The 55141-nt window shown below is 40.7% G+C and overlaps 1 protein-coding gene across 2 annotated transcripts; it reads left to right on the top strand.

The window, feature by feature from the left end:
- Positions 1–34941: 34941 nt before the first annotated feature.
- LCA5 (lebercilin LCA5) lies at positions 34942–54557 on the top strand. Of its 2 annotated transcripts, none has more exons than XM_043542556.1 (8): positions 34942–35388; positions 37317–37697; positions 40987–41516; positions 43645–43782; positions 45488–45584; positions 47173–47321; positions 49030–49168; positions 50615–54557. In XM_043542556.1, the coding sequence occupies exons 2-8, from the start codon at positions 37499–37501 to the stop codon at positions 51418–51420; spliced, it is 2058 nt and encodes a 685-aa protein (XP_043398491.1). In that variant the 5' UTR covers positions 34942–35388; positions 37317–37498; the 3' UTR covers positions 51421–54557. The 2 variants fall into 2 exon arrangements, with proteins under 2 accessions (XP_043398491.1, XP_037750293.1); XM_037894365.2 differs by lacking the exon at positions 34942–35388 and adding an exon at positions 36275–36470.
- Positions 54558–55141: the final 584 nt, after the last annotated feature.

Raw genomic sequence — 55141 nt, 5'->3', positions numbered from 1 at the left:
CCCCAAACTTTAATTATGGTTAGTTGTTGTATAACCAGGAACAATTTGTTAAAATTTCTTGATGGCAGCATGGTGGTCATAAGAATTTGATAGACATTCCCCATTACATAGCTTAGTCCACTCTCCTTTCGATGCAGGATTGTTTCCTACATTCTATCTTCCGGTGGTTTTCCCAGACTGGTTTTACGTGTGGACCTTCTATGACTTCCCACCTGATTCTACAGTCTAATAGATTTTACTTTGGGAAAATTAATTTAGCTTAATATCTCACCTAAATGTTCTCTATTCAGTATTTTATCCTGATATTCCTAGTCCAGCCCTACTAAATATTTATTGGTAAAGTACAACAGCCCGAATCAGGCTTATTGAATACAGCTTCTTCCATTTGAAGATCTCATAATGTTTTACAAATATTAGTGACTCTAGCCTTCCAACGCTGCTGTGAGGGAGAGAAGTATTATTAATCCCATTTTACAGATAGGTAAACTGAGGTACAGAGAGATTACGAGTCCAATTCTGTGGAGTGCTGAGTGCTCTTAACTCTGATTTGAGTAAATTGAAGCTGAAGTCACTTAGCACCTCTCATGAACAGTCCTAATATGTGCTCAAAGTCAGATAGGAATTGTATAACAGAGCCAGGAATTGAATCCAATTAAACTATTGTATATTTGGAAAGGATGCAGTAAGGAAATAGAAAATTTTGAAATGCTAACATGCTATTAAAGTCTGGCAGCACAAATACTGTAAGATTTTTCTCTTATATTAAGGTTTCTTCTATTATTTGCTAAGTTCCAAAGCCACATATCTCATATCCATTAATTTTTCCCTCTCATTTCATGTTTGTCTTTTAAAATATATCAGAGAGTTCATGTTGCTTCATTGCATTACAGAGCTGCAATAAACTTACTAAAGCCATGGGAAGAAAAAAGCTTGTTCTATTTGTTTAGGTGGCCTCAGGCAACATTACTAAGAAGTTAGAGGACTTTCCACATAAAATATTCTTGAGTACTTTAAGGCTCTTAAAACCTTTTAAATGCTGTATTCAAATATTCTGAAAGTGCATCTGGATTATTGCTGACATTATTTTGTTTTTTATAGTCACTAAGCAGCATTTTCTTTCTATTCTTAGGGATATTAATTATAAATCATAGTATTGTATTGTGAGCTGATTTAAATTGAATAGTTTTTATATATGTATATATATATATATCTTACTGTAAATAGAGTTGGGCTCAAGTAAGAATTTAGACAACCCCAAGACCTGAGCGGAGGTTAGACATGGAGATTTTGTGTGGGCCCATCTTCTGATGTTAAACAAATGCTGCCTTTATCTTCCATTTAAAATGAATACTTTGATGTGTGCCTACAGCAATGAGAGAAAGCTAAAAAGAAATCCGTGTTTCATGTATAACTTCAGATAAAAATAACATTTTTCTTGGGACTCAGATGCAGCTATTGAAAAGAAGTAAGGGATGTGATCAGAATTGACCGCAGGCAGGCGATGAACAGGAACAGTGGTCATATGTCTGCTCTGCCACAAATACTTTTGACAAGATATCAAACAATACCTGCCAGTTCCCTTTATTCTCTCTCTAATTATACATCTGCATCACTAACCCTGAAAGTTTAGTAATATACACACTGGAATATCTCTCCCATGTTTTGGTCTCTTCTGATCAAGAGCATGCCTCATTTCAATGTGTTTCTATTGTCACATTCTCAATTTTTGCAATGAGTTTCTATTATCTTGGGCCCACTCACATGTCTTGTGTCTGTAATTTCTCAGTATAAAATTTTACAAGCCATACGTCCAAACTATTGCAAATCCAGATTTCTTTTTATTTCTCTTTATAGTCCATGCATATGAAACATCCAGTCCTGCAAGGAACCAAGAACATTCAAATCCCAATGGTTAAGTATAAGAAATTTGATACTGAGAAATTACAGACACATAATCTTGTAGATCTGCATTTTAGCCTGTGTGTACACTATACAGAGATACTATGAACTCTCTAGAGAGAAACAACTAGCAGCCATGTGAAATTTTACGCCAAGAAATCATATAAATGCAGAACCTTTGCAGGACTAGCCCTTAAAGTCAGTTTCTGCAGCCACTCCTGTCCATATCCTGTAGCCAGACTCGCATTCCATTTCCATTGTGCAACATTAGATGCTTGGAAACCAAATGGCAGAAACATTTGGTTGAATGTAAAGAAACTTGCCATAAAATAAAATATTATTCAAATGATTTATGAGCAGGTTTTCATGTTTACAGCGAAGGCTGAAATATTTGCATTCTGAGACAAGTTGAAAATGTAAACTATGATTTTTTTAAAAGGTTTCATGGTAAAAATAATTAATTGTTATACCAGTACTTTATGGAAGATTAAACAAAACTGTGCTGCTACAAATGTAATAGAGGGCACAAAAAGAAATGGCTGGGAAACAGGAAGGTAGAAATGTGTGTGCAGATGGGTAGCTGTCCTGCAGGCTTTTATCAGCTCAGCTGTTATATTGTCTAATCCAGTGGTTCCCAAACTTGTTCCACCGCTTGTGCAGGGAAAGCTCCTGGTGGGCTGGGCCAGTACGTCCCTTGGCCCGCGCCGCTTTCTGCAGCCCCCATTGGCCTGGAGCAGCGAACCGCAGCCACTGGGAGCCACGGACGCGGCAGGTAAACAAACTGGCCCAGCCCACCAGGGGCTTTCCCTGCACAAGCAGCGGGACAAGTTTGGGAACCACTGGATTAGACAATGTAACAGCTGAGCTGATAAAAGTGGAACAAGTTTGGGAACCACTGGTCTAATCCTTCAGCTTTCCCAATTTTTTACTGCTTCCCTGCTCTTTCTATTTCTTCTTCTAACAGTGATTCAGTGCTAATATCCATTCTCCCTTGCAAGCTGCCCTGTTCATCTAGCACAGGGGTGGGCAAACTTTTTGGCCAAAGGGCCACATCGGCGTTGCAAAACTATATGGAGGGCTGTGTAGGGAAGGCTGTGCCTCCCTAAACAGCCTGGCCCCCACCCCCTCCCACTTCCCGCCCTCTGACTGCCCCCCTCAAAACCTCCAATCCTTCCAACCCCCCCTGCTCCCTGTCCCCTGACTGCCCTGACCCCTATCCACACCCCCGCCCCTAACTGCCCCCTGGGACCCCATCCCCTATCCAACCCTACCTGCTCCCCGTCCCCTGACTGCACCAACCCCTATCCACACCCCCGCCCCCTGACAGCCCCACCCCAGGACTCCCACGCCTATCCAACCCCCCTGTTCCCTGACCACCTCCCTCCCAGAACTTCCGCCCCCTCCAACCGCCCCTGCTCCCTGTCCCCTGACTGCCCCCGGGACCCTCTGCCCTTTATCCAACCTCCCCTCTGCCCCCTTACCATGCTGCTCAGAGCAGTAGGAGCTCACAGCCATGCCACCCAGCCAGAGCCAGCCACGCTGCCTGCGCTGCCTGGCAGGAGTGGCGGGCCAGAGCACTGGTGGCACGGCACGCTGAGGCTGCAGGGGAGGGAGGACAGTGGGGGAGGGGCCGGGAGCTAGCTTCTCCGGCCAGGAGCTCAGGGGCTGGGCAGGACAGTCCCAAAGGCTGGATCTGGCTTGCAGGCTGTAGTTTGCCCACCTCTGATCTAGCATGTCTAGAATGCTTGCATCTGGATGAAAGACAGGATTCAGCACTTTGTCAAAATGCCCCATCTATAATACCAGTGTCACATTCTGTACCTCATGGGAACACCCAACACCCCCGTGTTAATCCTTATAATATGATTGTGTGGTATTTAATGCAAAGTTTGTCATCTTGGGTGTCTTTGGAAGGCTCATGATGCACTGAGCATTGTTGTTATAATGATGTTGTGTAATTGTTGTTATAGTAATGTTAAAGGCTATAATTTCATGCATATAGTTATGAGACTGAAAATGTGTCTTCATGACTTAAAGTAAGCCCAGGCAAAAACTCTCCAAGAGCAGAGATGCAGTTCACACCTCATCAGGGCATGTATAGGACAAACCCAGCCCAGCCTCACAGGAACAAAGGACGCTGGCCTAGGCAGCAACAAAAGGATCTGTTGGACTCTGAGTGAGTCACCCCACTTCCTTTGGCCAGTTTGGGACTGCGATGAGGTAATGCTCACCTGACTCTGAAGGGCGGGGGCAAAGCCAAGAGGGAAAAAAGAACATGATAAAAGGGATAGACATTTGCCATGCTCTTCCACCTATATCTACAGACACACACCAAACAACTGAAGCAGTGATCAAAGGGGAAAACCTGGCTGAAGAGCAACCAGCCAGCCTGTGGTGAGAAGCATCTAAGTTTGTAAGGGCATTGCAAGATCATCTTAGAATGTGTTTTGCTTTTATTTCATTTGACCAAATCTGACTTGTTATGTTTTGACTTATAATCACTTAAAATCTATCTTTGTAGTTAATAAATCTGTTTGTTTATTCTACCTACAGCAGTGTGTTTGGTTTAAAGCATGTGAGAGGCTCCCCTGGGGATAACAAGCCTGGTACATATACATTTCTTTGTTAAAGTCACAAACTCCTATAAGCTTGCAGCGTCAAGCATGGGCGCCGACTCAGTCCGTGCTCCGGGGCTGGAGCACCCACGGGGAAAAATTAGTGGGTACTCTGCACCCACTAGCAGCCAAGCTCCCCTCCCCCCTGCCCCGCCACTCCTTCTTCTCCTTGCCCCTGAGTGTGCCACGTCCCCGCTCCTCCGCCTACCTGCCAGTGCTTCCCCTCGGCCGCTGCCAAACAGCTGTTTGGCGGTGTCGTGGAAAAATTAACCACGCATTGTGTTTGGATCAGAACAAGCCTGAGGCTCCTTTATTGATTACAAGCGCAGGGAGGTAACAGCTCTAAGTAGCTGCCCCCGGTGCAAAGCACACACAGCTTTTTAAAGCTTAAAACCACAGACAAATTACACATACTTCCATATTAATTACCTTATTTGGAATACAGTGCAAAATTAACACTGGTCAAAAGCAAAAACAAGCGTCTCCCTCACTAGGCCCTTCCTGTTATTCACTGTCTGTTCTTTTGCGGTCAGCGACCTTTCTAACACAACTGTTGCAGTTATATATTTCATAAGGTTGAGTATTGCAAATTTGTTCTGTCTGGGGACCTTTCCATCCTGCCTCTTCATGCCCCTTATGCACAGAAAAACATTTGTCCCATTTTGGGGAGTTTCCATTGTGACTTCTCCTACCCCTTGATACACATAGACATGCAGGATCTCAATTTACAGCCTGCAGGCTAGCTTGACCAAAGTCAGGGCCTTGACCTGAGTTTTATGTCCTATTAATTTTCCCTCACAGCAGCGTGGTGCTGGGAGGGAGGAGGAGGAGCAGGAACGTGGCACACTCAGGGGAGGAGGCGGGGAGAGGTGGTGCGGGGGTGGGATTTGGGAAAGGGATTGGAATGGAGGCAGGTCAGGGGTGGAAGAGGCCGGGCAGGGGCGGGGCCACATGGAAGGGTGGAGTGGGGCAGGGCTGGGGCAGAGGACGGGTCGAGCACTCAGGGGAAAGTGGGGAAGTCGGCGCCTATGGAGTCCAGCGGGCATAACTGGGCACTGCAAGACGGAGGTTCCTAGGGTTGTGTCTGGGACCGGAGATATTGGCTAGTGTCATTCAGTTGCACAATCCAAGGAGCAGCTTACATGCCAGAGGCTATGTGTGAACAGCCCAGGAGTGGGGGTTCTTACAGCACAGCAGGGTAAGGCTGGCTCCCAGAGCCAAGGTTTGGAGTGACCTCTCAGATTACCGGTCCAGATTACACCAAGGGAATGTCATAAGCAGCACCTCTTTGGCACTTGTTGTCAATTCATTGGTAGCCTTTTTTACCACTGGCTTTGTTGGCCTAAATCTGTTTCCATACAATGTAACCTTTTTTTGTATATTGCTTTCATATCTTGTTTTCTTGACACCTCTAATTTTTGCACCTCTTCTTTCCAAATCTTATGTTTGTCTGATCTTTGTGAAGAAATAATAAACCAAAAATGTGGAGAAATCAAACCTCTATCCTAGGGCTGAGTAAGATGGATGACAGTAAAAAGGAGGCCGTGTGCTCCACCTTGGTTGGAAAGGAGTGGCTTGCATTAACCAGCAGCAATAGTATTTGTACATTTAAGAGGGGCTTAATGGGCTATGAGCATTCTGACCAGTCTTCTTTGGGTGGAAATATGGCTACAATGCTGGACCTCACAGAGTGAAGTTGACAAGAAACAAAGAAAAAGAATCTGTATGGCTACAGCAGGGATATGGAGGACTACTCCCCACCTCTCAATCTGAGAAAAAGGAGGGATAAAATAAAGGCACTAAGCCATATTAAGAAGGTTGGGGATGATGTATGGAAAATTATTACATTCATTCAATTATCTAATAATGGCACCTAGATAATATTAGCTAGAGAGTTTACATTATTAGAAGTGGATAAGATGCAGATTTCAGAGCTGACTCTGAATGCACTTTCCAGAAGTCCCAGTATATTTTAAGATTTAAGTTTAATCTCATCAGGGGACTCAGGGTTCACTTATTAAATGGTGGAGCCATGTATTGTGCACAATATCCCAACTTCACTGTTGCACACACAACAGGTCAAACAACTCATCATTCAAGATCATCCTACAGTTTGTAAGAAAGTGCTGAAGTTTTTATATAATACACTGGAGTCTTCCAATAGCAAACTCAGCTTCATAGAGGATTCTGTTCTTCAGGGCAGCTCAGAATATAACCAGAGAGTTACGTTTCAAACACTTCATAACCTTTCTGACAGTTCAGTGTTAGAGATAATGTCCATTGTCCCAAGATGAAGTTTCTCCTGCTTTGGTCTGGAATATCCTGAACCTGTCTATCACCTGGGCCCACTGCAAAGACAAGACATTTGAGTAAGCAGTTGTGGAGGGCTGAGGCAGTTGGAGGTGGAATAATTTTGAGGGAGACTGGCAGCATGTGGGGAAGGAGAGAAAGGTGCTGCTGTTTATGTTTTGCTATGATTTGTGTTGTGTTTTTAATTGGTAGCAAAAGCATGTGGAGCCTGGGATAGGCCTTCTTTCAGGAGTTTGTATTTAAATCTAAATAAGTACATCTCTTGATAATGCCAAAAAACTTATCAAAAGTAATTTCAGCATTTATTTTTAAAGCAGCTATCTCAGATCCCATGACAATGTTTCATTCCGTTTATTTTATTTCTATACCACACACCTGATGGGTGTCCATTTAACCTGATGGATGTAAATGAAATTCAGTTGTAATTGTTTACTCTGCTATTAGAGAATAAATGTTTTCTGATTGTCTTAGAGAAGCGTGTTGTTGTACTTAGATCCAATACAAGAGCCTATGCATTTTTTTAAAGTATACTTAAGCAATAACACCCCCACAATATGCGTTACTGGCTACTAATGTGCACAAAGCCATAGACCAACTGCTGTGAACAATCTTGGTGCTATTATTTATGGCCATTAATGACCACCACTCAGTAATTATAAAATTTAATGTTTACCATTAAATTAAAAGAATCTGGAAGAGACCTGGTCATTCTGGACCCACCACTTAAGATAAAAATTTTGCCCTTTCCAGCTGCTGCCCTTTAGCTGAAGCTATGGTTAGCTGTGGGTAGCCGTGGTTGCCTTTTCCCAATCCATAAACTCTTCACATGAAGGACTTTTAAAAGAGACAACAATGAAACCATTTTCCAAATATGTTCACAGTCTGACAAATCCCTGGCATTTGATTTGTAATAAATGAACCTGGAGAGGAAAGCATTATTCAGACATTGTGTGCTTTTAGTTATTCATACTTCCTTAAATGTACATACTGCTGAAGCTTAGGAGTTCAATTTGCACTCTTGTGTTTAAAAATCCACTGCAGCACTTACACAGTTACCTGCTCCTCAAAGCCTACCCTCTTATTTCTGTGCTTTTTTTAAGGCATTCAACAGGTTCTATATTTTCAGCTGCACGCTATACAAAATGCCCAACTCCCAGTTTAGCCCATGCAATTCAGTCTTCAGATTCTACCCTCATGAAGTGCCACTACTCCCTGTGTCACTCTGACACTTCTTTGCCACTGAAGTTACTTGTGATGATTACTGCAAAACTGCAGAAATCAAATTCTTTTAATAATAAAGACCATTTGGTGGAAGCTCTCACTTCTGCAGCCCTTACTAACCAATGTTACTGGAGAAGGAATGAAGAGTAAAGTTAATGATGGAGAATCACAGTAATATCATGACCCATTTACAGGCCCAAATGAAATCTAAATTATGAACTAACATCTTGTTTCAAGATACCACAGTCATTCAGCTAAAAGTCATGCTAAAATCTATTCTTACTAAATCATATCTCCCCAGCCCCTTTCCACTCTGCAAATGAGGCATTTTTGATACTGCATTTGTCCACTTCCCCCAAACCATCTCTTTTCCAGGCCTCCCTCTGCACATGGAAAGCCCTCCCCATTCTGCTATCAAGCCACGACAGAAGACTAATTTCTTCCATGAGTCACATAAGAAGTGACTCAGCAATAACATATGTATAATGTGGACAACGAGTGAGTAATCTTATACAGAACGAGAAACTTAGCTGAATAAATATTGGCAACTTTTGTAAAATGTTCATGCCAAGGAATCTGAGAAGTCTACATTATTTATTATTTTTACAGAGCTCAGAAGTTTCTTAGGTGCTCTATATATAGGGCAGATAGAAGAAAATGATCTCCCTCCCAAAGAGTTTGCCAAACAAATGTGCACATGATGTGACAAATGGGGGTAACAAGATGGTGTGTGTGGTTTTGGGAGGAGAAATGAGTGAAGATGGACTATTGTTAAGCAAAAAAAAAAAATCACATGGTTATTCAATGTAGATATGACCGGTTGTGTAGAAAGTAGAAATAAATGCAAAAGTCAGACAAATTTATTTAATTATAAGAGCAATACACCTAATATGTAGCTCTACTGAATCATAACTTACCTTATTCAGCCATTAATTGATCAAGAGAAGGATAAGCCATGAAAAAAATAAGTTATGGAGTCTTTTGTCTTAGAAAATAGCAATAATCATAGAATCATAGAACTGGAAGGGACCTTGAGAGGTGATCTAGTCCAGTCCCCTGCACGCGTGGCAGGACTAAGTATTATCTAGACCATTTGTGACAGGTGTTTGTCTAACCTGCTCTTAAAAATCTCCAATGATGGAGATTCCACAACCTCCCTAGGCAATTTATTCCAGTGCTTAACCACCCTGACAGTTAGGAAGTTTTTCCTAATGTCCAACCTAAACCTCCCTTGCTGCAATTTAAGCCCATTGCTTCTTTTCCTATCCTCAGAGGTTAAGAAAAACAATTTTTCTTCCTCCTCCTTGTAACAAACTTTTACATACTTGAAAACTGTTATGCCCCCTCTCAGTCTTCTCTTTTCCAGACTAAACAAACCCAATTTTTTCAATTTTCCCTCCTAGGTCATGTTTTCTAGACCTTTAATCATTTTTGTCGCTCTTCTCTGGACTCTCTCCATTCATGGCTTGTGCATAAAGTGCTAAAGGAAATCTTGAAAGGACAAAAGTTGGAGAGGTGGAAATAGGAACCATTTCCGTTACCAAAGGCCAAATTCCACCCTTGGTGACAGATATGTGGCTCTCATTGACTTCAATCCAGGGTAATATCTGGCCCTATGTTTTTTGTTTCAGATACTATCTGAGACATGATGGAAGTGATTTTCTGAGTTGGTTAGTTGACAACTTAAAAAGTATGAAATACTAAATTGAAAATTAGTCTTTGACCCAAGCTGACAAGTTTTTTCCTGTTGAATTCCCAATACTTGACATTTTTGGGATGCAGACCAGCGTCAGTCTATGAGGAAATGTAAAATTATTTTTTCCATTCTCCATACCTCTCCTAGCCTCCAGTTTCCCACTGGAGAAAGGACAAGTTTATTCTCATAAACACATCATATGCACAAAAGAGATTAAACAACACCACATACCTTTATGGGCCAAATTTAGATCTGATGTAGGTGAGTGCAGTTCCATAGATGTCCATAGAGCTGCACTCACTTAATGACCATATCTGAATTTGTCATTAAATATGCAACAGGGTGGAACTGAACTTGCAAATATTGATGCTTTTTTAGGAAATTCACCTCTGTGCAGAAGACCCAAACAACATCTAGGCATCACCTAAGTTAAAATAAGATTTAAGTGGGACTTAAGTGATACAGAGGCCTCTAAGGATCATCTGTACAGGAGTAAATGACAGGTTTCAGAGTAACAGCCGTGTTAGTCTGTATTCGCAAAAAGAAAAGGAGTACTTGTGGAACCTTAGAGACTAACCAATTTATTTGAGCATGAGCTTCGATGAAGTGAGCTGTAGCTCACGAAAGCTCATGCTCAAATAAACAGGAGTAAATGTCACTCTTTTTATGCATATACACTCCAATAAGAAACAGTACTATGTTTTTGCTATGTTCATGCTTCCACTGTGTTTGCTTTCCCAGAATGTTCCAGTGAAGTACCTTACTGGCAACTGTGGTGCATGGGTTTGGGGGTGTTTTTTAATATTAGAGAATATTCCTAGAGAGCAAATTTTTAACTTGTAAACACAAACAGTACTATCACACACCTACCAGTGACCGAAAGATATATTTCAGTCACAGATAGGTATGTGATAGTACTGTTATACATATCACTGGATAAGCCTAACTTTTCAAATTAGGTATGTGATAGTAGAGATATATATACATATATATATTGTGACAAAGCTCTGTCCTTGCCTCCGTGGGTCCCGCATTTCCTGGCGGATTTCGCTAGCCTCAGAGGCTCACTGTGACCCTCCACATAACCCTTCTCTCTCTAGAGACAAGGGTCACAGTCTACTGAGCCATTTTCATCATAAGCCAGCAAGGGAGGTGAGGAGAAACTATCCTTCCTTGCACAGTCTCTGTTGTCTCTCAGTCTCAATGATTAATCAGGGGGCAAAGGGGGGAACCCGGACCCACCCTCTACTCCAGGCTCCAGCCCAGGGACCCTAATAGTATCAGCTATGGCAGCTGACCTTTCAGAAACATGACATGTACAATTCCCTGTACATGACATGTACAACTTCCCCCACAGCAGCCTGCACTTCCTCAAGCTCCACTTCACCCTAACCTTACCCGGCAGCATCCAGGTGTGAAAGGGCTTAGTTGGGGGGGATCCAGGTGTGGGGGCGAGAGGGTTCTCTGTGGTGCACTCTGGATGCAAGCAGCTCAGTGGGGGGAACCAGGTGCACGGGATCTGGATACACGGGGACTTGTTGGGGTGGGATTCCAGATGCAGGGGCAATGGAGCTTCCAGGTGAAGGTGGTTGGGGCTTAGCACGGGAGGGTCTGTGTGTGGAGAAATGGGGCTCAACAGGGGGGGTCTAGGTGTAGGGGGCTCAGTGGGGGGATCCAGGTGCTGGGGAAGTTGGGCATGGTGGGTTGGGAGTTCGTGTGCAGCTGAATGGGTCTCAGTGGGGTAGGGGTCCAGGTGCGGGCTTGTTGGGGTGGTCCAGGTACATAGGGCCTAGAATTGTTGGCAGGGCAGGTTCGAGTGCAGAGGGCTCAGTGGAGGTTGGTCTGGGTGCAGGGGTGGGGATACAGATGCAGAAGTGTGGGGATCACTAGGGGTTCCAGGTGCAGTGGGTGAGGCTAAGCAGAGGGGTTGGGTGTGTGGGGGGTCCAGATGCAGGGGGGGTTGGTGGATGGAGGAGCAGCTGGGTGGGTGTAGAGCTGGGGAGGTTCTGGGGGTGGGTCTGGCCCCGGCTACTCCACACAGGTGAAGTGCGCTCCCCCTCCCCCAACCCAGCCGGGACTAGCAGCTGAGCCCGGCACAGGAAAGGAGCCACTAGCCGGGGTTCCCCACCTCTGAGGAGGGCCAGGTGCAGGGAGGTGAGGCTCAGGGAGAAGCTTTGGTGGGTCTGGATGCATAGGGGTTCGCCAGACAGGGGTGGGGTGGGTCTGACATGGCACTGACCGGGGCATCCCCAGCCTTCCCACCAGTGATTTGCCTCTCCACCAGCTGCTCCAGGTGCCTGAAACAATACGCCTGCACTGCTGGGGAGGGGTGCATGACGGCTCTTGCAGCTTCCCTTTGCTTCCCTGTCAGAAAATCATTTTTCTGCAGGGAAGCAAAGAAATCTGTGGGCCACATAAATTTCTGCATATGTGCGGTGGCACAGAATTCCCCCAGGAGTAACTTGCTGCTGCAGCCCACCCATTTGACTCTTAACTCATGGAGAGACCGAAGCTGAGAGCGTTATCCAAGAGCCCCTAGGACACAAATGAGAAAAACAGGTTTTGCCACTCACACTAGCCCAGTTCTGACCAGGCCCTCCCACATGAATATGTTGCCCTAGAAGTCATACGCTGCAATTTCTATCCATTGTGGGGTTTGGGCCCTGTGGACTCATGCTATATACAGACCCATTAGGCATACCCCCTCTGCAGTGCTGTGCTGAGACTCTGAGAGCCACCCTTGAAGCCTCTTATATAGCGTCTGTGTGTGAAGTAGCTTTCTGTAAGGTCATTGATGTCTAGCATTCTAGTGCAACTGGATTATGGCATTTCTTCTGTGTTCGGGCCTTAGGCCATTGGTGAATTCCACCCAAGATTTGACTCTTCTTCCTCTGTAACATTGGAATTAGCATCCTTCATTTAATAAGGGAAATGAGAGACACTGACTTTGTTCCCAAGCGTCTGCAATGCCAGTGATTCAGCACACATTCATAAGCATTTTTCTTATGTTCAAAATACCAATGTAGACTCAAATGTATACAATGGGGATTTGATATGCTTACATACCTATTCTATGATTTTAAAACCTTCTATAAAATAATTCTTTATCAAAGAAAATATGAAAAGTATGTTCATTACATTGTAATATCTTTACCTCATCTCTCCTCTACTTGGGTATTCCTCTTCTTCTATCTCTGTTGAGATTTTATCTATTATATTTTCAACATTTCCTTAAATGTTAGTTATTTCCAAAGGAGGGTTTTAATGTACTGAATGTTTGGAAACTCTATCCTGTGGTTTTTTTACTTTTAATGCAAAAGTGAGAGACAAACCAGAGTGTGTTTTAGTTAGGAATTATTCAGAAACCCTGCTGATCATTCAGTGACTCCATTTATGCTTAATGAGTGAAATATAATGCTAAAAAATGATATGTCTGAAAACCTAAAGTGATGCCTATGAAGTTAGATCTTTGGTAGAGGGTCAGTGACAGCTTTCAGAAAATCTCTCTATGTAAATATATATTCCTACATTTTATTTTCCAGGGTTTAATTTTTCCTTTTTGGGTTCCCCATGGGTGCAGGTAGCTTCTATTTATGTAATTTCAGAACACTACCCCAGAAAGATGACAGTTCTTCAGTAATTTAATTAAACATATTTCTTAATGCATATTTTTACTCATTCTTAGCCTCCAGTGATTATTTGTGTGGAAAGCAAATGACTTGAAATGGTATATTTAGAGTCTGATATATTGGATTAGAAATGTAAACCAGTTATGTAATGAGGTTAATCTTAAACACTGTAGAAATTGTACACCTCTCTTCAGTTTACTGTATATTGGCAGCCATTTTGTTTGAGGTCACATGATCTTCAACTGTAATGTCAGATCTAACTTTTCTCAACTAGAAAATGAACATCCCCTTTCAAAAAAAATAATGTTATGAAATTTTAAAATCTTAATGGATTAGAAGCATGAGCAGTTTTATTAAAAGCTGCTGATCTGACAGCTGTGATCATGTTTTATAAACAGAAGGGATAGAAAAGTTAAGAATTACAACAATAGTATTATGTTCTTTCCTTTTTCTCCTCCTCTGGCACACTTTGGCCAATATAAGATTTTAAAATATCTATTTAAAATCCATGTTGAGTTTTATAGGTGCCTCTCCAATTGCCCCCCTTTCCCCCATATCCATCTCCAGAAAAAAAGCTAAATACTTTAAAAAGATGTTTCTGTTTTTTTTTTTAAATCAGTGCCATTTTCCCATCACTATCTGTCTAGGTACCACATTCTTCACCCTAGAATCCAAGCACCAAACCCATATATATGCACAGAGTAAAATTTGACCAGAACCAGTTCATCTGCACCTATGCTGAATTGTAGGTAGAGCACCCACACAAATGGGCTGTGTGACTCCTGTGTGTAAAGGGGGTCTACATGCTAGAGGTTGAAATCAGGAAGGGGTCAGGGTTTACAGGCTCCATGATTACACAGATTCAGTAGCCTTGATACCTCACAGAGGTGTCAAAGAAGGGCTGAGACTTTATTTAACGCTAAAAAATTAGAGTAGGAGCTGCAGGTAAAGTCAGTAGGGAGGGGGTTACAATCCATCCTTATACCCTGGCTCTAGGCTGGGGAGTCAATATTACTCCTGCACACCCAATTATTCAGGCTTTATGTAGGTGATATACATTTCAGCCATAATACAGGAGGAAACATTAATAAAGGAAATAGATTTCACTGTTAGCTTCAAGTAAGCTATTTTAAACATAGTAACATTTTTTTTAAATATAAAAAACACCTTGGCAAGAATTCTTTCTAAAATGTTCTTTTAACTGGTATTCACGGGAAAGGGCATTAAGGCTGCTCCATTATAATCTGCTAACTTCTGCATGATTCACCACAGGGATATTTTTATTTTCTAGGACATGGATTGACTTGAATGTTTTATTTCCTAAGTGGATGAATAGGAGCTGAAAAAAAAGGATTTAGAAAAACAGGATGAATCAGGCAAGTCAGAACCAGATTCTTTTTCTGGAAGGCTCTGATTCTCACAGGTGGGCCCTATACCTGTGCAGAACTACAATTACTTTAGTAGGACTTGAGGTGGCTATAAGGATCTGCCATAGTGGAACATTTGCAGAATGGAGCTTTAGTGGTTAAAACCAAATATATTTATTGTATGATAATGGACAACTAAGTTGCTAATCAATATATTACTCCTGCGGGAATTCTGTGCCACTACACACATGCAGAATTCATGTCCCCTGCAGATTTCTTTGCTTCCCCGCAGAAAAATGACTTTCTGATGGGGAAGCAAAGGGAAGCTGCAAGAGCAGTCATGTACCTCTCCCCAGCAGCGCAGGCACATCGTTTCAGGTACCTGGGGCAGCCAGCGGAGAGGTAAATCACGGGTGATGGGGTTAGGGATATCCCGACTGGTGCTAGGTCACACACCCCCTGGTCTGCCCCACTGCCATGCATCCAGACTCCTCCAAGCCCCATTCCCCTCTACCGAGCTTCATCCCCTGCACCTGGCCCTCCCCAGCCCTACCCAAGCTGGGGACACTCTGGCCAGTGGCTCCTTTACTGCGCTAGGCTCAGCTGCTACTCCCAGCTGGGCTGGGAGTGGGGGAGGAGCGCACTTTCCCTTCATGGAGTGACCAGGGCTGGGACTGAGTCAGACCAGCCCCCAGAAACCTCCTCCAGCTCCACACCCACCCCATTTCCTGCCCCCATAGCTCCTCAGCTGCAGGGGGAGGAGTCAGTGTATGGGGAGCTGCTCCCCCATCCACCCAACTTCTGTGCATCGAGATCTCCCCATATCCAGACCCCCCTGCCAAGCCTCACCCACAAAACCTGGACCCGTCCACCGAGCCCCCCACCCCATTGAGCCCTACCTCCCCAGACTCCCCGTGCTGAGCCCCACATCTCTGCATTTGGACCCCTGAACCCTGATCAACCCATGCTGAGCCCTCTGCACTTGAACCCACACCCCAGCAATCCCACCCCTGTGTACCTGGACCACCCCAATGAGTCCCCCACACCTGGACACTCACCACACTGAGCCCCAACCAGCTGTGCTCAGACCCCCAATCCACCAAGTCCAATTCTCCCAGAACCTGGACCCCCCTGCTAAGCCTCCCACACCCACATCCCCCTGTCAAGCCCCATCCCCCCACACCCAGACCCCATCTTCACCTGGACCTCCCCTGCAGAGTTCCATTGTCCCTGCAGCCAGAACCCCCAACAACAAGCCCCTCTGTATCCAGTTCCCCCCACACCCAGACCCCCCACTGAGCCACCCACACCCAGACTGCCCGACACAGAACCCTCTCACCCCTCACCTGGATCTCCCCCAAACTAAGCCCCTCCACACTTGGATCCTGCTGGGCTGAGCCTGCTTGCCCACACCTGGTGTGGAGGGACAGGGCCCTGATGTGTTTCTGGGACAGGCCTGGCCCTTGCACTTTGTCAAGGTTGGGTACAGCCTTCCCACCAAGTCTATGTCCTGTCACACTTCTTTTTGTTAGTTTTAATGGGGTCCATGAGTAGGAATCCTAGGCACTACTGTAATATAAATTATTACAGTAATTATTATTATTAATAATTAATAATAAATGTAAAATCTACTTTATTTTCACCACTTGTGTTGCTAGGTTTTTTTGCATTTTACTCCTGTACATCTATGGCATTAGTTACAAATATTAAATAATTATTTGCAGATTGGACAGCGTGAAGCTGGATGGACGCCTTTACAGACAGTTCTGTTTCCAGGTTTTTATGCAGACTGAGTGGTAACACTGCATGGAAATGCTTTAATTAAAAATATTTTCATTCCCATTTTTTTTCAATAGAAATGTCTCTAATATTAGGTTTTGTGAAACATGTTTTAATACAAAACCTAAATTTTGACCCTAAGGTCCTTTTAACATTTTACTGATTGGCTATAATTATTTGTATATTATATAATATATTCTGATAGGTTGTACAGAAACTTGTTATGATCCATTTACATGAATATTTGTTACACATATCTTTCAAGATTTACCAAAGTTACACACAGAGGACACCAACTCTTAGCATTTCCTATATTTTTAAAAATGAGATGTTCTTCTTTCTGACAAAAAGGGAGAAAAAGTAATAGCAAAATTTTTTCAAAGTATATCAGAAGCAGGAAGCCTGCTAAACTACCAGTGGGGCCACTGGATGGTCGAGACGCTAAAGGAGCACTCAAGGATGATAAGGCCATTGCGGAGAAACTAAATGAATTCTTTGCATCGGTCTTCACAGCTGAAGATGTGAGGGATATTCCCAAATCTGAGCCATTCTTTTTAGGTGAGAAATCTGAGGAACTGTCCCAGATTGAGGTGTCATTAAAGGAGGTTTGGGAACAAATTGATAAACTAAACAGTAATAAATCACCAGGACCTGATGGTATTCACCCAAGAGTTCTGAAGGAACTCAAATGTGAAATTGCAGAACTACTAACTGTAGTTTGTAATCTATCATTTAAATCAGCTTCTCCTCCAAATGACTGGAGGATAGCTAATGTGACTCCAATTTTTAAAAAGGGCTCCAGAGGTGATCCCAGCAATTACAGGCCAGTAAGCCTGACTTCAGTACCGGGCAAACTGGTTGAAAGTATAGTAAAGAACAAAATTGTCAGATACATAGATGAACATAATTTGTTGGGGAAGAGTCAACGTAGTTTTTGTAAAGGGAAATCATGCCTCAGCAATCTACTAGAAGTCTTTGAGGGGGTCAACAAGCATGTGGAGAAGGGGGATCCAGTGGATATAGTGTACTTAGATTTTCAGAAAGCTTTTGACAAGGTCCCTCACCAAAGGCTCTTAAGCAAAGTAAGCTCTCATGGGATAAGAGGGAAGGTTCTCTCCTGGATTGGTAACTGGTTAAAAGATAGGAAACAATGGGTAGGAATAAAAGGTCAGTTTTCAGAATGAAGAGAGGTAAATAGTGGTGTCCCCCAGGGGTCTGTACTGGGGCCAGTCCTATTCAACATATTCATAAATGATATGGAAAAAGGGGTAAATAGTGAGGTGGCAAAATTTGCAGATGATACAAAACTACTCAAGATAGTTAAGTCCCAAGCAGACTGCGAAGAGCTACAAAATAATCTCACAAAACTAGGTGATTGGGCAACAACATGGCAGATGAAATTCAGTGTTGATAAATGCAAAGTAATGCACTTTGGAAAACATAATCCCAACTATACATATAAAATGATGGGGTCTAAATTAGCTGTTATCACTCAAGAAAGAGATCTTGGAGTCATTGTGAATAGTTCTCTGAAAACATCCACTCAAGTAATAGGCAGCAGGTTTAAAACAAACAAAAGGAAGTGTTTTTTCACACAATGCATAGTGAACCTGTGGAACTCCTTGCCAGAGGATGTTGTGAAGGCCAAGACTATAACAGGTTCAAAAAAGAACTAGGTAATTTCATGGAGGATAAGTCCATCAATGGTTATTAGCCGGGATGGGCAGGGATAGTGTCCCTAGCCTCTGTTTGCCAGAAAATGGGAATGGGTGGACAGGGGATGGATCACTTGATGATTACCTGTTCTGTTCATTCCCTCTGGGGAACCTGGCATTGGCCACTGTTGGAAGACAGGATACTGGGCTAGATGGACCTTTGGTCCGACCCAGTATGGCCATTCTTAAATTCTTATGTATTCTACTAGGCCCTGCAAACACAGAATAAAGAGAGTTGCCGCCCCATAGAATGTATAGTCTACTTTGGGGCCTGGTCTTGGACTGAACTCTGTGCAGACAGTCTACTGGCATAGAATTCAGTACAGAATTATTGCCTATGGAGTTACTTACTAATACAGACTAGGACGTATTTTTAAAATATAAGGTTGAGATTTTCAAAACAGTTTAGGGGATTTAGACGCACTTCTTCCATTAAATGGCTAAATCTCTGCACAGCTTTGAAAATTTCAACCTATTATCTCCTGTTTGGTGGCAATAAACACATTTTAAGAGAAGAGTAAGTAGCCCCAAATCAAAAGTTGGTCTTATTAAATAAAATGAAAAGGAAATATCCAACAAATAAATACACAGAAATATGTTCATTGGATCAAAAGTGAAAGAAAAGGGCTCATAAGAAAGGAAAAACTAGTTCAGTTCCTACTTCTTTATAAGTGGTTCTTTTGTTTGGTTGTATGTAGCTGGAGAGAATTAGGTAGAAATGCAGGCCTATGCTAGGTTTTGCTGCAGCTGGCTCCTGGACATACTTTATTCAATGCCGCAGTCGGTGCTGAAGCTCCACCTAGAGCATTTCTGTGCAACTGTATTCAGAGTATTGCATTAGGTTCTGAAGAGGATTACAGAAGTAAATCATTGCTGAGCTTCTGCTTTTTGGCAGTGAGGGGCTTCAAGCCTTCAATCATAAGCTCAAATTTGTCTGCTCTCCCTAGCTAAGGGACTATGGGGAGATGTAATGACACCACACAGGGTTAGCAATGGCAGGCAAGGATGGAAAGCTGCGTTGAGTTTAGGCCCTTCCTGCCTGGCCTGCAATGTAAGAATTCAGTGGAATTAACTGAAATAACAAGCCCCAGCTGGGAGAAGGCTTAGCCATGTGGGATTGTGGCTGAGCTAAGGAAGCAGTAATGTACAGTCGGGATATGCTGAGCATGCTGCACAAGTCTATCTGTATTTCAAGTATTCTGTAAGATGATTATAAAGTAGCTATATGAAAACTTGGTGGGGTGGGGGTCAAAAACAACAGCAGATCTATAAAGCTTTGTGGCTGTGGCTTGGGCTATCAGCCACAGTTATGTCACAGATAGTAATGTTTTAAGTCTTCAAAATTGATTACCCAAAGTTGGGAGCTATTGCCAATATGGAGGAGTCCCAGAATACCACGCAGAAGATCTGGATGACCTTGTAAACTGAAGTAATAGAAATGGGATGAAATTTAATAGTGCAAAGTGCCAGGTCATGCACTTAGGGACTAACAACAAGAATTCTTCTATAAGCTGGAGTTGTATCAGTTGGAAGTGACAGAGGAGGAGAAAGACCAGGCTGTATTGGTTGATTACATGATGACTATGAGCCACCAATGTAGTGCAGTCAGGAAAAAGGCTAATGCAGTCCGGTATTTCCAGTAGAGACAGGGAAGTGTTAGTACTATCACACAAAGCACTGGTGAGACCTCACCTGGAATACTGTGTGCAATTCTGGTCTCCCTGTTTAAGAAAGTTTAATTCAAACTAGAACAGGTACAGAGAAGGGCTACTAGGATGATCAAAGGAATGGAAAACCTACATTATGAGAGGTTTCAGAGTAACAGCCGTGTTAGTCTGTATTCGTAAAAAGAAAAGGAGTACTTGTGGCACCTTAGAGACTAACCAGTTTATTTGAGCATGAGCTTTCGTGAGCTACAGCTCACTTCATCGGATGCATAGCATATCGTGGAAACTGCAGAAGACATTATATACACACAGAGACCATGAAACAAAACTTCCTCCCACCCCACTCTCCTGCTGGTAACAGCTTATCTAAAGTGTTATTATTATTATTAACATTATGAGAGGAGACTCAAAGAGCTTGGCTAAAGAGTTTGACTTTAAGGAGCTTTGGATCCAGCCCTAAGTGACTTGTCTGATGTGCCCTCAGTGATAAATATTTATTTTGTGAATAAAATATTTTCTACTTTGGACCTTATCCAAAGTTTGCTGGACCTGTTAAAATCATGTTTACATGTCATCGTTAAAGAGATCATGTTTAAGATAAGTTTGTATATTCATATTTGTCAATGGATTCTTCTCTGGCTAAGTGAAAATTACTGCCTAATGGCCTAATCCTGATCCTGGTGCATTCCCAGTGTGATGACTACCAAAGCTTCACAGCCAGGCTCCACTCCTCAGCTATGCAAGCCTAATGGAATCCTGAGGTGGCTGTTTAAAATTCATAGTCACACATCTTGTCCCTCTGGCCCAGGGAAGAGCCTGAGTCCTCTACAGAGTGCTAAGGATAATATCCAGGAAGTACTAAGTATATTGTGACAGGTTTCAGAGGAGTAGCTGTGTTAGTCTGTATCAGTAAAAATGAGGAGTCCTTGTGGCACCTTAGAGACTAACAAATTTATTTGGGCATAAGCTTTTGTGGGATATAACCCACTTCATCAGATGCATGGAGTGGAAAATACAGTAAGCAGGTATAAATATACAGCACATGAAAAGATGGGAGTTGCCTTACCAAGTGGGGGGTCAATGCTAATGAGGCCAATTCAATTAGGGTGGAGGCAGCCCATTCCCAACAGTTGACAAGAGGGGGTGAATATCAACAGAGGGAAAATTACTTTTTGTAGTACTAACGAGGCCAACTCAATCATAGTGGATGTGGCCCCTTTCCAGCAGTTGACAAAAAGGTGTGAGTATATCCCACGAAAGCATATTGTGATTCTCCTACAGTCCCAAAGAGAGTGTGAGCCCCTCACTGACAAAAGGACCTCACACTGAAGTAGGAGGTAGGGAGAGGATTCAGAGTCCATCAGAGAAAAGATTTTCCCTTTTCACCAATGGCTACTAGCCCATGAGGGAGTAAGATAGAGGCCATCCATAGAGATCAGCCTCCCTTCCAACTATTGGCTTTTATTTTTTCATTAAGAAATTCAGGACCCTATTCTGAATTTTCTCTCCCCCAGTCCTAAAACTGCAGACCCTAAACACATCTGGGACAGAAAGAGGGGGAGAATCAGTGGAGTGTCCCAGGAGGAAAAAAGCAGCTCAATACCCAATCCCTTATTCCTGTATAGTGAGCAAGAATTCCCTCCAGCCAAGCTTCTTCCCTCCCACTTGTAGGGCAGGAATACCATTCTCACGATAGTGCAACCTAGTAAGCAGACAGAATACATGACCACATGTGCTTATACTCCCCTTAAAACTGCATACACACAGCCCTAGGATTTGGCCCTAAGGAGAAATATCTGAAATATTTCTTCCCTGTTGTTCTCTTCTGCTGCATGCCAGTGCTGACTCAATCAATGTCTTTGCTTTGATTCAGACTTTACAATTGATCTCATTATGTAGTAGGTCCTAAAAAGGGATCGATGCTTTCAGTTACAAAAGTGGAAAGAAAAAAAATAACCACCCATAAAACAAGCTACATCAATCAATACACAATATAGATACATCATATGAATAAAATGTTGTCTTGGCTTTTACCACTAAGACAAATACAAAATTAAATTATTACAGATCCTGTAAATGGGAAGATGAGATTGCTGGCTTAATGGTGTTTAATTCTGATAGAGGATTACAGTAAGGTGGTGTATAGATTGCAAGGCTTTACCAATGTATGTTATTGCCTTTTGAATTGCCAAGTTACTAAATTACTGGATCAAAAAATAGAATAAAGAAGATGCTGTTGCCTCTTTTGACAAGCAGCTAGCCAAAAATTTGGGGTCTAGTAGGTTGTTCCAGTTAGGAGAAGAAACTGGTGACAGGTAGGTATTTCTTTGATGCAGTTTTGTTTATTTACAAATAATGTACGAAGTCCTGTGTCTCTGAATGCAGAAGGAATCAAATATATTAGAACCCTGGTTAACCAAACAACTAGCGCACATAGGTCCAGAAGCAAACAATCTCTCCTGTGGCCATTAGATGGCACTTCAGCCTTGCACTTTCCCATTCTTCAGATTATCTGAATTTTTGATTACCCCATCTGGCCCTGGTCCCAGTTAGATAAGATAAAGTTGATCTCTTTACTCCAGCCTTTACACCAGTGATTCTCAACCAGGGGTACACTTACCCCTGAGGCTACACAGAGATGTTCCAGGAGGTACATCAACTCATTTAGATATTTGCCTAGTTTTACAACAGACTATATTAAAAGCACTAGTGAAGTCAATACAAACTAAAATTTCATATAGACAACTTGTTTATACTGCTCTACATACAATACACTGAAATGTAAGCACAATATTTATGTTCCAATTGATTTATATTACAATTAAATGGTAAAAATGAGAAAGTAAGCAATTTTTCAGTAATAGTGTGCTCTGACACATTTGTATTTTTATTTCCAATTGTGTAAGCAAGTAGTTTTTAAGTGAGGTGAAAGTTGGGGGTATACAAGACAAATCAGACTCCTGAAAAGGGTACAGTATCATGGAAAGGTTGAGAGCTGCTGCTTTATCCCACTGATTTCTACATGGATAGAGCAAGATGTATCTGGTAGCTCTGCAATAGAAATGAAAAGGCAAAATTCAAAAAGGATGGATGTTCAGAAGTAACTTCCCTTGTCACTGTACTAAAGGATGCCTTATAGGCTACTTGGTCATACCACTAGAATACCTTTTAAATTATTTTTGGCAAAGGTTGTAAATATGAATAGTTGTGAACAAAATAAGAAGCTATAGATTACGCAAAAGAAGCAAAAAACAAATTCCCAGAGCTGGTATGTTTGTCTTTCAAGAAGGATGGTGACTTACCTGGATAAAAGTTATCAAAGACTGCTATTAGCAAATATCATTATCTAATAGAAGATCACTAGGAAGAACTTCCTGAAGAATCTGCATGAAATTTTTCTCTTTCCTTCTAACATGGCTACTAGAAAAAGAACATACTTCCTTCAAATGCCTCCTTCAAACAATTGTTTCTAATCAAGTTTTTGCTACCTCTCACTTCCTTCAGCATCTTTTTGGTGTACCAGATCATGTTGTTTTTTTTTAAAAAAACTGCCCATAAAATATCTTTCATGCCTCCATAACTGGTACCTGGCTTTGTTCTGTATTAATATAAATCTTGATTATACACACACACATATAATATGAACTGTTTAAGAGTCACAATTGCAGAAATGGAATAGCATGCAGTATTCTTCCACCACAAAGAAGTGTTAATGCATTGGTTTCCAAATTATATTCTTGTAAATGAGCAGCACCACTCTGCTTTTTACAGTCACCCAGTGTATCTCAGCAATCAAGTCTAATTATGAGTTCAGAATCAAAACAGGTGAATTAAAAGAAAGATCTTGACAAATTAGTAAAAACTGTGAAATTGACAAATGGTGTGAAATATATAAATGGTTTAAAATTGTATTTAAATTGTATTTCCCCCTTAATCTTTCAACATTTCAGAGACCTGGAAAATAGCAATTGTGGAAAATAATTCAGCATGAACAATGCCAAATGTGCTTCTTTTGTACATCTTCAAGTTCAGTTCAGCTCACGGAAGCCTATTCTTTGTTGCCTGTTAATGACACAAAAGGAATGTCAGTAGCAACGATAATGCCATTGCAATCAAGAGGCTGCACAAGAAAATCCTGTTGAGGGATCTGCAAATAGCCATCGGATGAAAGTTGACAACAATGGAAAGTCTAAAGAGGAATAAATGATAAATGATAAAAGGTAAGTGGTCAAATCTGAGAGGATGATTCAGAAGCACTTGAGAAAAGAAACAATGAAGAGATTTCAGGTCACCTTGGAGGGGCGTGGGAGACAAGCTTTTGAGTGACCTTGGGTTTCTCACTTCTAAGGATGGTGATCAGGTGAATCATGGAGGAGGGAAACACTCTGGATTACAGTGACAGAGTGACTTACTTTTACTAAAGAGTTTACCATTTAAAAGAAGACCACAAATAACATTTCCACTGAATGAGATTGACTTTTAAAAACTTTATTTTTATTAGTATTTAGGACATTTTTATACATAGAAGGCAGTAAAACAACACATAAAGTGAGTGATGTTTATGATTCATTGAAATGTTTTAACCATGACAGAGAATATTTCAACATACATTTTTAACGAAAGAACTTCTCTTGGTATCTAGAAAGCTTTTATGCCCAAATACAAAACTCTTAGGGCTGGATTCACAAAAGGATTTAGGTACCTCATTGACACTGTAGGGGCCTAAATCCCAGTGTCAGGTCCCACTGGGATTCACAAAACCCCCCACTCGGCTGCCTCCAAACACTCGGCATCTAAACTCACTCAGCACCTATATTTTTACAGTAAAAGTTACCTAGGCACCTATGTTTCCTGAGACTGCAGCCCCACTCCAGGAGTCAAGATGCCCAAGCCCCAGAGCAAACCACAAACTAGGAGAAGATTGTGTTCCTCTATCTAAATTGCCTCTGGGGCCCAATCTGGTAAGAATGCTCAGCGCTCACCTACCAGATTGGGCTCTATAGACAAGCTTACCGCAAATAGCAAGGGCGGGGAGGACAACCTCCCTCATAACCTTGAACCCAGCTTAGGGATGCACAAGACCCCCAGATCAAGTCCCCTTTCTGCTTGAGGAGGAGAAAGGATTTGAACAGGGATTTCAGTTACATGCCCTAGCCACTGAGCTACAGGATAGTCTGATATGGGGCTCCTTCAATCTCTCCTGTTGAAGTTATTTCACCGTGAATAAATAAAAAGTCACTGAAGCAGGGTGACTGGACCCTGGGTCTCCCACCTTCCACTAGGCTACAGAGTCATTCTCGTGTGTGCTTGCTGTCTCTCTCTCTTGCCCAGTGATTCTTTCATTATTTATCCACAATGCCAAGAGAGGGTTTTCAATTGAGAATCCCAAGCAGAGGGAGGTGCCTCCCTGCAACTGGATTTAGACGACTATCTTTGAGAGACTGGGCGGGTCTTAGCACATACCCCTGGGCTTGGCATCTCCCTTACCTATTTTAGGTGAGCATGCTGGCTTATGTGAATCCCATTCTCAGGCCTGGTTTACGTCTATGTAAATGCCCCTATCCACCCAGTTACCTCCTGTGACCAAGTGCACCCCTGTATTCACACCCTACACACTATTGTAATAATCTTTGTTCAAAACATGCCTTGTGAGGTATCATTTGAAAATTAACAACTTGATGGTCAATAATATCATTGTGAAATGTATAGAGCAACATTATATGTAAAGTTATGAACATAAGCTGAAATCATGACAGAAGTGTGTTTACCAGATAAGTCTGGGGAGTGGGTAAACCTGTTTCTCAAAGACAAAGGACAAGTTGACACCTCTAACCAAGAGTCATTGAAGCTGATGGGCAATCACCTGTCAAGTGGCCGTCCTTTGGCAAAGAAGGTGGGGGCGGAACAACCAGATCTGCATCTTAGCAAACAGCAGCATGGGACCTCTTTCACCACCAGACTCTATGTCTGCATCCTCAAAGTGAGAATGAACTTTATCCAGGGGTAACCCTCAGGAAAATGCATTTCAAAGGATGACTGAATATAAAAGGGAGGGGTAAAAACACCCCAAGTTCTCTCTCCCTAGCTATCTCTCTCTTTTTCACCTAAGATGACAAAATAAACAGCCTATGCACTTGGAGAGCAGATCCTCATCTGAGAATTTGGTCAGCAATGTTACTGGGAACCTCTGGCAAGAATTTCACCTTGAACTAAATCTAGTTTGCTAAGTTCAAAAAGTGTTTTATCTTTTTTCTCTTGTAACCATTTCAGACTTTAGTGCTTTATACTTGTATTCACTTAAAATCTATCTCTTTCTAGTTAAATGAACTCGTTTTAGTCTTTAATCAAAATTAATCCAGTGTTGTGAGCTGTGTGGATAACTCCATTTAAGGTAGCAAACTGTTGTATATTGATCCCTTTTGAGGGGCAACAGACCTAATATACCTGGACTGTCCAGGAGAGAGCGGGGCAGTGCAGAACACGTTTTGGGGGGGAAATTCAGGACTGGGAGTATGCTGGGGTCACGCTGAAAGTGGTAACCAAGGCTGGTGGAAGCCAAAGTGTGACTAGTGTTTGCTAACAGGCTGCTGAGGTCAGAGTTGCTGGACCAGGGCTTTGGCTACATACAGACACTCAGGGTGCAACCTGTATTCTGTTTGATTGTTTGTGAGGAGCCCAGATTGGGAGCTACAGCAGCAAAGCATTTTGAGGCATGCCAGGTTTGCAGGGCAGGGGTGACAAACCCCTCACTGGTCCAAATTGTACCCCAGAATGTCACACCTCCATTAATGCCAATCTCCTTATGGGTTTTGATGGACAGGCCTGGATTCATCTGGATTCCACCTTCAGCTCAACAGGGTGTAACTTCCTTATTCTTCTCTTCCCATATGACTTTACTCGGTGGTCCGTCCACTTCCCTCACTCCTTCCTGGCAGAATCACCAGGACAGTTTGGAAGGAAAATTCTAACCACAGGATGACCCTGAGTTACTTACCAGATAGGTGGAGACTCTCAAGTAATAACACAAATACACAAAATATATTCAGCAGAGCAATTGTATTAAATAGGAAGTAAATATAACATAATAGAGTAAAATACTACTCTCAGGGTCACCCATGCTGATAATAACCATAAATTTCCCAAGTCACATGACCTTGTAATCACTTATAATTTATCTTTCTATCATCAATAAACGTGTCTTATTGTTTTATCTTAACCAGTGTGTGTTTGAATTAAAATATGTGGGAAACTCCATTTGGGATAACAAGGTTTGGTGCATTATTATTTTCCTTTGATGAAATGACGGACTTTCTATGCACTTACATTGTTCAGTAGAGTGCTGGACAGTACAAGATGCACATTTCTGGGGTAAAGTCTGGGACTAAAAATCTGTGGGTGTCACCCTGTATGTAACTCATGAGTGACTGGTCAGAGTGCTCATGTATTTAACTGGGAGTAAATTTACATGCTGAAGGCTACGTGAGCAGGCCAGAGGTGACTGTTCTGGAAGTAAAGCAGTGTAAAAAGTACCCTAGGCTAGGGAATTAAGGGGACAAGGAATAATGGTCTCAAGTTGCAGTTGGGGAGGTCTAGGTAGGATATTAGGAAAAACTATTTCACTAGGAGGGTGATGAAGCACTGGAATGGGTTACCCAGGGAGGTGGTGGAATCTCCATCCTTAGAGGTTTTTAAGGCCCAGCTTGACAAAGCTCTGGCTGGGATGATTTAGTTGGGGATTGGTCCTGCTTTGAGCAGGGGCTTGGACTAGATGACCTCCTGAGGTGTCTTCCAACCCTAATATTCTATGAGTCTATGATATCTGTGACAGGGATCCCAGTGGGAGCCAGCTGAGGTCACTCAATTAGTGTGAACTGCAAAGAATGGGGCAGCCAAACCCCAAAGCTGGTGGATAATTCAATACTTAGATTTACCAAGCCATCATAAAACAGCTTCCTTATTACCTCACTGATTGTCCAGAAACCAACAACACGATTCCCTTAAAGTAACCCAGCCTCAGGCCTCCATTCAGGTACCCAATTCAAATATGATGAAAATTCCTGTAAATCTTATTTCATCATATAAAAGAAAAGGTTCTACCAATCCCAAAGGATTGGACACATTACCTCCCAGGTTATAGAATATTCCAGATCTTACCCAAACACATGCATACTGCCAATCCTTATTAAGTAAACTAAAATGTATTAAAAAAGAGAAAGTATGGTTAAAAGATCAATATACATACAGCATGAGTTTAATTCTTGAGGTTCAGATATATAGCAGAGATGGTTGAGCTTTGTAGTTGCAAAGAGTTCTTTCAGAAATAGTTCACAGATTATAGTCCAATGTCCAATATCATATTCAGGGTGTACCAGCATAACTGGGATCTCATCTTGCGACTCAGACGTCCCCTTATGAAGCTTAAGCAGATCTGAGATGAATGACCCAAGGATCTTTTATACAATTTCATGTCTTTTTTGACAAGTCGGAGTCCCTCGGGGAACATAAGGTAATTAGGATGACTTTGAAGGCGGTCCATCACCGGTACTTACCAATACGAATTAACATAACGCAATTGGCTTGTTCCCCCACCATTCACAGATGATTTGCTATATATTTCAAAGAGATATGAATACAGAGCTATCCTGTGTTTACAATTCATTTAAATGCTAAGATGTTCTTTTGATCTCTGAATTATCAGAATAGACAGGGACCGTTCATTACATTGTTGACCATTACCATATACATGTAAATATGCAAAAACACAAACATTATCCCCCCACATGTCTTTAAGGGTTGAATTTGAGTCATTCATCCTGCAGGATGTTTAACCCTTTCTGGCTATGCATCACAACACCACTGCTCAACAGTCCAGACTGTACCTTGAAGAATGTCACAGCATCCAATAAGGACCTTTCTTTTTGCTCATGCTAGCTCCTCTTCCTGGGCTTTTGCTTTTCAGTCATTTGACTCTAGTCCCCTCCTTTTTCTCAGACACTGTTCCTCCTTTGAGTAGACATGCTGGTGGCCATCCATGCATACATACTATCTCTGCCCCGCACCAATAGGGCCCCTATCACTCAAAATAGTGTCTCTTCTCTCTCCCTTTTGCCCAGCAGACTGAATCGGCCTTTGGCCCCCCTTCCTCACAGGGACAGTGTGCCTCTCCCTGAATTAATATCACACAAAGACCCATGAGCCAAGATAACCTCCTTGTGGGTTACATCTAATACACTGGTCAACTTAGCTATGGCACTCGGGGATGTGAAAAATTCACACCCCTGGGAGATGTAGTTAGGCCAACCTAAGCTCCGGTGTAGACACTGCTAGGTCAACAAGAATTCTTCTGTCCAACTAGCTACTGCCTCTTACGGGGGTAGATTACTGCAGCAACAGAAAAACCCCTTCTGTCAGTGTAATAAGTGTCTACACTGCAGTGCTCCAAAGACATAGCTGTGTCACTGTAGTGCCTGTAATGTAGACATACCACCAGGCTCCCATCTCTCCCAATTCATTGCATAAGAAGCCTCAGTAGCCAACGCAGGCTTAGTGAATCACAGTGATTTTCTAGGTGCCTAAATTTCTTTGTGAATTTCTTTAGTAACAATTGCAGGTACACCGTTATTGCATAAGAGAGGGGAAGCAACTAGTTTACTTGATACTAGAGATCACAGGCCTGGTCCACAAAGTTTGGTATGTCTGGATATAGGGGTTTGGTTTAATCCCATGTCTCTTCAATATGACTAGCATTCTTGGAGTTTGAACCAAAGTGCTCTGTAATAATGTGCATGCAGGTTGCACACAGATAGTTATCACTGGATTTACATAAGTGTCTATGTGTTTGTTTGCAACATACACTTATCAGAAATTCCTGAGTTACATCTTGTGTTAAGGGAAAGAATATTGAGCCAAGAAAATGGGGAGGCAAAAGGAGACAAAAATAATCTTCTTGCTCATTGTTTGAGTTTTTAGTAAGATTTTTATTATCCGCTGATCTTTTGCAGAAGTTAAGTAGGCAGCTTTAAATCTCAAAAGGCTTTGCTATCATGATTCACCCACTGCTGGGTAGTAAACAGGGGCACCATCTCTGCTCCTTCATCCATATTGTTTTTCAACCAGAAAGCCCCCAATTCTACTTAAAGTTCTGGCACTCAAACCAATAAAATGAAGATTTTCCCCCTTCAAATTCAAGGTTTGTTTTTGTTCTGGTAGCTTAGGGAATCTGTGCTTTATCCATCACATTAGATACAGTCACTATTATAGTCCCTCCTGTTGTGCCACGGCCATTCCTATTGTGCAGTGGAATTCTGCACCATTTTTCTGTGCATTGGGGATCTCCTTCAATATTTAGATATAACAATAGAATAAGCAAGGTTTCCACAAATTTTAACAATTCTGGGAGCTCTCTCGCTGCTGGTACACCCAGGAATCTCAAATTGTATGACACTATGACCTGATTTGGTTTTCCAATGTTTCCATTCAACTTTCTAAAAAAAAAATCCTACTTTCAACTAAGATTTGGGGCGTGGAAGTGTTCCCTTTCATGTGTATTAAAACAGTCTTTTCCCACCTTCTCTAGCCCCGTAATGCAGCGCTTTGTTCCAAAAACTTTCCCATCCAGGTTTTGTATGCAAAACGTAAAGGCTTCAATCTTCCTTCTCAGGGATATCAGAGGTCTGCAGAGCATGAAGTCTTGCTAATATTTGCTTAAATAACTCATGCATTAGTTTGTCCTGCTCCACGACAGGCATCAAGTTACACACCAATTACATAAATGGCACCAACCACTCACTTGACAATTATCTGTATGTTTTAGACTTAGCATTTTCAAAACATCCTCCAAACAGTTTCTATTTCAGTGTGGCAAAATCTCTGTGTTTGTTCCAGTTCAGCAATTGATTTAACTGCAATAAAACTGTTGTAACTGGAGAGGCTGATGGAGCAGTCTGAATACAAGTCATTCAGTAACTAATGATTAATTATTTGCAAACCAATTCACAAATAGCTAACTAATGATAATTAATCCTTGAATTATCAGAGTGAAGTTCTCTTCTACATTGTTTTCCTATTGTTCTTGCTTTCACATTGCTTTCTTTGCTTATCACTTTCCTGTCATTAGAAGCAGTGGGCTATCTAAGGTGGTTAGGTGGGCATCGAGAAGGTTATGAGCCCCTTATGTTCTCTTTGGACAGCAATGGTCTCAGATCCATCCCTCTGGTCTGGCTACCAGATGTGAGCAGTACATTTCCTCCTGTTGCAAACAATAAAATAATTCTGTCTTTGTTATCTCACATTTCCTTGTATCTGTTTGAAGGAAAACAATGATTCACTACAACAGCTCAAAAGCTTGTCTCTCACCAACAGAAGTTTGTCCAATAAATGATATTACCTCACCCACCTTGTCTCTCACTACCAAAACTGTCTGTTATGAATTAGGTGCTTTAGCTGTTTAACACAAGGGTGAGTTGTACAGAACAATAGTAGGGCATACTTCAGAAGTAGTCCATACAAGTTCATCACTTTTTAGCCACTTTCATAATATTACCAGTGCTACAGCAAAAGTCTTAACAATAATTAGGATAACTCTGAGAATATCACAAAGTAGAAAATTCACAGACCTAACTAGTTCTTGGAATTGCCTGTTTTCTATTGTTTTGGGTTAAAGTTTTCAAAAGCATCTAAGACCCAGATCCTCATAGACAGGGCACTATCAAATTCAAGGTCCATTTTGGCCAATTACGTGGTCATAGGATTTTAAAAATTGTAAATTTCATTATTTCAGCTATTTAAATCTGAAATTTCCGGTGTTGTAATTGTAGGGAATCCTTACCCAAAAAGGAGTTGTGGGGGGATCACAAGGTATTGTAAGCGAGGTTTCAGTACCACTACTCTTACTTCTGTGCTGCTGCTGGCGTCAACGCTGCCTTCAGAGCTAGGCAGCTGGAGAGCGGAGGCTGCTGGCTGAGAGCCTAATTCTGAAGGCAGAGCCGCCACCAGCACTAGCACAGAAGTAAGGATGGCATGGTACGGTATTGCCACCCTTACTTCTGCATTGCTACCTGCAAAGCTGGGCCCTCAGTCAGAAGCTGCCACTCTCTGGCCACCCACCTCTGAAGGCAGCAACGCAGAAGGGTGGCATGATATGGTATTGCCACCCTTACTTCTGCGCTGCTGCCTCGGGGGTGCTGCCTGACCAACAGCTACTGCACTCTGGCCGCCCAGCTCTGAAGGCAGCGCAGAAGTGAGGGTGGCAATACCGCAATCCCCCTGAAATAACTTTGTGACACCCCCGCACCCCACTCCACGCAACTCCCTTTTGGGTCAGGACCCCCAATTTGAGAAACAATGGTCTCCCTTGTGAAATCTGTATAGTATAGGGTAAAAAAATCATAGAATATCAGGGTTGGAAGGGACCTCAGGAGGTCATCTAGTCCAACCCCCTGCTCAAAGCAGGATCAATCCCCAATTTTTGCCCCAGATCCCTAAATGGCCCCCTCAAGGATTGAACTCACAACCCTGGGTTTAGCAGGCCAATGCTCAAACCACTGAGCTATCCCTCCCCCCAAACCTTTTGTCTCTCTGGGTTCCCACCCCTCCTTCTAAATGGAAAAGCACCAGGTTTAAGATGGATTCCCGTACAAGGTGACATGGTCCTGGGAGACCCCAGCCTTCATTCTTCCTAGCCTGACTCACAGGAAGGCTTGCAAGTAAACAGAGGCATTTACAACCAGTTGTCCTCTTTGATGGGAACCATCAAGATTCCAAACCACCATTAATGGCCCACACTTTGCATAATTACAATAGGACGTCAGAGTTATATTTCATATTTCTAGTTTCAGATACGAGAATGATACATTTATACAAATAGGATGACCACACTCAGTAGATTATAAGATTTGTAATGATACCTTACAAGAGACCTTTTGCATGAAGCATATTCGAGTTACATCATATTCACACTCATTAGCATATTTTTTATAAAATCATATGGAGTGCAACATCACAGGCATGTCTACACATACAATGTTGCAGCGCATCTGGTGATGACGCTCTATGACAATGCCCCCACACACAACCATCCCAGGCCAGCTTGGCGCCCCGCATACTAACCCCACCCCACCTCAGGCTGGCCTAGCACCCCCCGCATGACACACACACAGAGCCGTCCCTAGGGTACAGCAATTTGGGGAAGCCACCCTGATTTGCCATACCCTAGGGATGGCTCTGCCCATCAGCATAATAAAACCACCTCTGTGAGCGGCACAAGCCACATCGGCAGGAGAAGCGCTCCCACTGACATAGCGAAGTCCACACTGGCGCTTATCTTGGTGTAACCTATGTTGCTCAGAGGGGTGGATTATTCACACGTCTGAGTGACATAAGTTCTGTAGTGTAGACATAGCCTTAGTCACATATTGAAAATTTTACCCTTTATCCCTATTTGTCTTTCCACTATAATTCTTTTTTTTCCCAACCATTCCTTAATGGTTAACCATGACAATGATGCCGTAATTTCCATTGGAATATATATATTTTAAGTTTATTCTTTCTGTTCTAGGCACATTGATTAAATTACATGGTCATAAAGTTTAAGTGTGCATGTACAAAGTGCTTGTGGAGAATGAATGTACATTAGCCAGGCCGTTTTTAGGATTGACTTTATTCTAGCTTCTTTCACTGGGCATTTTTAAACTTATCATCTCCTTTGAAACAGACAAGATTTTTTCATTAAAAACATCTCTTTTCTCCCAAAGTTTATATATACAGCTCCCCCTTTGCTTTTTAATAGGAAATCTAGTTCTAACACTTCCATATGAGGAGAGATTAATAAGACTGGGACTTTTCAGCTTGGAAAAGAGAAGACTAAGGAGGGATACCATAAGAGGTCTATAAAATTATGACTGGTGTGTAGAAAGTAAATAAGGAAGTGTTATTTACTCTTTCTCATAACACAAGAACTAGGAGTTATCAAATGAAATCAATAACCAGCAGGTTTAAAACGAACAAAAGAAAGTATTTCTTCACACAACACACAATCAACCTGTGGAACTCTTTGCCAGAAGATGTTGTGAAGGCCAAGACTATAACGGTTCAAAAAGAAACTAGATAAGTTCATGGAGGATAAATCCATCAATGGCTATTAGCCAGGATGGACAGGGATGTAAAACCCTGCACTGAAGTGTCCCTAGCTTCTGTTTACTAGAAGCTGGGAATGGGTGACAGGAGATGGATCACTTGATGATTACGTGTTTCTTCATTCCCTCTGAAGTAACTGGCATTGGTCACTGTCGGAAGACAGGATACTGGGCTAGATGGACCATTGGTCTGACCCAATATGGCCGTTCTTATGTTAACACCTTGAAGCTGCATCTTTCTCATATTTCCTTGCATTTTGCACAGTGAATAATTTATTATTTATATAAATTTCAAAATGTGTTACATTGGTTACAATGTTGGTATTATTCAGGTTTCCAGTGGGCTTTACTGGTTTCTGTTTCCTTTTAGTGATCGAGTATTAATTTTGGAAGCTCTGCATGTTTCCTGTATTTTACTGTAGTAAGATAGTTTTCTTGAGTGAGGCATCTGAGCAAAGATCTGTCTCTGTCTTTCTGAAGCAAGTTTAATTGATGCCTCTCTTTGAACAGTATGTAGTGATACCCTTCACATGAGGTCATTGCGTATAACACCTATATGTATAACATTCTATTATTTTCAAGTTCTTATACTACTCTCATCTCTGTGGCATCTTCCAGCAGTAAACTGAATGGAGGTGAATAGCATCTGCCATATACTCTTCCATCCACATTCTCTCCCCAGAAAGAAGTCTGCATGGGTGGGTCTGTTATTTAAAGCTGATGTGCTTTGTGCTGTCATTTGTGAAGCCATGATTTAAAAGGTGTTCTTTTAACTTGGATAGGTAAGTGGTGAGGTTTAAAATAGTTATTAGTTCCTCCAGGTGTGAGTGCTTCAGCCCTCGGCTAACGCCGGAGTGGGAATTCTGTCAGCCTTGATTAAAGCCACTATGCCAGAGTGGAGTTTACAGTGGCACTTGGCAGTCACAGTCCTAGAAGATGAGGTAATCTTTTAGGTACCTTGGGCCCATTTTCAAATTCAAAATTCTTTCACAAACTCTAGTGTGTTGCTAGTCTTTTATTTTTTTAAAACAGAAATTTCAGATATTCATGAGAAGTACTAGTACAGCCAAAATCTTCTCAGAATAGGTTTCCACAGTACTGTACTTTTGGGGATTTTAACCTCATTGTCATTATCAATTTTTGATCTACGGGGTTATATAATGTGCATCTTTTTGTTTTTATTTTTTTTCCATAAAGGTATCTAATAACAAGGGACTATCTTGCACTCCAAAAATACTTTTCTTTTTCAGTTTCTCCTCTGTCATACATTGGTTGCACAGTCATTCCTTGCTGGATTACCATTTTGCTTTAATCTCTGGGTTTCCACCTCTAGTTTATGGTAACTGATTCTGTATTTGGTAAATGTCTCTTTACTTTTGTATGTTTCATAGCAATTGAAAGATTCAACTGCAGCTGTTAAGCTTGTAGATGTGCTTTATCTGTTCTCTAACTTGTGTGTTGTTTTTAGATGTCTATGTGACATTTTAAGTTTTGGAGAGAGTCACTTCACAACAATGACCTGGAGATTAGTATCAGAGGTCTGGGAGTTATATTGGGAGGGAGGTGCTATGTTTTTAGTATTTTTGGCCCAGCTCCTCAGAGTTTTTTAGGTGCCCAAGTGGGAGTTACACACCTTTAAGGCACCAAAGTAAGAAACTGAGCATCTGAGCCATAGTGCTTTTGTGGTGAAGGGCTTGTGCGACTTGGTGCAGGAAGCTGGACATCAAATAAGGGGCAGATTGTCTCTTAATATAGGGGAAGACTGAAGACTCGGCATTGTGCGGGGTAGGCGTTGGGCCTTTATCCCAGAGGGAGCGGTCTGGCAGGCCAGGCTGGGGCTGATCACACTGGGTAGGTCTGTCAGTCTGGCTTGTCTGGGGGCAGCCCCACAGCGTTCCCGGGGGGAGGGGCGCTCCTGTAGCCATGGTGCAGCGGGGCACGACTTGCCAGGCGGGCTCCAGGGCACCGCTCTGAGCGCCGAGGGTAGCATTCGACTCCTCGGCCCAGCCTCAGTCTCCCTGCCCCAGCACTGCGCCCTCCTCCTCCTCCTCTTCTTCCCCCTCCCACAGAGGCCAGAGTTCACACTTCGAGACTCTTGCACAACAGCCAATCAACAGCCCCCCCCCCCGCGCAGCTTCCACCAACCCCCGGCCAATAGGAAACCCCGAAGCCGCTCGCCCCGAAGCCAATCAGGAGCAGCGACGGGCTATGCACTGTTGATTTGGCAGGACGGGCAATCAACGGGTGGCTTCGTATCCGGTCGCCCGCCCCGCCCATTCCCCGCCTCCGCCCTTGTCCCGTTGCCCTGGAACCCGTTGTAAATATCCCGAGACGGACAGCGGCTCCTTTAAGCGCAACGCAGCCCGGCCCCGCCAACGGCCTGGGGCTGGGGGGGGGGGTCGGCTTGGGAGGGGGTGCGGCGCGGAGCCGGCGGCACTAGGTACTGGGCGGGGGCTGGGCAGAGCCTCGTAGTGACCCGGCTTCATTGCAAGGGGCGGGGGTGGGATCGGGGAGGGGGGTCGGCGAATGGGGTGTGGGGGATGGGAAGAACTGGGAGTGGGGTGGAGGGAGTTAGGACGGGATGGGGCGTGAGGGGAAGAGGGAAGGGAGCGGGTGCGGGGAGGAGGTTTGAGGAGAGGGGGCTGGGAGTGAGGAGGAGGGGTAAGGGGGCTTGAGGGGAGGAGGAAGGGGGCTGCGAGTGAGGGAGGGGCTTGGGGGTCAGGGCTGCTGATTTTCCATCGGCACCGTCACTAGCTGGGATAACAGCCACTTCCTTGTGTTTCACGTCTGTCTGTCCCTTGCTGTGCCCAGAACTCTTCAGGCCTAGGTCGGCATTTACTGGGCATTAGCTATTTCCAGAGGGTCTCCTCACTAGTTTTTGTGTCTGGCATTAGTCTTGCAGAGTGTTACTGTGAAAACAAAATACCCCAAAGCCTGTGATCCTCAACTCTGGGTCCACATTTTAAGAATTCTGTCATCAGTGTTGTGGTCCAAATATTACCACTTTTTATAATGTGGAACGACATAATGCTTAAACCCATTTCATTGTTTTGGGTGGTGGGGAAGGGTGTTTTTGTGTGCAATACCCAAAAAGGCTATTGAGCAATTCCCAGAGCCATAGCTATTCCTGTTGACAAAATTGACAAGGGGGATACACAAACATGTGTGACCTGAGACTGTGGGAATCCTGAATTATCTTGCCCTTTCTGGGGGGTTTTCTATGTGAAATCTAAAAGCTGAACCACTAAAATATTCTCAGTTTCTTTTTTTTTTTTAACTGTTGTAGAAAAATGCATTATGAATGATGGCCCCTGATTGCTAAAATGAACGCCAAGAGCTCACGTTCTGAACATGAGGATAAAAAAAATTTGGAAAGGAGCCAACAGTTTTACCTATAACTACTACTAAGTTCTTCCCTGTCAAAATGAACATTCTTTGAGAAAAATCTGAACGACTGTGATTTGAAAAATGGGAGAAAGAACAAGAAGCTTGGATTCTGACCATGACAGAACATCCGATGGTGATAAAAATAGCAACTCCTACTATTCAGATGAAGATAATGCATCTCATGCCTCTGACCAATCACTTTCACTAAGCTCTCAGTCTACAAGCCATGGGAAAAAAGATCACAAAACACAGACATTGAGCAGCCTTGTGCATTACCAAGGTAAGTAGATCACAAAACGTGGCACCCCGAAACAGTCTACAAGTGTCAGCAGTATTTTAAATTTTGAGGGAAGAAAATATAAATTATTTTATGTTTAAGTGGTCTGTAACTTTTATTTTGATAACTCAAATTAACCTTTGTCTATAAAATTCTGCTAAACTTAATTTTAGAATTATTTATTTTTTCTGACATGAAATAAAAAGACAAGTGAATTCTGTCCTGGTCCCATCCTCTAATTGCAATAGAACTTCAGATCTGCTTATGTTCCCAAGGTTGTCATTGGATTTCTTGAAGCAAACCCTTGTTATACAGTGTATATATAATACTTAAATCCAGGGAAGAATATTTATAATTTCTTGGACAAAATGTCCCAAAGATCTTTGTTATGGATATATGTTTTACTAGACTTTCCATTGTAGTTATATGCAGTGTGTTCTTTCTCAAAAGAAATATTTATATTTCCATCCTTGGAGCTTCAAAAATAAAGTGTTTTAACTGATTATTCTCCAAAGTTAAAATTCATTCCACTCCCATCTCCTTTACCAACGCACCCCCACCCCAATTCCCTGGTAAACTGCTTTGCTGACTGGGATTGTGGAGGTAATGGAACTTACTCCCCACCCAGCAAGAAGTGAGAAGAGGATAACTCTGCAGCTCCTAAGGTGGATAATGACTGAACAGCCTCTATGCTGAGTTTTGGCTGCTTATACTGAGCTATTGCACACAACTTCCAGTTTAAGTTACACTATATCCTGTCTTTCTAAAAGATAGACTCTATCTCAGCCAGAAGTTATGAGTCTCACAGTTTCTCTGACCCTTCTGGTCTGCTCAAGGAGTGCCCTCAAGTCTCAGGACTCTAGCCTTCACGTCTCTCTTGACAGAGACATGCATCCCTCTCCCTTCTGACTGCGGTTTTAGGCTGCAGCCCCCTGTACTTCACTGTGATTATTCCAGCAGGCCTGATTGGAATCCAGCACCTGTGCTTTGCTTTCTCTCAAAGGGGCTATGGACAGTGTATGCAAGTGGTTGCAAGTAATGAAACAACTCTTCCAAAGCAAAGTACTTTTATTTAAGGACAAAAGCAATGCAGAGAGAAAACAAAAAATGAAAGGTCTAAACACATACTTAAGCCTGCCTCAGTCATGTGCAGACCCTTGTAGGTTCCAGTCTCTCCAACCTTTCAGCAAGGTTTGCACAAAGGTTCATGTCTGTTGACTGGATCAAAATGAGGGTCTCCAATCCATTCACTCTTAGTCTTTATACCCTACACTGTCTTTTGTTTTCTCAATTCTCCCTAGCTGTGGTGGTACTTTCAAGTTGTTTACTTGTCCCAGGATTTTTAGTTCCTTTTGCAGATAATTTTTTATAAGGGTGATACAATAGCATCACAAAGATACAGATAACATTCATAAACTCAATATAATAGTCCCCAAATATACTGCATATGGTACAATATCTGCACAATATCTTGCTCGCTGCAAGAATCACTCGGTGAAATTCTGTGGCCTTCATTGTGCACGAGGTCCAACTAGATCATAATGAGGCCTCAAATCAATGAACTGCCCATGGATCATGGCCTCAAACCCTCTTTCTTTGTTGGCCTATTTGCACTGACATGGTGCTCAATTCAGCTCTGCTAAGGAGTGTCAAGTTCCCCTGCCTGTTTGTACGTTAGCTTCACCTGTAGGTCTCTGGGAAACAAAATTGCCATGGTTTTGTTGCAATATGTTGTGGAGGAAAGAGGATGGTTGTTGAGGTTTTGTGGCAAAAACTGAATGTATCTGTTGACATAAATGAGTACATGTCAAATGTCTTTCAGAAATGGCAGGATCACCACATCAACCTTTCGTTCCCAGATTCATACAGATGGTCAAAAGTGCAAAACCATATGTGAGACTTTGGAGTGCTTGATAAGGATTGGAAAATAAAATCTATATTGGTAGATTTATCTGAACCCATTAAATAGGTGGAAGCAAGGGGTTTGCCCTGTGGTATAATTATTACTTAACCCTTTCATAGCTGAATGAATGTGCCAAATGCTCTCTAGATGAAAGGAAAACTGAGTATTGTATATGATCAAGCTGTGGAAAACTGAGTATCAGAAATATTGGATGAGTGTGTGTGTGAAATGCTTAGGAGAAAACTAAGAAAAGATTGAAAAGCTGCTGTTTTGCCACTGAATGCTGTCTGTAGAATAGAGGAGATACAGTAAGTGCCAAAAGGAAAATAGAGGAGATAGTGCTTGCTCCCTCTTAGCTAATACCTGATTTGTGTACTGTAGTGTGTTTCTGCTGTACACCAGTTTCATGATTCAGAAGCTGCAATGGCAGGCATAGGATGGCATCCAATATGTTGCTTCTAAAGGCTATTCTGCATTAGTTCAGTAATAACTGCATATGTTCAGTTCTCTAAATGACAGTTTTTCTTCTGCCTTATGATTTGAGCTATGTAAAAAGACCAAAGCTAAGCTTATATATGTGTGTGTGTGTGTGTGTGTGTATAAATACAATTAGTATATTTTTATATATTAAAATTATATATACCTACACTAATCCCAAATCACTTTAAAAATTATCCTTATGTTGTGTATATGAAACACACATACAAATAATATTTTAAATTAATTGGGATTAATATCTATTAATACTAAAATGAGGATGCTCCTTGGAAAATAACATGTGACAGAACTAAAATTTATCAGAGAAGAACAAATTTTCATAAGGTTTAGAACTTTGTTTCTAACTGCAATGGACCCATTGTTGTCATAGTCTTTATAGCAAGTACACTAGCAGGTTTCCAGAAATACTATATATGTACTTTTGAATGTATCTAATAAAATTGCAGCATGCTTGCTACAAAGCTAGCTGAAGCTCTGATGATTACCATTTTAAATGTGTACAGAGATACAGTATTTCTATTTAAAACACTTATAATGAAATCTGAAATTAGTGAACAAAAATATAACTACTACAGATGATTACTTTATAATTTCACTCTGATGGTTGCAAGCAGCATAATTGGTTTCAAAGTCAGAGTAAGAAGAAAATCAAAGTATATAGCAGCTTTGTAGTGTATCGTAAACATAAATCTCTATCTTGTAGCTATGAAAATGAGAATAAACATTTTTGTGTTTGATTTTTCTAAAGAAAACCACCATGATATAGGTATTGTAAAAAAATCTCTCAGGAGAAAAGGGCTTTATTTCAAGGAAGATGCCTGCTTATATAGAAAAAAATAGCAATGGGCCTTGCCTAGTTCCTTACAGTAAAATCTGCCTTTTTTTTTTAAGCCACTAAAAAACCAGTTTCCAAATATGCACCAGCCAAAAGAGGGAGAAGGTGGGGTTTTCGCTCCCAGAGCCTCAATAGCGATTCTCCTACAAAAGATATAGATCTTGTTACAAAAAGGGTTCTTTCTGCCAGGCTGCTAAAAATCAATGAGCTTCGGAATGAACTAACTGAACTCCACATCAAACTAGATGAGCTGCAGAAAGAAAACAGGGCACTGAAGAGGCTTCAGTACAGGCAGGAGAAAGCCTTGAATAAGTTTGAAGATACAGAAAATGAAATCTCTCAGCTCCTCGCGCGACATAACAATGAGATTAGAATATTAAGGGAGCGCTTACGGAAATCTCAAGAGAGAGAACGCACAACTGAGAGAAGACTGAAAGATTCAGAGGATGAACTGTACAGGACAAAAAATTCTTTGCAAAAATTGAAAAAGCTTTCTGAAGATAAGCACTTAGCTGAACGAGATGAACTGGCAAAGAAGCTAGCCTCAGCAGAGAACAGACTGGATGAGAGTGAGAAAAGAATTAAGGTGAGATAACTTTCCTGACTTCCCCCACCCACATTTTTTTTAATTTAACAATTTAATTTAACAAATCAAGTAGGAATGCTTCTTTCCAGTATGAGTGTCCTACGTTAATTTGTATTATCCATTTTTACAGCAGTAGGGTGAATGGAAAATGGTTTCTATTGCAAATAAGTAACACCATGTAAATTGTTTGTACATGACTGCACAATCATTTTACAATGTGTGCAGTATACTATATGTATGTGTTTATTAATAATGTTGGTTACTGGTATGTTTTATCTTATGTGCTTATATTATAGAGTTGGCATTTTTAAACTAGATGCTAATCAATTTAGCAATAACTTCCAGATAGGCATGCAGCTAATTTAATTTTTCATAATCTAGTTTATGCTGCTTGACTAGGTAGCGTGTATAAGAGGAGGATCCTCAGGGATTTTAGAGGATATTATGCTGAAGTTCTACAAAATACATTATATTTTTTAAAACAAATTCTCTTAAAAACTAATATAACTCTGCATCCATGCAATGTTTGATTATTCTGTATAGGCTGGCTGCTGAGTCAGCCTCAAAGAATTATCATAATTTTATTCAAAGTTATCTCATGTTATAGATATATATACAGTAGGTATTTATTTTGGGAATTTTGTGCATAATGTTTGCATTCTAGTCAGCAAAACTATATATCCATGGGAAAGAAAAAAAGCCCTTTTAAGTCAAAACTATTTTTATATTGGTCCTGTAACATTATAAGAGTAACTTAACTGTCAAGCAGTTATGTGTGGTGTTTGTTTTTGTCTGGTATTTATACTCATATTTGACTATGTTAAGATGGAGTTAAGATTGAGTCCCTATGTAGGAAATTTAAGGTAAAAAAATTACAGAGATGGTATAATTATTTTTTAAAAAAAATTCCAAACATTATAAACCTAGGAAATTCAAGACTTAGGTTAAATTTAAGTGAAATCCAAATATGTCAAGATATGGAAATGTAGAGTTAGGAAACCCAAATAACATTAGTTCTGTACTGTAATGTTACCATACTGTAACCAGATATTTTCCAGTTCTGGGCAACACATTTCAGGAAAGATGTGGACAAATTGTAGGAAGTCCAGAGATAAAAGATCAATAAAAATGATTAAACTTGACCTCTGATGGAAGATTGAAAAAACTGGGTTTGTTTAGTCTGGAGAGGAGAAGACTGAGGGGGGACATGATAACAGTTTTCAAGTACAGAAAAGGTTTTTACAAGGAGAAGGGAGAAAAATAGTTCTCATTAACCTCTGAGAATAGGACAAGAAGCAACAGGCTTAAATTGCAGCAAGGGAGGTTTAGGTTGGACATTAGGAAAAACCTGTCAGGATAGTTAGGCAATTCATTCCAGTGCGTAGGGAGGTTGTGGAATCTCCATCATTGGAGGTTTTTAAGAGCAGGTTAGACAAACCCCTGTCAGGGATAATCTACTAATACTTAGTCTTGCCTTGAGTGCAAGGTACTGGACAAGATGACCTCTCGAGGTCTCTTCCAGTCCTATGATTCTATGGTTTAAGGCATTTTAGCACTTGTGATCCCAGGTGAGATAAAAGTGATTTTTTTCTTTAAAGGCACTCTGGATATTTTTCTGCTTCCTCACAGTGTCATTATATGCTGCTCACGTTAAACAGCTATCACAAGGATAGGATCCCCCAAAATTAAACCTCCACAAAAATGGTTAAAGGAACGTTGAGAAATCATTGTGAGGATGTCTTCTCCTCCTTATTCTTATCCCAGTTTTTCATGGGGATTTTTTTTTATTTCTAATATGCCAGTTTGAGAGCCCTATTTTGGGTCGCATGGCCTCTGTGTCCAATACCATACAGAATCCGGGAGGTATTGCGAATGCCCAGTGCCTCCTCAGAGTTATCTCCCTGTATGTGGGTGAGGTGAGGCTGGGCACCAACCAAACCTGGTGTGGCTGTCCCCCCAATTAACTTCTGGATTTGATCAAGTTGCTGTGGACACAAAGCCAAATGGCCTCTGTACCATACTAGAGGCAGAGTCAGGTTGACCCTCAAATAGTATTTTTATATATTTTGTTTGTTTATTTTTAAAAATTGCTGTTTTTTCAAACATTCTATTATCATATGAACTGCAGGATTTGGCAAAAAACCTTGAGCTGAATAACAGCAGTTTCCATCGACAGTTGCAATCTGAGAAAAAAAAGGTACATGAGGCCCAAGAAGAAAATAAAGCTCTCCAAGAAGAGCTTCAACAACTAAATCAAAAGCTAAAGGTAAAAATCATGTACTGTAATATTAAACTCCAGCCACTTTAAGGCATTTTTAGCTGTGGGAGTACTTTATTATTGAAATATTTCAAGTTTACTTAAATCATTCCTTGCAAAATTAACTTCATTTTTCTGCATATGGGTTCACTCTCTGTTTTTAAATTTAATCTTCTAAGTTCTGATTCTGGAATACCTGTATGAAAGGGAATGTGTTAATGTAAGTCATCATTATTTATTATTTGCATTAGGTAGGAAAAGGATAGATTGAGTAATTGCACATGCATACTGGCAATTGGCATGCATTTTTACTTTATCTGCACACGCAATTACTTGCTCGTTTTAGGCATACAGGTTCTAAAATTAGGCTACAAGAACCATTGTTTTAAAAATCATAATGCACAGTATTATTTAGTACTAACTTCCTGAAAGAGAAGCTGTCAGTTCAGATTTGGACCAAAATATAGATTGTGTAAAAACCTACGGTTTTTTTTCACGAAACCTGCGGTTGATAGAAATGTTTCCATGACTTTTAGTTCCACTGGAAGAAGTTGTTTTTAAACAGCTAAACACCTTGGGGGATATAAAAGTGAAACTGATTTAAGTAATGTTAACTGCCCAATCTGAGAGAAATTAAAAGTAACTGGCATGTGCTGTGAAAAGTAAATAGGGTTTTTAAAACTTTAATTTTCAGTAATCAAAGTGTTAACAGTAAAGTTAAATAAACTTGCTAGTTTCAAATAAATGGGTCTTAAGTTGACAGTGTTCCTTTAAAGAAGACTACGATAAGTTGAAAAATACATTCATGATCAGAAGAATCCCAGCACTATTTATTAACGAACATTCAGTATTCCTGATTAGGCAACATTCATTTCTATGTTCTTTTTAGTAAGAGCCATGTGAGAGGAATATATCCCGGTATTGTATATGGCTCAAGGCAAAAAAATGGCATTTTTCTCACAACAGGATCAATTTTAATCTCTGCATTGCTCCAAAGATATTCTTTATGGCTCCAATTCAGCAAGATATTTAAGCACTGAAGTCAAAGGGACTACTCATATACTTACTTACATAAGGATGTACTAACTGCCTTGTGGAAATAGGGCCTATATCCCCAAGGCTGACCATCATAAAAATGATGGTACTTGCATTTTCCATGTTCTCAGCTGTGTTCTCTTTCTGAACAATACACCCAGGGCCAATTCTGACAATGCTGCCAAAGCTGTAATATAGCGGATCTTGCTTGTCAGAGTTACTGCCCAGTCCACTAGCTGGTAGTAATGCTAATGTGATTTTTTTTTTTTATGCCTAGTATAATACAGAAAATTAACATGGTACACACATGCATCTGTAATTTAGATTTCTAAAATTTTAAGCACCTTTGTATGAAAATTTTGGCCTTCAGTTTTATCTTAGTTCAAAGATACAATACTAAATGTTAGAGACTATTTTGGCAATCAGTTGATTTTTGAGAGGGGAGGAAACCATGTACTAGAAATGTGATTTAAAGAATTAAGAATTTGAACGTTCTCTTTAAACATTATGCTGAATAATCAAGGACCTTATTCAATGAAGAATGAACAAAATATATATAATTTTCCTTTAAACTACACAGTTGCTTAGCCTTGCCACAATTTATTTCAATGGCCGTTAAATATAAGTTGATGTAACTTTATTAATTTAACTTTGCTGTCTCTACCTCATTCATTATCAGGAAAAAGAGAGAGAACTTGATGCAAAAAATATATATGCTAACCGTATGTTGAAGCCATCGCCTAAAAAAGACACAGATGTTACACAAAGGAAAAAAGGTAATTTAAAAAGAGGATATAAACAGAAAAGCTACCACCAAATAGACTCTATTGTTTTTCAGTGTTCAAGCCATTAAGTGTTTGTTTCATTTTGACCCTTCCAGGTCCTGTCCCAGGCTGTGGAATTCTTCACTCTCTGTAAAACACAGCAGTCAAAACAAAAATTACAATGCATGTCATTAGTTATTTGACTGTCCCCTAATAATAGTACAATGAAGCCACCATATCCCCTACAAAACCACTAGGGCTGTCCGCTCTCAATTCAGCAATGTACATTATCCCAGATGTTCATGGGAGGAAAAAAGGGCTTTGTTTAGAAATAGTTTGCTATTAAATCACATCTAGTAATCAAGCAGGTAGCTTGATTATAATTAGACCCACTGGAAATATACACCATTGTCATTCCACATAACTGTGTGGATTTAGGGGTTTCTCTGAATTTTTGCTAACTTCAGTTAACAGAGCAGAATTTAAGTATGCATTGAAAAAAGAAGTACAGTCCATCTGACTGAAGATAATTTTTCAAATGCAAACCAGTGTACTGATAGCTTCCTGAACCTGCAGGCAGACTGAAACCTTGTTTTACTTGTATATATAGGGCCAGATCCACTCACACTGAATTAGTAAGATTACTCACCGGGAGTAAGGCAAACAGTGTTTTCTGTAGCATTTTAAGCAGGTTTTGATGTCAATACTTTAAACCATTTCATGGGTGATCCCTTTAATGGAAATATCCTGTTATTATGCATCATCCGGTGTACTTAGGTTAATTTGAAAGGCCATTCCACAGAGACATGGTTGCAAGTCTCAAAAATGCAAGCAATAGACTATCCTATAATATTAAAGTTGGTCTTTTTGTTTCTCTAGAAGGAGCATCTGCGAGGAAAGGGAAATAGACAAAATCTAGACCATTGGCAGATTGTGGGGAAAAGGTATCCAAGGGGGATTTTTTAAAGACCCATTCAGTAGATTTAAATAACATATTATTTGGGGATTCTTAGAAATATCTTCAGAATTTTCCAAACACTTCCCCAGAATCTCGGGAAAGCTCCTTAGAATTTGGCAATATTTCCCACAGGTTCCCATTGGCCCTAATTATGAGGTACTTTGACTTTAAGATACTTTCAAAAACATGTAACACTTTGTTTTGTGTGGATTTATTTTTTGTCCTTTCAAATAATTGTTTTTGCTCCAAAATTTCATCAAAATGGACATAGAATTTTCTTTTCTTTTTTTCTTAAATAGAGATCAGCCACACTAAAAAAAAAAAAAAAACCAACCTGCTGATCTTCACTAGATCAGGATGCTTTTATGTATTGTTCTAAATTATAGGAATACTATTATCTCCTAGGTATAAATTCATGAGATGCAAAGATGACAATTTAAAAAAAAATTGGGTTCTTTTTTATTTGGGAATATTTTGAATTACAAAATATTAAAGGTTTCAGAGTAACAGCTGTGTTAGTCTGTATTCGCAAAAAGAAAAGGAGGACTTGTGGCACCTTCTCTAAGGTGCCACAAGTCCTCCTTTTCTTTTTGAAAAAAGTTAAAATGTGACTTGCTTTGTTTTTGTATATATTCATTACAGCCACTAGCCAGAATACTAAAAAAGGAATCCAGACTACAAAAGGAGTACAGACTAGTGGGTACTTCTCACCAATACAATTTCCTCCACCACCGGAGTTTGTTTCTGTTTATGTAACAGATCAGAAAGAAGAGGAGATACTTCTCAGAATGGTGAGTTATTTTATAGTTCCAAATAATCCAGCTAAGAAGCTACATTTCCTAAGGTCTAATTTATATTTTAGGAAAGACATCCTCATATCTTAGGAAAATGATTAGGCGCTCAGACCAAATTACAGTTTTACATGACCCTGTTTGAATCCTGTTGACTATCATTAACTTGCTCTGCTTCTTTTAATTACCTTTTATCATTTCACTGTAATCCCCACTGACTTGACATTTTGGTTTTTCTCCTTTTCTATTTCTAGCCTAGATATTTGAATAGTCTCTTGTTCTCAGTATTTTTGCTGAGCCTTAATTATGGTTTACTTTTTACTTCCAGCCTTTTTCCACAATCATGGATTTTAGTGCTTTGTCCCATTGCACTAGTGTCCAAATCCTGCTCCCATATGTAAAGCATGAAATATATTTCTGTTATCTTTATCCCAATGTTTTTTGCTGTTAACATCTTCATTATAAAATAGTATCTCATTGATTTTTAATACTTTTGAGCCATAAGGCCAAAATTAAAGTGAAGTGTAAGGTGATGTTAGTTCACCTCCGTAGATCTACTTGCACTCACTGTACAAATGTTTAAAGGGTATGAGAATTGTAACTTATGCACTGAGGAGCTGCAAGAAGGTCTACGTTTAGTAAGGTAGAGACTACCAAGTCTGCTGTAAATTCCATAGCTGTAGAATCATGGAATACATCAGACTTTGCTTAAAAGTGAAATATCCACAAGGATCTCCTGTTTCTTTCCCTCCCCGCATTTGTAATATTTTCTTTCTAATTGTGGGAAAACTAAGCTTAAAGAAAAGTGTAACTTTTAGCTTAGGAAGCATTGAGATTCATGGTCATTCTGATCTCTGCCAGAAGGAAATTCCATATTTGGAAAGCCTTGTTTCCTCATTCACAGGTTTTTATCCTTGTAGTTGAGCATTCTGTTAGTTCAGAAGAAAGTAATGATTTAGGAAGTCATGATGTCAGAGAAGTGGTTCCCTAAAGTTGCTTGGATCAATTTCAAGGAGGAGTTTTGATTACCAGGACTGAAATCTTGAATATGTGTCTCTGTACAGCTGGGAATCAATTCAGCAGGTAGAGCATTAGGGTGGTGCTCTTGGTAGGCCTGTGTTGCTGTTTTCTGTAGCAGCTGAAGCTTTTTCAGGGTTGGCAGTTTGATTCCTAGGTCTTCAGTTCTAAAATCTTCTCCGTTATCTATAAACTTGGGTGCATGAGTCCTTTAAAATGTAGTAGATTTGGATGATCTGCCTTGGCCAGGGGTCGGCAACCTTTGGCACACGGCCCATCAGGATAATCCGTTAGCAGGCTGTGAGACATTTTGTTTACGTTGACCGTCCGTAGGCACAGCCCCTGCAGCTCCCAGTGGCCGTGGTTTGCCATTCCCAGCCAATGGACCAGGACTTCATTGTGCAAGGTGCTATACAAACACAGAACAAATAAATTTTAGTATGAAGCATTACAGGATGCAGTTTTTATTAAAGACGCCATACAAAATCAAGTTGATGGTTTGCAAGTACTTTTAAGACCATATTAGGTCTGATAACCGTTTTAGGGCCATTTCCCCAGCTGAGGTAAACTGGAGTGGCTTCATTGAAGTCTTTAATATCATTCCGATTTGGAAGACTTTATGTTTAACAATAAACAAAAAAAGCTCTTGCAGAAATTTTCTATCACACTTTCTTTTATCAATTTACGTCAGGAACAGGAAATTCAGAAAAAAGAATGGAAAGAACAAGCAGAGCATCTAAGGCAAGAACGGAACAGGGAGATGGAGGAGAAATTGAAACATGACCAAGAACTGCAGGCTTTAGAGGAGAAAGCCCAGAAACTATGTGACGGTAAGAAAACTGTGGCTACTGCCAAGCTGGAAAATCTAGACAAAACAAAATACCAATCAAATGAGGCTTATAACGCTTCTCTTGAAAACAACAAATTGATTCTGGAAAGGGAAAACCACTAAAAAGGATAAATGATTTAATGTGAACAAGGTCAAAACAGAAAATTTTAAGGGATACAAAGTAACCTCCTTCCTGTGCCCTGTTGTTGCTGCCCCAAGACAAGCCAAATACCAACTGTGGAGAACCACAGCTGAAAAAAATATCCATGAAAAAAAAGTCAGTGGACAGTTTGCACTGACTGAGAATCTGCCCCCTGGTGTCTTGGGGTAAAATAGTCCTAATATTAACACTCTCATCCATCGTACTATAAAAATAAGATTTTTTTCCCCAGCATTCCTCACTGAAATTCAGCTGCCTACTTCTTCATAGTGGAGATGCTATGCCATATATAGATGAAAAATATCAAGTGTTGCAGTTTGTTTTCATAAGCTTGGTATAAAGTACAGTACAAGTACAAATTGTTGTCAGTGCTGTCACCACCAAGGTCCATGTCCCAACTCTTCAGAGAGGATTCCTGATCGGGAGGATCCATTCTGTACATGTGTGTCAGGTTGTTCTTGTTCAAATCTGAACCTACCTTAAAACTTTATATTCAGACAGGAAAATTCTTTTTTGGATCGGTAAATATTCAGAAAACCGCCTTTGTGCGTGCATGCAACTTTGTGTGTACAATCATTTGGCCACAAACTCTTGAAACCATTGTGCATGCAATTCATATGTGGAAGGACCTGGTTTTCGCCCCCTTACACCTCATGTAGCCATTTGTACCTGTGAAAAGTGGTGTGCCCTGTTTTTGCAAATAATCTTTTATATTCACTTGATGGTGCACAGAAAACTTGTGCAGAGGTATTTTCAACACACACTATGGCCTGCAGACACACAAGTGAGGAAGAGGTAATATTTTAAATTGCTCCCTACCGTAGAAAAACAAACCATTGAAAAGTATTACTCATTTTGTATTTTGTTGTCCCGTTGACTTTGCAGTAGCAGTTCACAAAATAAGTATATTCCAAAGTTGTCTTGAAGTCAGTGATGTTGACAGAGAATTATAAAGCACTCTGTCAGTCAGAGTTATTAAAATCAATGATGTTATATTCATCTCTGTTCAAACACAGGGCAAGGATAAAATCAGTAGAATATGAAACTACTAAAAGAGATGAATAATGCAACTACACTACAAAATGGTAGTGTTGTTTTAAGTTAGGATAGAAGATTTAGCCTGTGTTTAATTGTAAATATGTTTATGAAAAATGACTTCTTTAAAAAACAAACCAGTGCTAGTTGCAAGAATTTTAAAAGTTCTGTTTTTATATATGATTTAAAAAAAATAAAAATTGCTTTAAATATTAGAAAATGTCAAATAACTTTTAAAAAAATTCCATGCAGAATGGAAAAAAGAAGAATTTGACAGAAGGAAAAAAGAAAATAACTTTTTATGGGCTAAAGAAGAAGCAAGAATTGAGTCAGAAATATATGAAACTGAAAATGAGACACCCAACACTGAAAAACTAGAAGAAGACCGACAAAAAAAAGAGTTGCTGCTGGCTAAAATGTATAAAATTGACAGAGAAACTCAAAACACTATTAGTATGAAACTTGCTTCGCAAGCACACCTCATAGATACAGCATCAAAATCTGACTCCCTAGAGAAAAATGAGAAAACTTACCAGTTCTTAGAGACCACAGAGAAATTGTTTAATGGATTTCCAGTATATGACAGTCATGATGTTACTACAAAAGCAGAAGGACAGAAGCGGCAAAATTTTAGAACTACAGATTCAAGTAATGATTTGACATTTGGTAGTTACGTACCTTCCTTTGGGAAAGGATCCGGGAGGCCAAGCTGGCTTAATCAAAAAAGTATTGTCTTAGAAGAAAATACTAAAGAAAATACAGATTTCAATACTAAGAAAGAGAAAAAGTCTAATTTAATGGAGCAACTTTTTGGAAGTAGTGCCAACACCATCCTTCCATCTAAAAGCAGTGACTCAAGTCCTTTGGAAGCTGACTATGATTCCGGCAGTGCTCTTCCTCCGTGCAAAAGCAATAAAGTTAAAGATGAAGATGATTTTTTTTTCAGTGAAGGAAGAAATTTTAACTCAAATAGGCACCGTTTACAGCACACAACAAGCAGGCCAGCAGTTAAGGCTGTTAATTCTTTTGAAGATGAAATTGAAGAAGTAATCCTGTGATGACCACCTCTTATATAACTTGTGTGTGTAAATGCTATCCAAATATTTTAATACAGTATTTATTATATAAAAATTTGAAAAGTTTCAGATATTAAAAAGCCTTATGAAGGGATGATTTCAATCGATAAATATATGTATAGAGGAAATATATACTGCACATTCAGATAGACCAGTCTGGCCTACTCTAACCAGTCTGGTTCCTTGTGCAGTAGATTTTTTTTAATGTGTCTTTCCAAATACAGTCCATGAAGATAAAGAGTTGCGGTGATTATTTTTTACATACCACAGCCAATAATCTTGAGGGAATTTCCTGACAGATTTCCATATAATGTAACTGAGTTTGGGTATTTGCTCACTTCTTCATTCAGGAGGTGATACTATTTCTACCTTACTCATATTCCAGTCTACTCTCTGAAAGTGCATTTGCCACTATCAAATCTGTGCAACTGTCAGGGAAAATTGGTGGTATTCCAAAAGGCCACTACTAATGCTCTTCCATGGATTTGGATGGGAGGGAAGGTAGTTGGGGAACACTTATACCTGCTTGTCTAGAGCCAAACATGACCTGCATCACTTTTCTCACTAGTCTCTGCCTGTGGCAGTGGAAAGGTCCCATGATACTTTCCACACTCTTGTCTCCTGCCAGGCTGTGCAGTGCCATTATTCCACTGGGCTGTTCAAACACTTCAAAATAGATTCAGTTCAGTTAATGCAGTGGTCCTATATATAGCTGCTGGGTTTTGTTTGCTTGTTTGCTTTCCCCAATTGGACTAAAAATAATAGAGATAATGAAGGGAAGCGGGATAATTCAGCCTACAGTTTGGAAGGCCATGAGTCATAGCCCCATCAACCTTTTTGTTGTAAGCTAGCTTTGCAGTGGCATATCTAAATACTGTTCTGGGAAAACCTATGCCATAACCATATTTCTCTTAATTGAAGTGGGTTTGGACTCCCCGCTGAAAATAAAACATATGAACTGCTGAGAATTTAGATAATGAGTTAGGAGAAACTTAATAAATCCAGTATATTTTAAAATAATTTCCAGAAATATTGCAAAATCTGCCTATCTCCAAGTTATACAAACATTTTTTTAAAATTAAGATGAGAACAGTGTGCATTGTTAAATATGACCTACCCAAATATTTGTGTGAGATGGCAGAAAGTTATTGAAACCTCAGATTCTATAAATCCATGTTATCAGTTGACTGATTTCAGAATCTGAGAAGTTGCTCTGATATATTGGGACAAATGTGCTATAAATGAGATCCTGAATGCTTTAAATATAGAAGATTCTTATAATTTTAATAGTTGCTCGTTCTCCCTTTACAGAAACATGTTGCCTACTGCCTATTAGAGAACTGATGCTGCAGAAACCCATAGACGTTCTCAGTTAGTTAGCCCATTGCCTCTCCCTCTCTCCTTCCTAATTAAATCATTCCAGTTGGGTTTACAATGTGATTTAGCCCTGTTTTGTATGTACTAGTACAGTGTATACTTGTTTTATCTTCCAGGCCAGACCCCTGCTGTTGATCTAGTTTCCATGTAAAAAAGAATTAATAATTGGAAGGAAATAATTTCTTGAAAATTACAAATGTTCAAAACTGCTAATGGGGCACCTTGTGAGTTTGTATACTTGGCTTTGTGTTTTTTCTTAAGTTTTTTTCGACTCTAGTAATGGACTCCATAGTGTGATGCATAAAGCATAGTACTGTACTGTTCACACGTAGCTTTATTTAATGTAAAATGCATAGAAATATACGCACAGGAGTTGGCTAATGGTGCAGTGTGCTGTTATGTGAGAGCCTGCATTTGGGAGCAACCGCTGGACTCCCACGTCAGCCCCTGACATAGGAAAATGCTGTGGAATATGGTGCTTTATCTGAAGGTAGCTAGTAGTGTGTTACCCTTGTTTTGGAGTACCTCCCTATTGACATCTGCTCTCTGTGATGCATTCAGAGTGCCTCCTTGTGATGTTAGGGGAAGGCACATGTAATTTCATCTTTATGAAAAGGAATATGTTGTGCAGGGAACGACAGGTGGTCACTTAGAATAAAGGAATAGGTGAAAATGTAAAAGGCACTCATGCTATAGTGAGTCACTGAAGACTCTACATAGAAAACAAGTATCTCAGGATCAGCAGCTTTTTCCACATCTTAACAGAATTTCTTGTCATTCAAGAAGTTGTTTGGTTCCAGATATATCAGGCTAGAATAGATCTCTAATTGTGTCTGACTTGTGCTCAGCATAGCTGATGAGAGAGGGAGGCAAAGGTGGCTTTAAGCCACCTTTATGCTTCTCTCATCCTCTTGGAAGCCAGGGACTAGTCTGGCTGCAGAGCTACTCTAAATTTAGCTAGTTTTGTAAGAGCCCCAAGGGACTGTTGCGTTGCCCGGAGATCACAGGAGCACAGGTCATCCTGTCTCCCTGAACCATGCTCCTGGTACGCCCCCTTTCCAAGGTGAGCCAGGAGGGTTTGTCGGAGAGTCAGCTATGCTGTCTCAGCACCAAGCCAGCATTCTTCATGCCAGTGAAACTTTGACCTGCCCATTTAGAATAACTTCACACCCCTTTTTCAATACTGCAGCAACAGAAAGTGCTGTAACATGGGCCAGAATCTGGCCTGTCATCTCCAGCTGTGCATACATAAGGCTGTTGATTTATAATCTTCAATTCCAGCTGCCATACATAATTTTGGAGAGAACAACATTTCTTCATGAATGTCTCCAACCAAACACTTACAAAAGGTCATGATAGATTATGAGCACATCTGCCAGTGTCTTGTGGCACACTCAGAGGGCTGAGGGAGAGGGCCAGGCTCAGATGCCTGGACCCTCCTACCATGAAAAAGCAGCTTTTAACATTTTTAGTGCAAGAATAAATAATTAGTATGTGTTCATTTAATACAAAGCAAAGAGAATTTTATAATTGAGATGTTAAATTAACATGCCATAGAGATAATCATTTTAATGTTTATAAAGAGATGCTGTAGTACTGTTCACATATGTATTAATTCCAGTTATATTTATTATGTAACATCAGTTGCTTTTGTAACTTCTGATTCATTTTCTGTATAAAAATTCCAATCATAACAATGTTGATTTTTAACAAAATGGTTTTTATTAAAGAATTTGAGTAAAGTTTTTGTATGGCGATTGTCTTTAGCAAGCCAGTTTTCTTGACTTGTGATTTTCATGAATCCTTATGCTGATTTTCTTTGTAGCAGAATTACTGGTCATGCTTATTTACTGCATAATGTGTGTGTTTTTCAAATCTAAAGCACACACTTTACCGAATGAAACACAGAGCTAAGTAACATATACCTGAAAACAAACTAAAGGTCAAAACTTACATTGAAATTCAGGGAAAGATTCCCATTTTTTCAGTGAGTTTTGGATCAGGACTTATATGAACAATTCTCTGTGTAGGGTAGCTTTTCTGAAAACAGAATCTGGTATTGAATTATGAAATCACTATTTTTTTAAATTTCCCATTCAGAAAGTAAAATACTCACAAAGGTAGACCATGCTTGATTTCCTTCTCACTAACCAACTACCTTAGGGCCCAGATCTATTCCATTGACTTTAATGGTGCAGGATCAGAATGTCAGGAAAATTCTAACTGGCTGATAGAGGTAGTCAGTTTCTCTCCTGAATAACATTGTATTGTGGTGTGTGAATTGGAATCTTGTCAGGTCTTATGAGAGTTGGTTCTTCTCAGTAGT

Source organism: Chelonia mydas, chromosome 3 (genome assembly GCF_015237465.2).
Source record: "Chelonia mydas isolate rCheMyd1 chromosome 3, rCheMyd1.pri.v2, whole genome shotgun sequence".
In the NCBI taxonomy this organism is placed as follows: Eukaryota; Metazoa; Chordata; order Testudines; family Cheloniidae; genus Chelonia; species Chelonia mydas.
The sequence above is the reverse complement of the archived record's forward strand: the minus strand, read 5'-3'. Positions and strand labels throughout refer to the sequence as shown.

Coding starts and splice junctions, on each gene's coding strand:
- LCA5 (XM_043542556.1), top strand. CDS start 37,499: ATGGGAGAAAGAACAAGAAGCTTGGATTCTGACCATGACAGAACATCC. Junction 37,698..40,986: donor CAGCCTTGTGCATTACCAAG/GTAAGTAGATCA, acceptor TTTTTTTTTAAG/CCACTAAAAAACCAGTTTCC. Junction 45,585..47,172: donor TGTTACACAAAGGAAAAAAG/GTAATTTAAAAA, acceptor TATTCATTACAG/CCACTAGCCAGAATACTAAA.